The sequence below is a fragment of the Oreochromis niloticus genome, linkage group LG3, assembly GCF_001858045.2.
Source record: "Oreochromis niloticus isolate F11D_XX linkage group LG3, O_niloticus_UMD_NMBU, whole genome shotgun sequence".
Taxonomy (NCBI): Eukaryota; Metazoa; Chordata; class Actinopteri; order Cichliformes; family Cichlidae; genus Oreochromis; species Oreochromis niloticus.
Window position 1 is genome coordinate 44,081,528 of NC_031967.2, and position 71,242 is coordinate 44,152,769.

General features: G+C 39.6%; 3 protein-coding genes and 2 long non-coding RNA genes across 7 annotated transcripts; 3 read left to right on the forward strand and 2 right to left on the reverse strand.

Moving 5' to 3' along the window:
* Window positions 1-2,375: 2,375 nt before the first annotated feature.
* LOC102077480 (butyrophilin subfamily 2 member A2) lies at window positions 2,376-9,786 on the forward strand. 3 transcript variants are annotated; one of them, XM_019354211.2, is made up of 7 exons: window positions 2,376-2,459; window positions 2,611-2,673; window positions 2,807-2,948; window positions 4,527-4,865; window positions 6,719-6,994; window positions 7,934-8,044; window positions 9,157-9,786. In XM_019354211.2, exons 3-7 carry the CDS (start codon window positions 2,888-2,890, stop codon window positions 9,243-9,245), a joined length of 876 nt encoding a protein of 291 aa, XP_019209756.1. In that variant the 5' UTR covers window positions 2,376-2,459; window positions 2,611-2,673; window positions 2,807-2,887; the 3' UTR covers window positions 9,246-9,786. The 3 variants fall into 3 exon arrangements, with proteins under 3 accessions (XP_019209756.1, XP_025757431.1, XP_013122515.1); XM_025901646.1 differs by lacking the exon at window positions 4,527-4,865 and having other exon boundaries at window positions 2,387-2,459; XM_013267061.3 differs by lacking the exon at window positions 2,611-2,673 and having other exon boundaries at window positions 2,397-2,459.
* Window positions 9,787-19,354: 9,568 nt separating this feature from the next.
* LOC112843355 (uncharacterized) lies at window positions 19,355-23,813 on the reverse strand. Its single transcript, XR_003215662.1, has 3 exons — window positions 23,563-23,813; window positions 19,527-19,824; window positions 19,355-19,388 (listed from the first exon to the last, which is right to left on the reverse strand). It is a non-coding gene; the product is annotated as an uncharacterized LOC112843355 (long non-coding RNA).
* A 4,631-nt stretch (window positions 23,814-28,444) lies between these two features.
* On the forward strand, window positions 28,445-32,185 carry LOC112843329 (uncharacterized). The gene is made up of 5 exons (XR_003215623.1): window positions 28,445-28,551; window positions 29,648-29,737; window positions 30,192-30,260; window positions 30,485-30,584; window positions 31,250-32,185. It is a non-coding gene; the product is annotated as an uncharacterized LOC112843329 (long non-coding RNA).
* Window positions 32,186-34,183: 1,998 nt separating this feature from the next.
* LOC106097212 (uncharacterized) lies at window positions 34,184-50,649 on the forward strand. The gene is made up of 9 exons (XM_025901479.1): window positions 34,184-34,333; window positions 35,051-35,149; window positions 36,191-36,287; window positions 38,215-38,553; window positions 39,681-40,034; window positions 48,286-48,639; window positions 49,525-49,602; window positions 50,272-50,372; window positions 50,546-50,649. The coding sequence occupies exons 3-9, from the start codon at window positions 36,200-36,202 to the stop codon at window positions 50,609-50,611; spliced, it is 1,380 nt and encodes a 459-aa protein (XP_025757264.1). The 5' UTR covers window positions 34,184-34,333; window positions 35,051-35,149; window positions 36,191-36,199; the 3' UTR covers window positions 50,612-50,649.
* Window positions 50,650-59,636: 8,987 nt separating this feature from the next.
* On the reverse strand, window positions 59,637-66,588 carry LOC112843287 (uncharacterized). The gene is made up of 6 exons (XM_025901697.1): window positions 66,402-66,588; window positions 64,781-65,089; window positions 64,604-64,642; window positions 63,173-63,232; window positions 62,085-62,234; window positions 59,637-61,048 (listed from the first exon to the last, which is right to left on the reverse strand). Exons 1-6 carry the CDS (start codon window positions 66,469-66,471, stop codon window positions 60,918-60,920), a joined length of 759 nt encoding a protein of 252 aa, XP_025757482.1. The 5' UTR covers window positions 66,472-66,588; the 3' UTR covers window positions 59,637-60,917.
* Window positions 66,589-71,242: the final 4,654 nt, after the last annotated feature.

Genomic DNA, 71,242 nt, shown 5'->3' on the forward strand with positions numbered 1-71,242 from the left:
TTGGGGAAATCGACGGCGCATTTGGAGTATGCATTTGAAGTACACTTTGAATTGGGACAGCCGTCGTCGCGTGGCGGTGACGTAATCGCACTTGAAATGCGTACTTCAAGCGTGCATACCCTGAATTGGGACACAGCCTAAGTGGGCCGGGTCCTCCGAAAGCCGGGTAGACCGGAAATGAGCGACTGTGAAATTGGACGGTCTAGCCTTCAGAATTACGTCACGAGCTCTCTCGGTGGTGTGAAACTCTGCCGTCTGCTCCTTGCTATCTAAAATATAACCGGACGCTGACGTAAATTCTCAGCCATCTCACACTTCTGTTTAATCAGTTTTCTCTTTGACGTTTATTCAGCTGTGTGAAAACCCCGGATGAACCCTCCCGAGGGATCAATAAAGTTTTATTTAATCTAATCTAATCTAATCTAATCACTTTAACCTCAGCCAAACAGATTTACTCACAAAGTTTACACAGCTACATTCTCGCCTGAAAATATCTTAAAAGTTTACTTTGCAACCCAGAAAGATTAATAAGAGTAATATTAAAATTAAGTAGCTGCAGTAGTAGTAGCCATTGTTGAAAACTGGAATTGGCTGCGCCAATCTGGGATATGGTTTTTCAATTTTGTTGTGTGGGTGGAAAATCGGGAGAATGGAGATTTTCGGGAGGGGCACTGAAATTCGGGATTCTCCCGGAAAAATCTGGAGTGTTGGCATGTATGGCCTGTAACGTTATTATGACGGACACATTTTATGAGTGAACTTGACTTTAAGTGACTTACAGGTTTCTTTGAAAAATACTTTCTTATATCCAGGTTCTTCCTTTTTGCTGCCATCCTCCTCTCCTCCTTGCAGGTCCTCACAGCGCAGGATTGCCGCTGCTAAAACTAAACAGAGCTCCCTGAAAGGCACAGCCAATCACATTGGCCATATTTGTCACATGAGGTAGGACTCCAGTAGAGAATGTAATTTAACTCTTTCTGCACCGCTGGGTGAATGAGACGCTGACAGATCGCTTTTCTTTCTATCGGTTTTGTTTTTCTTTACTCGAAGAGATCAAATTATTGGTGGGGACAATTCAATAATCGCTGGATATTGGTGGGGACATGTCCCTTCCGTCCATGCCAAATCGACGCCCTTGGATTTAATAGTACTAGTGACTCAGTGGTTAGTAAGTGCATCAAAGCAAGAAGGTCCTGCAGAGAGATAGGGTGATGACATATAACTTTAAAATTGTTTAAGCAAATGAAACATTAAGTAGTGGCCTCGATCATGAGCCTGCTGGCAGCTATAATGTCCCTGTCTGTGATTGGTCAGTTGCTGCCAGCTACTCCTCTTTCATGTGAATTTGTTTGCAGCTACACTGACATCAGTGAACAGCTTAATGTCATTTCTCATCATCATTACTGATGTCAGGTTAAGTGAAGCCAGAAAACAGGAAGATGACTGAGGAAGTGTAACTCTGACTTGAGTCTCGGTGCAGTTTCTGTTCCCTGTGTTTTTTTAGTTTGGTTTTTTGCTTATATGGTTTAAATAAGTGAATTTTCCTAAAATTCAGATATGATGACAGCCTAACATTCACCATCACTGCATGCAGGAGGAGATTATTGGTAAAATTTTGTTTCCTGCAGAGTTGATTTCCTTCAATAATATATTAAACACGGTGATGCTGATATTCAGCATACAAACATCACAAATGCAGAACTCTGAAGACTTTAATGAGATAGTTAAAACTCAAATTAATTAAAAATCTTTAAAAAAAACAAAAAACCTTCCTTTAATTTGATGAAGTGGAAACAAATGTTTTTGGATAAAATGGATGAGCTGCTGAAGTCCTCAACTTTAGCTCTCAAAGCTAATTTTACTGGAAATATTTACTCAGTAACCAATAACAGCGCTCTCCGGCACATCCATGTAAATTGAACATTTTGAGGATGACGTTTGTCAGAAAATTTATTTCTGCTTCACTGACTCAGCAGACTGGTTCTTTTCTTTAAATGCTGTGAATCAAATATGTTCATATTTTCAGATACAATGATAATAAAAGAACATTGTAAAAGATGAATCATTCAAAGTCTAAGATCAATATGTTTTATATTCAGACATCCACACAACAAGAAATCATTAAACAAACAGACTTCCATATTTTTAACACCATCCACTGAACTCACTGTGCTTTCAGTTTGAGTTACTCAGTGTTTTTTTCAACACAAACATACTAAAAAGCAGAAGTGAAACAATATCCACTTCTTCTTTTTCACATTAATTTTCTCTAGATTGAGGACATGTAGACTTTGCCCAGTCCCACATTCAAACCAATCAGATCCCAGTTGCAGTAATGTGGGTGGAGCAGCTCAACAACAAACTGCAGGTTGGTACCAGAGTCACAGCTCCGTCCTACAGTCGTGATGTTCTTGTACTGATCTGTGTCGTGTCTTTAAACTCGCTCTTCTGCTTTCAAGGTAAACAGCTTTTATTTATTATCACTCTCAGTCACATTAGCAGCTGTGGAGATTATAGACTATCACAGCTGATCAACTACATTTGATTCACATGTTGGTAAATTAATTAAATTCACTATGAACATTTCTTCTTTGCTGTTTGATGTGTCAGTGATGACGGCTGTCAGTGAATCACTTTAACACTGAAAGGAGCTGAAAACGTGATGTTTCTCAGGCAAGTTCTGCACTTTTAGGAACAACTTAATTCTGTTTAACACTGACATTGAATTTTATTTTCAAATATATTTTAAGAATATGAGTTTTGCATCTGTGTGTTGAGATTTCATGGAGTGATTAACTGTCTGCAGGCTGATTGTGAAGAGGAGACGTATGCTGACTTCAGTCTTCAGACTGTGGGCTCGTTCTCGTCCATCATCTGAGCAGTCTTCATGGACTGGTTTCACTCTGTTTCTCTGTGGATTTTTATTCTCAGCTTGGATTTTGCTGAAGGTAAATAAGTATGTTTTTAACAGACTCTACTTTGAGTTCATTTTTAAGAACTGTAATGATATAATGAACAGCAACCATGCATGTAAAAGTACATGTTAAACACTGTGGAAACAAGCAGAAGTGGAAATCAAACACAAATCATTAGCATTAGTTACTGTTTCCCGTTTTCATGTTCACAGTGAAGAGTTTTGCTTTGTTTCTCCAGCAGGACAATCCTGAAACTGTTTCAGAGTCTCTGTGTTTCCAAACTGAGCTGATAAATGTTTAAATGAATAAAACAGTGCAAGTGGATTCATGAAAGTACGAGTTGTTTTAAGTTTAACACACAAAACGAAGTGTCTGCATGTACCAAGTGAATGGTACCACCCCCTCGATGGAGCAGCCAGCTGATTGGTTAAATCTTCCAAGAGCTTATTGGTCAGGCAGTAGCTTCAGCTTTTTTGCCCGATTTGATGGCGCTACCACAAAATGCTTTCAGTTTGTTTCTTGTAATTCTTAAAGTAACATCTGTGTTATTAGTTGATGTTAAGCTCCATCTGCAGGAGGGACACAGTTAAAATGTCATCTTAAGAAAAAATCTTGTTTAATCAGATTTTCTTGAACTTTAATTTGAATTAAAAAAATAAAATCAATAAATAAATGAAGTCAGTTGAAGCTCAGTGCTCAGTGGTTTAGTCTCTGAACTCTTTTTGCTCAGTCTCCTTCTTATGGTGGAGTTATGAACAGACTGAGGCAGATAACTGAGGGAAGTGAGGCCTGAAGCTCTTTGGCTGCTGTTCTGGGTCTTTGTGAGGTCTGTGACCTCTTGGATGAGTCATCGCTTAGCATAATTTGGGTTGGCTGGCCACTGCTGGGGAGGTTCACCACTGTTCCGTGTTTCGTTGTTTGTGGATGATGGCTCTCACTGTGGTTTGCTGCAGTCCTGCAGCTTTAGAAGTGGCTTTATAAGGTTTTCCACACCGAGAGATCTCAGTTACTTTGTTTCTCAATTGTTCCTGAATTTCCTTGGATGATTTCTGGGTTTGGAGGATCTTTTGGTCTAGATTTTTTGATTGAGAACAGGCGTGGCAGCAACCAGGTCTGGGTGTGGCCAGAGAATTTGAACTCAGCCTTCAAAATATGTCTTACACCACGGTTAATGTATCTTATAAGTGAAGTATACCTGAACTATTCCCCTTAATAATAAACACTATCATTTAGAACTGCATTTTGTGTTTACTTGTGTTACCTCTGTCTCATATTTTTATTTGTTTGATGATGTGAAAGATAAACATGTGATAAACATACAAAAAAATAAGAAATCAGGAAAGAGGCAATCTCTTTGACAACACTTTATAGAAACTTTTCACAGTAAAAGACACAGAAAATGACCAGATAACTACAATACCGGTACCAGTGTCATTTATTTGCACTGTTTTTGCACTTTGTGTTATTTATTATCTGTAAAATTTAAGTTAAGAAGACAGTCTTTTAGGCTTTGAGGCCTGTGCAGAGATCCATGCATGCTTCAATCAGCCTTCCATGTGAATCCCACAGCAACAATTAAAAATTAGATTTTTTTTTTTTTTTTTTTTGCAGGTTATTCTCAGCGTGGACGTCGGCAGCAAACAGTGGGTCTACTTGGCAGTGATGTTGTTTTACTCTGTTTCCTAAAAACTTCATTGGATGCTTCAAACTTGCAGCTGGAGTGGGCGAGAACTGACCTGAGACCAGGATTTATACATATGTGGGAAAAATTTAAAGAAAATGTGGAGTTCAGAGAGCCGTCATACATGGGAAGGACCTCACTGTCCTTTGATAAACTGAAGCATGGAGATGTCTCACTGACTCTTTCCAAAGTACAGCTGTCTGATCAAGGACCGTACAGATGTTTCATTCCACAGCTTCCACAGGAGTCATTTGTTGACCTCGTTGTAGGTAAGTGGATCTTTTTTTAGTACCTTGACATAATTCTGACCCTGATGTTGTTTTCATGTTCATCAAGGAAGTCATCAGATTTTAGATGTAAATATTTTCTTCTTCTTAGAGGAAGGGTTAAAATTATTGGTCTCATTCAGTTTGTAACATTTGATCCTTGGTACATTTCTCCAAAACCCTGGTGTTGAAATGAGGTTCATTAAAGTTTGGTCATTGTTTATTCATTGTATATTGTCTCAGTTCTTTAAAGGTGATGATAACAGCAGTTTGGATGAAACAGAGCTTTAGAAACCGAAGCTTAAATGTGGCATCTGCTCAGAGTTTTTCCATGAAAAACATTTTTGGTTTAAATATTTTCTCACCTCATACCAGATTTTATTCGCATGTTTAACAGATACATCCCAGGTTTGGTTTAACAGCTTTTTTACTGAGTATAAAGACAACTGGAGATGTGAGTTAAATTCAAATGTCCAGTGAAATAAAATAATGATCTCAGCTGTTCAGCCCAATATTAAAACTGTCACGGTTCTGGGTCTTTCTGACCCAGCTTTTTGAGTTCTTGTATTTTTGTATTATGGTTTATGTTTTGAGTCCTTTTGTTGTACTATGTTTGTTATTTTCCTAGGTTTCAGTTATGGTTATCATAGGTTTAGTTCTTAGGTTTTGTTATATGGCTTCCCTGTGTTCCACGTTGTGTCTACTGTGCCTTTGTGTACCATGTTTCAGGTTCCTATGTTCTGTCTCCTCAGTCTCTGTTAAGTTTACATGTCTAGAGTTCAGTCAGTGTGTTTCCTGTTTTACTTTGAAGCTCCGCGTCTCATGTCAGTGTTTCTAGATTTGCTTCCCTTGTCTCGTCCAGCATGATTACTCCCAGCTGTGCTCTCCTTCTGTGTCTCATTCCCTCGTTATCCCTCAGTGTATTTAAGCCCCGTGTTTCTCTTTGTCAGTGTTGTTGCCCTGTGTGTCTGTCAGTTTATCCATGTCCCAGTTTATTTTAGTTTTTCCATGCCATTCTGCAATAAAGTAGCTTTTTGAGTTTAAGTTTGTTGTCGTGAGTTTTGCGTTTGGGTCCTTCTTCTTCTGTTTACAGCCGAAACATGACAAAAACAAGTTTGGACATTTTAACTCTGTGTGATGAAATGACAGACAAAAAGATCATTACTGTTTTATTTTATTCCCCAAATCTTTTTTTTTCCATCACATGAATTATGTTTAGTATATATTTTGATATTTACTAATGTCTTCTGTTTGTTTCTGTCAGGAGATGTATTCTAAAACACTTCTTCAGTTGAGAATCAGAGAGGAGAAACACAGTTTTACTTGTATACAAGGGCAGCACAGAGCAGGGCTCTGTGACACGCGCTCTGAGACTGCCCTGGTCTTTATTTATACATCAGTGGGTGTTTGTTCCTTACATTGGAATGTGGATGTTTAGGGGTGTGTGTGTGTGTGTGTGTCCCCATAAACGACTTCCCTAAACCTGCTGGTCTGGAAGTCCAACAGTTCATCTAAACAAAATGCACTTAGCCTAAAACAGACATAGATATGTTTATCCTATCATAAACCAATAAGACAAGGTATGACCTCTCCCATGCTCCCAAAATGTGGGTGTGAAAGCCAGAACACTCTGGAATGCACATAAAAGTCCTTGCAGGCTTCTACAGATCACACATCCTATCACTACACAGTCGATTATACACCTCTAAGCATATATGGAAACTTAGATCATTAAAAGCTTAAACTGACTACTAAGTACAATTTTCCATTGACAGTTTCTGCTGTGTATAAAAATCATCATCATTATTATTATCCAAATTTTCACTGGTACTGGTGTCCCCTGTGCCTTTCATCAGCTTCAGCATCTACACCCGTCATAAAGGTGATGTCAAACGTCAGCAGCAGGGTGGTGTTACAGTGTGAGTCTGCAGGCTGGTATCCAGAGCCTGAGCTGCTGTGGTTGGACGGTGAGGGAAACCTCCTCTCTGCTGGACCTACAGAGACCCTCAGAGGTCCTGATGACCTCTATACTGTCAGCAGCAGAGTGACTGTGGAGAAGAGACACAGCAACAACATCACCTGCAGAGTCCAACAGAGGAACACCAACCAGAGCAGAGAGACACACGTGCATGGTACAAATCACTAACAACATATTTTATTTATCACTTTTTTTATCCCCTAGCTAACTCTCTCTCTCTGATTCTATACGATTTTTTTTTTTTTTCAATTGCGCCAGAATTCTAAAGCTAAGAATTATATACCACACAGGGACCTGGAAAAACGTATCCACGCTTTTGTGACCTCCAGGTTAGATTATTGCAATTCTCTCTACTGTGGTCTCCAAGCCTTCTCTCTTCGAAGGCTGCAACTCAGAATGCTGCGGCTCGCCTTCTTACTAGAGCTAGAAAATTTGATCCCATTACTCCAGCTCTTGTTGATCTACACTGGTTACCAATCAAATATTGCATTGAGTTTAAAATTTTGCTACTCACTTTTAAAATCCTGAATAACATTGCACCCAGCTACCTCACTGACCTCCTCAATCTGTTCATTCCTTGTCGTGCATTAAGATCATCAGGTCAATTAGTCCTGGCCCAACCTAAGTTTAGACTGAAGACCAGAGGCGATCGTGCCTTTGCTTCAGCTGCACCCAACCTTTGGAATAGCCTCCCTGCTTCTATTCGAGCCTTGGACTCTATCCAATCCTCTGAATCAAGATTGAAAGCATATCTATTTGACTTGGCTTTCCTGACCATTTAATACCCTTTTAAACTTTTATTAAATGTATTATTTTGTTATTAATTTTACTGCGATTTTTGTTTTCTTAGTGGATTTTTTTTATTCAAGATCCGACCTTCCCTCTTTATTGAGGTTTATGCCTATTTTATTTTATTTAACTCTGGTCTTTTAGTGCCTCTATTCTGTCTGTGCTAGTGCCTGATCTGTACCTTGTCATTGACTTATGTTGATTCTCCATATTACTGTGAAGCACTTTGGTATGCCTTCGGGTTTTTAAATGTGCTATATAAATGAAACTGTATTGTAATCCCATGTATGTTTTATCTGTTAAGGTGTCATCCTGGACTCATTCATTCCTCTTCTTCACATTGTCATCATTGTGGGGATTTATTGTTTCCTGGCCTTGTCGATAGTTTGCTTTCAATCAGTAGAAACTAAAACTGGTGAGTTTTAAATCTGTTTTCATCTCTTTACATGTAGAAAATCCACTAAGTAAGCGTTACAAGCCCCAGTGGTGCCACAATACAGATGAAGTTCAGGAGTAATAAAGACACAGTGTATCTCTTAATCAACTTTCAACAATATTGATGTGTGTATTTCTCTTGCTCAGTCCCAGAGTCCTTACAGTTCACATATGTCATTCTTTCAAAGTCATAAGCAGAACAATTAATGTGTTCACACAACAGTGTTCCACCATTTTACATGTACTTCACATGGTCTTCCAGTGGATCTTAGAGCAACACCCAACTGTACTTAAAGCAAACCACCTCTAACCTGGTTGGAATTACAGTGGATGCATGTAGCTGCTCTGAATACTGAAATTAATCAAATATAAACACACATAACTGGCAGTACTCTGAAAGTAAAACTTAACATGTGCAACATTCATGTTTTTCTACATCCACATGTTGATAACATTCACATAAAGAGCTTTGACAACTCAATTATACTTTAAGACTAAAACGTCTTTGTGTAATAAACTTTATATTAAACGTTTGAATACTGATGAAACCTTGTCTCTATTTGACAGTCAGTGATAGTTTTCTCTGTATCTAAGAGCAAGATAGACGACTGAGCAAAGCACATCTCACATCTTCCTGTATTTGAAAAAAGACGGCATTGTTGTAATGTAGTTTCCATTCTCTTAAAATATGAATTTTTCTTGTTAAACATCAAGTTAAATAAGTTTGGGTGTAAAATATCAAATTATATTTTCATTACACAATTAAAAAAGAAGCCCCCACCCCCCCAAAAGAAAAACAAATAAAATAAAAATTAAAAAATAAATAACTGGGGAGGGGGGGGGGTTGAAATAAAAGTAAATTAAAATAATAATTTAAGTCATGCATTATTTCTTCGACATTTAAATGTTATGGTGTAAAAACTAAAAGGTGAAGGCAATTTTATTTCACAATTTAAATTTTTCATGTGATCATTTCATGACCACAGTGGAAAAGCTATTTAAGATTGAATGCCCCTGTACAATAAACAATACTGAAATGTAACAAATATGAAATACATTTTAACACTTTATCATTTCTTCCTGTGTGTGTAGCCTGCAGAGACTATTGTTACCAACTCAGACAAAAAGGAAAACACATCCAGGAACAGAGAAACAACCAAGTCATCATCAGATCTGCCTGAAAGACAACTGAACGTACAGACTGATCTTCATTCCCTTCCTGGTCACAAGCTGTGGGTCTGACCACAAACCTAAATATGCTACCAGCAATCTGATTTCTATCATTGCTGTTGTACCACCGCTTTACTTTCTACCTCATTTATTTAGAAAAAAAGTCCACCCAGCATTTGCATTAGCTTTTTTACAATGGTTCAGTCAATACTCTGTTTTTGTTTGTTTGTTTGTTTTATTTTTAATTTGTACGCAAAGGGCTGTTTAAATAAGGCTCGATTTCTGTTGATTATTGTGTAAAAGACCAAAGATAGTAAGAGATGGACTAAGTTTTGTAAATCTTATTTATGTGTTGTCTTTGGATGTTCTGTTGGCACATACCTGTGAGAATGTTTAATTTGGCCACCATATCTCAGTGAAGGGGCTACTTCATAGTATATGTGAGGGAAAAATCCAAAGCTGCAGATGTCTTTGTTTTTGATGAAGTCCTGGATATATTTCTGTTGATTAGGACACGAGGACTCAATAAATCGACCCATGGTTTCCCAACCAGCTAGTAGCACATTCATTATTATTTTATTAGTTCTTTAGTGGTTTATAAGGAAGTGAATCATTGGCGGGATTTGTGCTGTGTTCTTTTGATTTTGTGTGAGAGATAGTGAACCAGTGTGCCGCACAATGACAGACATGGAGCCAGCGAGGAAGAGAGGACATCCTGCTGTTATGATTTAATGTTGTCAGTGTTTTGTTTTATGTTATGTTTAAGGATTTGTTCTCGTTTCCTGTTTTATTGTGAAGGTCTGCGTCTCATGTGAGTGTGTTCAGTTTTACCTCTGTCTCGTCTTGTTGATTATTCCCAGCTGTGTTCCCCACCTGTGTGCAATCTCCCTGTGTTTCCCTGTGTGTATTTAAGTCGCGTCCTCTGTCTTTGTAGTTTGGCTGGTCCGTCTGTGTATCCACCGTGTCTCATCCGTGTGTTTCCCTGCTGCCCAACCGTCATCTGTTTTCTGCTGGCTGTTATTCGTGTTCAGGTTTGTGTTTCTGTTCAGGGTCAGTAGTTTAGTTTTTCCCAGTATAGTTTAGTTCTCCGTTCACCATTTTGTCCATCTCTTTTGTTGTGTTTGCTTTAGTGGCACCAGCCATTTTTTAGCCAACCTGGTTGTCCAGTTTAAGATAAAGCCTCTTCTCATCCCACAATCTGGTATTCATCTTCTTTTATGTTGCGGCCTTGAGCCGGGTCGTAACAGAATTGGGGGCTCGTCCGGGATCCGTCTGTCTTCGCTGGAGGGTCCAAGGGACCGCTTCAGCATTCGTCTGTCTTCGCTGGAGGGTCCGAGGGACCGCTTCAGCATTCGTCCGTCTCCGCTGGAGGGTCCGAGGGGCCTTTCCAGCCTTCATTCGTCTCCGCTGGAGGGTCCGAGGGACCGCTTCAGCCTTCCGTCTTCACTGGAGGGTCCAAGGGGCCTGTCCAGCCTTCATTCGTCTCCGCTGGAGGGTCCGATGGACCGCTTCAGCCTTCCGTCTTCACTGGAGGGTCCAAGGGGCCTGTCCAGCCAACATTCGTCTTCGCTGGAGGGTCCGAGGGGCCTGTCCAGCCTTCGTCCGTCTCCGCTGGAGGGTCCGAGGGACCGCTTCAGCATTCGTCCGTCTTCGCTGGAGGGTCCGAGGGACCGCTTCAGCCTTCCGTTTCCGCTGGAGGGGTCCAAGGGGCCTGTCCAGCCAACATTCGTCTTCGCTGGAGGGTCCGAGGGGCCTGTCCAGCCAACATTCGTCTTCGCTGGAGGGTCCGAGGGACCTGTCCAGCCTTCGTCCGTCTTCGCTGGAGGGTCCGAGGGACCGCTTCAGCATTCGTCCGTCTTCGCTGGAGGGTCCGAGGGACCGCTTCAGCCTTCCGTTTCCGCTGGAGGGGTACAAGGGGCCTGTCCAGCCAACATTCGTCTTCGCTGGAGGGTCCGAGGGGCCTGTCCAGCCTTCGTCTGTCTTCGCTGGAGGGTCCGAGAGACCGCTTCAGCCTTCCGTTTCCGCTGGAGGGGTACAAGGGGCCTGTCCAGCCAACATTCGTCTCCGCTGGAGGGTCCGAGGGGCCTGTCCAGCCTTCGTCCGTCTCCGCTGGAGGGTCCGAGGGGCCTGTCCAGCCTTCGTCCGTCTTCGCTGGAGGGTCCGGAGGACCGCTTCAGCATTCCGTCTGCCTGCAGAATAGCGGCCAGTGCCTTGTGCGCTGGTCCTCCAGGACTACAGCATTCATGGCTCTCTAGGTCATGAATCAAACATTTTCATTTGGGGTTAAATGTTTGATTTTTGGGTGGGGGGAAATGTTATGATTTAATGTTGTCAGTGTTTTGTTTTATGTTATGTTTAAGGATTTGTTCTTGTTTCCTGTTTTATTGTGAAGGTCTGCGTCTCATGTGAGTGTGTTCAGTTTTACCTCTGTCTCGTCTTGTTGATTATTCCCAGCTGTGTTCCCCACCTGTGTGCAATCTCCCTGTGTTTCCCTGTGTGTATTTAAGTCGCGTCCTCTGTTTTTGTAGTTTGGCTGGTCCGTCTGTGTATCCACCATGTCTCATCCGTGTGTTTCCCTGCTGCCCAACCGTCATCTGTTTTCTACTCACTGTTATTCGTGTTCAGGTTTGTGTTTCTGTTCAGGGTCAGTAGTTTAGTTTTTCCCAGTATAGTTTAGTTCTCCGTTCACCATTTTGTCCATCTCTTTTGTTGTGTTTGCTTTAGTGGCACCAGCCATTTTTTAGCCAACCTGGTTGTCCAGTTTAAGATAAAGCCTCTTCTCATCCCACAATCTGGTATTCATCTTCTTTTATGTTGCGGCCTTGAGCCGGGTCGTGAATGAAAAACAGTTCATTAGCAATTCTACCCCCTTGTCTAAAATGTCCATAAGAAATACACCATAAATACAGTTGTAATTATATAACTTAAAATTTCTACATATGTAACTGACACTTGTTAATTACATAATCATGTGGAGGCAGGGACGTCAAAATACAAGCACGCTCCCAAACTATTATATGACTGTTTTGTACAACATGTTATATGATGTATTTTTCATCTATTGAAAAACAACATCAAGAAGCCACAAGCAAAGGAAGAACACATAATGGCACGTTTAAATGATGAATGTTTACAATGGCAGGCCAACATCAGACAGAAATGTCACATGACAATAAACAGAAGCTGTGAACTCAGCTCTGCAGAGTGGGCAATCCTAATAAAGCACCAGAGAGAACTGTTATGAAACGCTTCGAGTAATGAACCATTTTTCAATACAAGCTCCAATGTGTCACAAAGCTCCATCTGGCCATCTCTATCAGAAAGGCTAAATCGTGGGTGCCGGTTTAGTCCAGTGCGTTGACCAGGTGACCACATACGCTTCATAGGGCTGAGGTTTTTATCAAATAAAGCTTAAAAAAAAGGCTAAATCATACACCCTGCCTCCTTCCTCAAAGTCAGATGGCCGTAATAATGCTGTAGCTTTGGGTGTAGGTTGGATCGGTGTTACCAGCAGTAATGGGTTTGTTTTCTATTAGTTTACTTTTCAATGACTAGCCTGAATCCAATAAGCTTTAGGGTGTCTGCTGTCCTATTTAACCTGTTGCAGTTGCCGTTTGCCGTCCATGTAGAGTCTACTTTTTCTTCTTTCTCACGAAACAGGCTTTTTTTTCTGGAATAACAAAGTATGTTAATGTTATTTAAATCACCTTTTCCCACACCCATAAACATAAACTACTCTACACTCTTTTTATACTGCCACCACTTTATTCACTTTTAGTCACTTACAGTTATTTATTCACCTTTCAGTCACTTTAATTTTTAAAACTGTGTAATTTTAAAACTGTATATACTATATATTCTATGTATTTATTATTTGACTCCTATTGCCTGTTCTTATTGTCCTCATCTTCAACGTATGCTGCTTGGTTGTTTGTTAATTGCCCCTTGGGGTTAAAAAAAAGTTTTCTGATTCTGATTCTGACCTTTCTTGCCCATTAGTAGATCCTCTTGGCCATATCTGCATGCCTTATTGCATTGAGTTAGGACCATTTTATGATTGGATATTTGTGTTAACATGAATTTAAACAGATGTAACCAACAAAGTGACCGGTAGTGTGCAGTTCTGACTTTTTCTATGGTTTCTAATTATTAGTTACATACTTTACTTACTCTTTATGTATTTATTTATTTATTTACCTATTTTTTTAGCTGTTGTTAATGCCCAACTGATAGCTCACACAAAACTGTTTCATACACTGCTGGGTATTTTATATCTAAAACAGTATAGCACGCTTTTTCAATAGGCTTGTGTGTTATATTAATAATCTAAATCTTCACCAACTAAAGGTGTCTATTAATTAATTCAGTCAGCAGTATCACTGACAGACAGGACAGGATGGCTGCTGTTAATTTAAAGCAATGTTTACAATAAATCTGGCAAATTTACTATATATGTACTATATATACTATATATACTATATATATGTTACTATACTGTATATACCATGTGTATATATATATATATATATGTATACAATGTTCTTCCTTAACCCCCCCTTCCCCCCATTTTTGCACATGTTGAGGAGCGTGTCAGGATACATTTCACTGTGTGTTATACTTGTATAACTATGCATGTGACAAATAAAGAACCTTGAACCTTGAAATTTAAAGATGGTGACAAACTAAAGAAGTAGGTGTCTACATACAGATAATTTTAGTTTTAATATTTTTGAGTCTGCATCACTGGTCATCATTGGAGCTCTTTTTTAAAATGATTTTCTTTAGTTTGTTATTCCAATGTTTTTGTAAAAAGGATTCATGATTGCATTAACAGTAACAAGTGCTGCTGTCATCATTTGATTTTAAACTTTTGTTTTCAATTCAGTTTAGATTCTGGTAATTTGCAGGGTTTACTCATTTGTGCTATTGTTTTTCTTCAATATTGTTTTTACTTTTTGCTTTAGTTTAGTTAAATTCAACAGCCTTGATTCAACCATGAATCCTTTTAAAATTAAAAAGAGGGAAAAGAGGAAGAAGAGCTTGTTCATGAGATTCTTGGAGAGTTTGGCAGAGGAGCTGGAAGGAGTGTGAGAAGATTACTCTGTGGTTGTGTTAGGAAGGTGATGAAGCAGTTTTCCATCATGAGGCAGTGTTTTCATTTTGCACTGTGCTTCTCAGCAGAGGGTTGATCGTGTCCTGGTTGTTCCTTTCTTCATCCCTCGCTGCTTCAGTCCTTATATTCATTTGCACATCCTTGTTCCTCTGCTGCATTTGTGCTGTGTGTAAGATCAGAGGTAAAGTCAATATTCTGTAAAATCCCAAATTATATTTACCCATATTGACCTTTCCCAACACTATGTCTTCATATTGATAAAGATCAGGTTATGAGACTTTGTTATTAAATAATGAAATAAAAAGTCATATCAATAATCTATACCCACATAGCAAGCAGGTCTGGCCCGGATCTGGTATCAAGCCGGCACTGCTGGTTGACTTCTGGCATAATAAGATGTATGATATATGATATGGCCTAGGCCTGGCATAGATGGCACTGCCTATGTGATGGCATGCCATATCTGGCCCGATTATGGTTTGGTGTATGTGGCCCAAGCTCATAAAAAAACAGATCGGACCCGGATCCGGCATCAAGCTGGCACTTCTGACTGACCGGTGTCATGGCAGGATGTATGTCAACCAGATGTGGGTCAGGTCTGGCAATGATGGCACTATTAATGTTCCTATTTTCCTGTTTTAGATCAGAAGGTTAGTGGTTCGATCCCTGGCTTCTCCAGTCTGCATGTCAAGAGTGTGAATGTGTATGAATGTAGTTAGAAAGCACTCAGTTTAGAGAAAGTGTGTAAATGTGGCATATTTTATAGAGCACTTTAAGTAGAGAGAAGCGCTATAAAAGAGTACGTCCATTCACTGTCTGAACAGAGTTTTGTCATGTTACTTTTGCACTATTATGTTCTGGCACATGTTGTTATTATTATGGCTTGATTAAGGTACACATTAGGCTGACATCTGGGCCAGCACAGGGCCAGCAGTGTGTCTGCAATTGGCCCGTAGCTGCACACAACTTGCACATGGCCCACATACCGCAAAGCATGACGGCCCTTTGGTGGCCCAAATCAGGTTTGCCAGAGGTGGCCCACACATGGGCCAGCACAAGGCCAGTTGCAGACACTCTGTTGGTCCTGTGCTGGCCCATGTGTGAGCCACCTCTGGCAAACCTGATCTGGGCCATCAAAGGGCCATCATGCTTTGCGGTATGTGGGCCATGTGCAGTGTTGGGAAGGTTACTTTTAAAATGTATTCCACTACAGAATACTGAATACATGCCCCAAAATGTATTCTGTAACGTATTCCGTTACGTTACTCAATGAGAGTAACGTATTCTGAATACTTTGGATTACTTAATATATTATCGTGCTGTTTACAACTACGTGAATGTCCTATTGCTGTGATTTATTACTGTTACTGAAGGTCCGCGGCTCCGAAACGTAGTAAAGGGACCTCTGGCTAATACGTCGGGTTCATGTCGGGCTGGTAGCCGAAAACTAGCTTTACTTTGTTGTCTGGGTCAACTTTGCTTGCCAGAGACAGAGAGAGGCGTTGAAAGGCTTCTCCAACGGAACTTATTTTTTCCGGAGGAAAACACGAACACAGTGTACAGTTGAGTCTTAATAGCTTACTTACAAATGGGCTCGTCAGGCACTCTTCTTGGCTGCAGTGGTTATTATTATATTTACATGCTTCCAGCTCCCGTTTTTGCTCCGTGACAGCTCGGACTTCCTTTCTCTCCCTCCCTCGCTCACAGACACATAACGGGTATGGTAGTCCATTCTCCCTGCAGCACGGACTACACTGCCCATCAGGCTACATGCTTTAGAGCTATGCCTGTAGCATTCTGCCTTTTAGCTTAGCACAACAACAACAACAAAAAAGCGCTCTCTCACCCAGGAAACACGCAGAGAGAGCGCGCGTCACCCTGTAACCATGGCAACCGTAATGCTGCCGCCTGGAACAACATTACGTAGCTGTCAAACAAACCCAAACAGTCCTGACCCGCGACAATATGAAACAGGGAAGTACCGCCGTGTATTCCATTTATTTCAACAAAGTAACTGTATTCTGAATACCACCTTTTTAAACGGTAACTGTAACGGAATACAGTTACTCATATTTTGTATTCTGAATACGTAACGGCGGTACATGTATTCCGTTACTCCCCAACACTGGCCATGTGTAAGCACATTGTGTGAGCCTGATCCGGGCCATACCAACAATACTATGTGGGTATATGGATACTGTATGGGTGCAACACACAAACTAATATGTATCAAACATTTCTAAGTAACAGAATAATAAATATTAGAATTTCAGTTATCAAAACAAAAGCACAGCCATCCTGGACAACAGAACATGTTGTTTGTAAGATAATTCTATTAAATGTTTCAAAGGGCACCAAGAGTACAAACATAGTGGAGGTGAGGCCTAAATGACAGCAAAGAAAGATTGCAGACACCTTTCAATCAACGTAATCATGTTCATTGCTCTATTATCCAGAATTATTTTAAAAAATACAAAACTCACACAGTTATTTTGAAAGGGAAACCGTCCCTAAACACAAAATGTTCCAGGCTTTGAACATTTTAATTTCAGTTTTTACATAGGAGTCTATGAGGACTGTTTCACTTTTAGGTCAGGTGACCATTATGAGAATAGCAGTTTTTGATATTTCTGCACTTGCTGTATTTGCAGTACAGGGCCCACACATGGTTAATGTGCATGTGCATTCAGCAAACACAATGGAATAATAAAAATTTAATTTCAAGGTGTTTTGGATCAAATATACATAAAGTGACTTACTTGTTTCACGATTCTTCTTTATAAGAACAACAACAAGAACAAGAACAAGAACAACAAGAACAACAACAAGAGGAACAACAACAACAACAAGAACAAAAAGAATTTGACAAAGCCTTCCACTTATGGTTCCATTGATGCTACCTGAAAGAAAAAGAAGAGATGATTAAGGCTAAACAACAAGAGTTCTTCAGTATTGAACAGCATGAATCCTGACAGACAAATGACAGTACTGTAAACAAAGTAAACAGCGGTAGACAGGTGTGTAATAAGCAAGCAAATAATGCAGAAAACAGAGATTTGGAATGGGAAACTGTTCTTGTGTACACTGAGAGAGAGAAAGAGCTGTGCAGGAAGTGTGATTTTGTCATGGTGGAAGCAAAACAGCAAAGATGTTATTTATCAAATGTGACGCATAGTTTTGATCTTCTTTTACCATTGGTTCAGTGAATTTTGGTTGCAGCTTCAGAATCTGACCTGTGAGATGTCGGCTTTCAGCCCTGATGGCATGTCCGCGTATGTGCCGTCAGGTGAACAATCAGTGTTATACAAGCTAAAATCATTTTCAATCGGAAAATCTATATTTTTTTGAACCCACCTCTACAGCTAACTACCAAAATGATTAATAAAAATAATGCTGACTGATGCTTTTATTCATGACACTTGCAGGTAAAGTTAACGTACAGTAAAGCTGTCATTATCATGAGGTGCAGTTTAGGAAAGTGGATCCAAATAAAGACTAAAGCAGGCTGACGTACTCACAGAAGAATCATCACTCCTGATGTTAAACATTTGGACCCAAGACAATTTTATTTGTCTAATAATGAAAAAAGATTTCACAAACCCATTAAACTTAACAGTTGGTTCACCTCCAATGGGAATTTCCCTTCTTAATACAGATACAACACTGACAATGGCGTCTGAACCATTTTGTGCTTAAAACAAGAAATATGATGTCATATACAGCTCCTAATAATATTTTTTTCAGGAATTACTGAGAATTCACTTACTGTTGTTTGCAGGGTTAATTGAGACTGAAGATATATTCATGTCTTGGCCATTTTGACCTTCTGAGAAATTAGAAGAAAGTTTCTATTATTTCTATTTCTATTAGGGAAAATTTCAATTAATAAAAAGGGCCATTGAAACATAATATGAAGATCACAGCATGTTGTTGCCACCACCATGCTTCCACCATGAGAGTGCTCCACAAATGGTTGTCCTTCTCAAAGGTTCTCTTCTCTCCAGAGAGCAATGCTGGAGCTCTGTCAGAGCAACCATCGATTTCTTGGTCACCTCCCTGAATAAGACCCTTCTAACCTGATTGCTCTAGGAAGAGTCCTGGTGGTTACAAACTCTTTGGGACTGTCAGTGCTCCAGAAGTCTTCTTTGCCCCCTTCCCACATCTGTACCTCATTACAATCCTGTCTCAGAGGTCTGCAGATAACTAGTTGGTTTGATTTGTGCACTGTCAGCTATGGGATCTTGTAAAGACACCTGTCTCTGCAAGGATTGGATATGCCTTTTCAAATCACTTCCAATCAAATGAATTTAAAACAGGTGGACTCCAATCAAATTTTAGAAAAATCTGACAGATGATCAGTGGAAAGAGGATGTATCTGAGCTGAATTTTTCCTGATGCACTATACCATCTTATTCTACTAGCAGTGACAAAGATGCTGGCAAAAATCTAAACAGGAGAGGCCTTTTTGGAGTTGGTTTTGTTGTTTCCTCTCTGGTGCATTTTTTGTCACTTTAATTTACACCAAAGCAGGTGAAACAGATTCACGATGATTTATTGCTTTCTAACCAGAGACACGGATATCCCCGACATTTAGCTGACTTAGTGTTACAGCATGAGGATCCAGTGTTGCCTTAATTTTTTTGAGCAGTGTTGATTTTACTAGCACTTGGCTCAGAGTGTGGACTTTGAAGCTTTTTCTATAGCAGTTTCTAACCCCATTCCCTACTCAAGTGTGTTTACTTAGAGTGTTAAAATCATCAAGAATAACATCCAATTTCAGAGTAGTGTTAGAGCATAAAAATCATAGGGAAAGGCTTAATATTTCAAATAGGAATTTAAAGTCAGAGTCAGATTACACAAACATATATCATTACAACTTTTTAGCAGCTACTAACAAAGTCCTGTTGTTTTAACTGTTTATCTTGGAATTTGATGTTCTGTTAATTTAAAAAGATGTAACACAGGGACAGTATGTCAAGAAACCTGTCCTGAAGATATTTACCTGCTGCTTCGTCACAACTTTTTCCATCTGGTCTCATGACTAAAAAAACAAAACACAGAGAAAGATGTCAAGAGCCAAGTAGTTTTCTTTCATTATTCCTCATATGTATTTTCTTCTTGTCCAAAATCTGTCACTTTCTGTATATAAATACTGACTGCTTACAACAATAGTGCTTACCCAGTTGAACACATGTGCATTTGTCATTGTGGTCACATAACTTATACAGTCCTGTGTCTGACTGCTGCACTTTCACAACCTTAAATGAACCACTCATTTTAGTGAAATTTAGGTTGCTTCTCTCAGAGTCGTCAGGGAAGTCGTGGTATCCATATCGACAGAAGTAAATGTCTTTGTCATTTTTCTTCAGCATTCTTATTGCATGTAAGAGTTTGTTGGAACTGAAGCTCAGTGTCGCTGTCAGAAGATGCACATATTTCCCCAAGTTTAACAGAACACTGTGGTTTCTGTGAGCCATCTGCAAATTCCCAAAAGTCATGTTAGACACAGAACGATCAGTCTTACAAAAACTTACAGCATAATTTACTATTTTTGAACCTCACTGTGCCATATGTTGTCAGTCCCATACCTTCAGTGATGGGATGCTTTCCCTATCCCTCCCTGCACCCCTCTCTAATCTCTCAGGATGTTTGTTGATGATGTTAACTTATTCATCACCTCCATTCTCCTCCACCAGTTTTACATCAGCTTTTAAATGCAGCCCCAGAGTGAGAAAAAAGTTTGTGTAAAGAGCACTTGAGTGCAGGGGCGGATCTAGAAGAGTGGTATGGGGTGGCAAGTGCCACCCTAAAATCATCCCTTGCCACCCCAAGTGCCACCCCAGTTTTGCATATGACAGTGTTGTTTATTAAAATAAGATAGCATTAACAGTTTGAGCATAGTTACAGTCAACAGTGAATATAAATGCTAAAACTGAATATATTGGATAGTGTTTCCCCCCTCCACTATTAACAAATGGTTCAGCCCATAGCAGGACGGCTTTTTTCTTGTGTTCAGTAACAAGCGATGCTTATGATTGTGCCAGAGCACATTTTGAACAACACCATGGGAATTTCGCTTTTTACACAGGTAGTTGGATGTTACACTCTGGAAATGGAAGCAAGGTGAGTGTTATTAACTCTCTGTGGTCCACGGACACCCTGCACCTCCAAATCACATGACTGATGTAAGCTGACACAGCAACAAGCTGCAGCCACGCTGAGTCTCTGTTTCAGCTCACATTGAAAGTTCGGACTTCAAAGTTTTTAAATTTTAATTAAAGGCCAGTAAATCCAGAGTTATGATAATATATATAAGCCATGCTTTTTTCTAAATACTGTCGTCACGTTTTTGTGTGTGTGTGTTTTAAGCGTTTTCTAAGGACAGCGCGAAAACAGTAAAGAAAGGAAAAAAAGCCACCTCTTTCCTATCGGTGGAAAAATGTACCATGTCGACCAATTAAAAAAAAAAAGTCAACACGTGGGATTTGGTTGTTTAGGAAGAGGGGAGAGTTTTGGGACTGACAGTAACGGCAGCGAGACAGAGAGAGTGAGAGAGAGACAGAGAGGGAGAGAGAGAGTTTTTAGATGTGGGAGATTTGTGACCTTTAGTGTGGAGTGTATATTTAGTGTGTTGTGTTGTCTTGTGTAGTTTTTCTGTTGTGTAGTCGTTTTGTGTGTCAGTGAGGGCACTAATGAATGTCACTAAGGCACATTTGCAGTGTAAACACTGTCACTAAGTAGAAAACCAGCGGAGTGATACACCTCCTGCTGTCAGGCCTGCAGGTTTATCCCTGTGCTGCTCTCCTCTGTCTTTTGGTGGACAAACTTTTTTTTTACTGGCACACATCATTTGTGGGGCATCTTATTGCAACACCTGATTGTTCTCTCATTTTAGTTTTAGTAATATTTTTAAATGGTTGCACAAAATGAAAAAAAACAGCAGGTGTATTGGCTGCATTTTTAGATAAATAGTTGTATATGTTTACAAAATGTATAATTTATATTTGCATTTCAAGTTATAAAAATTTACTGTTTTTTTTTTTTACAGTAAAAAATACTACTAGGATTCTAAAAAATAAAATGAAACAATTTGAGGGTGAAATACAAACGTAAACTCAAAAGGAGTCAAAAATGGCCGGTTGTATTTCAGACCTCAGTGGGTTAATCCAAGAAATCATGAAAAATTAGGTTTAAATTTTTGTTCATGACAGTGCAGATTTCTGACATTTTGTGTAATTTAAGCTGTAACAATGTGATTGTTTTCTAACAAAAAACAGTGTGAAACTTAAGTTAGACTTGTGTTTGTAAATGAACCGCCCCATGTTGTGTAGCTTTCTGGATTTTATACTTATTGGGCTACATGTTTATTTATTATACAGGCTACAGTACATAAGATCAAAACTCACATGTTTTATGTAACTAAAGTGTGTAATTATGTGGGCTACAGACAATAATTAAGTTATCGACTATATTTATATGAAAAACGTGTATACTTACTGCATTTGAATCATTTTAATCATAAATAATCACCTGCATATGTGTTTGGGGGGGGAAAAGGCTTTGATTTTGCCACCCCATTTGATTTCTTTGCCACCCTCATGCCACCCTAACAGAATTTCTCTAGATCCGCCCCTGCTTGAGTGGTCACACAGTGGTGACACAGGCAGTTGGAATGGTGATATTCAATTCAATTTAAATAAATGAATGTATCATTATTGTCATTACAATTACAGATAAAGCTACCCAACAGTATATGATGTGATTAAAATCATCTGTATACCTTTAAACACTTTCACCAAAACTCATCTGTACGCAGCTTCATTGCTGCTCCTGAGCCTGAGGATGGTTTTCATTTTGTCCAGTATTACTGTTTCACTTGGTCCTCCTACTTCAAAATGTCTGCAATACCTCACCCCTGTAATGCACAATCTAACTGTCATGGTCCCTGTGCCTCAACAGCTGATCCTGTATTAGGCAACATGTGTTTTGTTGTTTTTTGCTCTCTCTCTCTCTCACCTGCCGGGGCGGTGCTCATTATGGGCTCCCGCCCCTGGCCCACTGCTGCCTATCTGGGTGATCGCAAGGCATACTTAAGACGGCAGCACTGTGTTACTCATCGCTGGATCGTTGAGCTATCAGCATCAGTCACGCAACCGTTAGTGAGTTAAACTCTGTAAAGATTGTTTCCGTCTGTTCGCTGTTAACACTACTTTCTGTGTACAGATCTACCCCGGACCTTTCCTTGCCTGCCTGTTACCGTATGGACGAGTGAGTGGATTTGTGGAGAAAGAAGAGAGAGCGTTTGGAGTGTGTCTGTTTCCCATCCTTCCCCTTACATGCCCCGGAGCCCTGGACCCCCCTCCCCTCCCTCCAGCACGTTGTAAATAGTTTCACCTGGTGTCGTTTGTATAAATAAACTGACTGTTACCCCTGCAAGGATCTCCGGTCTGCGCCTGAGTCCGTTAACTAAAACCTGACACTAACATTTTTTTAATCCATGTATTGTTTTTGTACAACATGTACTAACAGAATATGTTAGTAATGACTGGACTCAGTCATGTACCAGAGACTTTATTAAGTACACCTTACTTGTAAATTGAATGAATGAATGAATGAATGAATGAACCTTTGTGTGGGAAAATCCCAACCATGCCCCAGTTAAAGTCACTTCAAAGTTTTAATCACCTTTCTTCTCTATTCTGGATCAGACTGAACCACATCAGGCCAGCTTGGCCATGTCTACGTGCCTAATGCACTAAGTTGCTGCAATATGAATATTGACCAGATATGTGTTATAACGAGCACACATGTTCAGTGTGTGCTTAATAAAGTAGCCTGCGGTGAGTATATATGACAGGTGTTAGTCATTCAGACATCTTAATGTTTTTCTTGTAGCGTGTCGCTTATCAAAAATCTGTATATCTAGAAATGGGTCCACCGTGACCGATTATTGTGCCAGCTATAGGAATCCTGGAATGTTTTAGTTATTTAAAGTTTAACAAGGATTGAGAAAAATGCGCCACACAATTTAAAACAACACCATTCAAATCGCGATTCATTGAACGATCTATTTAAAATTAACTTTGTCCCTTCATATGTTGACTTTTCTAACAGCATATCGGTCAAATAACTATGGGCCTAGTTAGAGGTGACTCGCGCACGCACACACACACCGAGTTAAATTAATTAATATTATTATATTGAAGATGACTCACCGTCACAGACGTAGACTTCGAGTAGTAGTAGAAACAGAAGCTGAGCCCAAAGTTTCACTTTTGTTTCCATGCGTACTGAATGGGATCGCTCTTTTTAAAGTATTATAGTTGAAGACTAACGAGTTTTCTGCAGTGGGCATGTAGCCGTCCACAAGCTGTGAAACCAACTGGCTGCTGACTCTCTTCCGTCTCATTCGGTTTACAGGAAATCCCGATGTTTACTGTAATCCTCACAGCAAACATGAAGCTGGTGTGAGGAAGCAGATCGCCAGGACCCAATAGTTTTGTTTGCAAAGTTACACGTGTCACAACAACAGCCTGAAAGACTAAATATAACAACAGAAACAGGGACTGAAACACATCTACCCTATGTATAAATATATATAAAAATAAACTTATATTAACTCAAATTCAAAAACTCTGATTCTTGTTTTGTGCAATTTTTTAAATCCCCCGTTTTGCAAACACATTCTGATTTTGCAACCACGAAGTTGCCGTTGTAAACTCCAGATCCCAACGACACAGCACTAAATTACGGTGAGAAAACAGTCCAACTCATTTTCACACAAAGAAAGTGTCGTACAAGCAGTGTTGGTCAAGTTACTTGAAAAAAGTAATCAGTTACTAATTACTGATTACTTCCCCAAAAAAGTAATCCCGTTACTTTACTGATTACTTATTTTCAAAAGTAATTAGTTACTTAGTTACTTAGTTACTTTTTAAAAACACGGTTTACAACCTGAATAGGTGATAAAGTGATAGATCTTTCAGCCCAATTCTACTTTTTCTGCATAATCCATCATACAAAATGTAATCAAATGGAAAAGTCTCTTCTTAAAACTTGTTTTATTAGTTTTAATCTTTTAACTTTATGCATCAAGCAAAAATTAAATTATATGCAACATTCTCTGACTGGAAGAAATTTGTTTAACATTTAAACCTATTTTCTGCACATTCCAGCACATAAAATAAAATATGTTTTTGTGTTTACACTCACTCTTTCAAATAGATGCAAGTAAAACACAGCAGAAAATAAATAAAGCCAAAGACTAGTTGCTCTATTTTCACCTGTAAAGCAGGACTGGGGTAGGCGGATGTTTGCCCTGGTGCAGGTGTGCCGCGGCGGTCAGTTGAAAACTCCACGAGTTTCTCTGTGAATTTCCCATTACAGTCGTAGCGCACTCGGTGCTTTCTTGGAAGTCTAGGGGGGTTTTTTTGCTGTAAAAAGAAGTTTTCTTCCCACGCACAACGGACACTAATGTTTTTGTCACTTTTTATGGAATCAAACTCAAAATAAGGTCAGTACTTCCACGCTTTAAACGCTGCACGCTCATACTCTCTCCCGCACTCGATATATTATCCATTGTTGATCTGCAGACAGCTGTTGTCACGAACGTCGCACTCGCTTACGTCACTGTCATGAGACATTCTCGCAAAAAACTCACGGTTTTAGTAACGCAGTAACGCAGCGTTCCTACGGGAAAGTAACGGTAATCTAATTACCGTTTTTGCAATGGTAATCCCTTACATTACTCGTTACTTGAAAAAAGTAATCGGATTACAGTAACGCGTTACAAGTAACGCGTTACTGCCCATCTGTGCATACAAGTAAACCCAGAGTGGAAGATCAGAGGATGTAAACAGGAAATATTTCTTACAGAAGTCTTCAGTCAGAGTGGCTGCTGTCAGACTCTGGAGGATCTGCTTGGAAATGTCAAGCAGTGAAACTGATGGATTTCCTCCTTCAATACAAAACTGTGAAGTTCAGAAGAAACACTCCTCTGCCTCACTGTCAGCATGTTTAATGCATATTTATTTAATTTCAGTGTTTGACTTGCATTAATATTCACTCCCAACTGGTTAAGGTTCACTTAAATCTTTCAGTGACCTCAAAGCTTCTCTGATGGACAAATTAAAGGGTTATTCCTTTATCCTCCCTGATCATTGCTGACTGAACTGAAATGGATCGTTCCCAAACCTCAGCAGGGTGGAAGGTTTTTCCAGCAACTGCCACAGATCAGAGCGTTTAATAAATTTAAGTTAGACATTTATGACACATGTGATGCAGTCAGACTCTTTTTGTTGTTCTTTAATCAAGTTTTAATCAAGGGATGCCACACACAGAAACAATTCAAAAAGAAAAGAAAACTCACCAATACACAAGTGCAACACACTGTAACACGGTCACATTAATGAACTAAAAACACAGGTGTGTAATACTCAAAGTATCTCACCATCAAGGCACCCCCGTCTCCTGCACGTCAGGCCCTTTGCATCTGAATAAAAGAAACAAAGAAAATTATAATATATTCCAAAAAAAACCCTAATATGCATACGCTGGGGTTAGCCCAACTGCAGGAACACACTGGTGATCCGCAGATAGAAAAAGGGCCTCCTACCAGTGGTGTAACAAAAACCAAATTAAAACTCAAAACAACAGAGAGCCAGACATACAAACTAAATAAAACCTTAAATCTGGAGCAGACGGAGTCACCGTATTACTCCAAATTGCTGTTAGCCCGACTACTCTAATTTAATAATTAAGTCAGTGCATGCACGCCTGACTCCCATAACCAGTTCCAGATTAACTGGCGTCGCAGATTAACATGTGTTGTTTGAACAGATGTGTGGTCGACTTGCTTTTCAGGAGCCGCAACCGACAAAACAGCAAATAAATACCAAATATTTCATCTGTGACATTTGTGAGGTTACGTCAAACACACTCCATCAGTCTTGTTGATGTTGAACAACAAAATGTTTAAAATGTCGCAAGTTTACCTGGTGATATTCTCATGCAGGAGGCGATCGTGAAAACAGCAAAACAATTAACACCTCGCCGATGCTGTTCACAGGACAGCAAGAGTAAAGGATCGGGAGAATCATGTCTTCGTTATCGTTCCCCCCGTACGTGTTATTACTTATGTTTCTTCCATTGTTATCTGCTGTTCTGCTTAAAAAAAGTTTTTCTCCCACTTTTTCATTTTGTAAACCTGCAATGTGACAATAACGCTGAATCTGAATCAGTGAATTCCATCTAAAAAAGTTGGATGCAGTGAATCTCAGATAAGCTGTGCTCTCCCGATGATTGCCCTCTTCCTGTTAACTTTAGCACTTTTATGGAAGTCAAGACTGTGTAGTCAAAGTCAACCAATCTGTGTTTGAAGACTTCATCCAACCACAAAATGTGGGTTTCATTGATTTCTTTGATTTTTTCCAGACAGAGGTTCAAATTTAACAAATTTCTATTACATGCACCTATTTTAGTTCATTTTATCTGTTGCTAAAATCTGGAGTTTAATCCATTTTCTCCTGCTGAACTCTGACTGTTTTTAACTTTTAATGATTTTAAAACCTCTGAGGTGATGGCAGCTTTTCTCATGACCCTGAGTAAAGATGGTTCACTTCACTTCCAGAACCTGTAACAGGAAAGCAAACAGTCAAGTTCACTGACTGTTCAAAATTACACGTAACAGCTCCTCTGTGATTTTTCATACAACTGACAACAGATCAGTGTGGAAGCTCATTAAAAACAAATTTCATCTTAAATACTTACAGATTAAAAACCTGCAGGTCTGCAGTCTGACATCTCTGAACATACGGATCATGTGAGGCGTTTGTCCAATCAGCTGTGGCGCAGTGTAAAATACCATAGCTGGTGGCAGTTCCGTCGGTCAAACTTGGCTTGTTAGGTGTGTTTCCTTCACAATACTGCCATCTGTGGCGCTGTGGCACTTGATGCCAGCAAGTTATTGTTTTTCCACTGGTTTATGTACGTGCATTTGGATTCAGCAGTCGGATACATACACACATACTTCGCTTCCTGTCTCTCTTCCTTGTGAAATGATTTATGAGCACTAAGGGATGTGTTGTTATTGGCTGAGGTGCAATCGAGGCTGTGCTCCACAGACATGAATACAGACAAGCACTGAAATCTTTACCTTGAAATCTTGTCCTTATTTAGCCAAGACCATTTGTTCTCTTGACCAATTGAAAAAGGAGCTTTTCTTGATTTTGCATTTTTGGGCTTTTACTCTGTCTTCATCTTTCCTCGTTGGCTTCAACTTGGTTTAATTTCTACATCACTAACCAGCTAACAACAGTAGGGGTGTGGACTTATATCATAGGCTGTGAATTCACTTTTATTTAAGTTGGGGAAATTAACTGAATTCATTGTTATCACTTCTTCTTTGCTGTTAGATGTGATGGCAGCTGTGAGTTAATTGCTGAAGCTGAAAGACACTTTAAATGTTATGTTATCAGCCAAGTTCTGTTTAATGCCTTTACTGACTTTTATTTACAGTGATCCATAAAGAAGTACAACACTTTTTTCACTTATGTATCTCTAAATTCTCTCCAGTTTATCTCCTGCTTTGGTTTGGCATCGAAGAGGTAAAGTGCAAGTATTTGCACTTTAATAACTGCGGCTATATTTGTGTCAATGTACTTTGGGTGTTTTTTTGTTTTTTAATTAGAGTACCAAAGTGATTTAATCTGAATGTCTCCTGATCAAAGCTGGTTGCTGCTGATCCTGCGTGGAGGGGGTTCACTCTGGATTTTCATCCTCTGCTTCAGTTTCATTAACAGTAAACAAATCTGTTACTATCACACTCTCCTTTGAGTTCATTTTGTGGTTAACAGATAACTAAATGCTTAGTATGTGTAAATTAAATCTAAATAAAACATTTTAACAAAACTCATTATTTCCTCCTGCTGTCTGTGAAACGTGTCGTTTTTCAGCAAATCAGTTTTTCTGAAATGTTTTCGTGTGCCAACAACAACACACAGCAGCAGGTTACAGCAGGTTGTACTTCCTGAATCTTTGATTCCGATAAGCTACAGTTAAACGGGAACAGCAGGGAGACTTGTTTCATTAGGCAACAGACTGCAGACTTATTCACATCTATTTTTAGTTGCACATCCTGGGTTTCATGGAGTCATTTCTCACTTTCACAATGTGGATTTTCATTCTTTGCTCTGCTTCAGTTACAGGTAAATAAATGTGTTTTACTTTTATTTTAACCCGAGCAACACATAAAAACCTGTTTCGTCCTTTCCAATGCAACTTAAGTATCAGTCGTCTCATTCTCCAGTATACTATACTTATACTGCATCAACCTCCTAGCACCCAAACTCTTTTACTGCATGCATTTAAATTTCTCCTTTATCTTTGGACATATTGGTGCCCGGTGAATGTAAAAACAAAGAATTAACAGATTTGGGGGGGGGGGGGGGGGGGGTTGCCTTATTTGTATTCCTAAGAAAAATGAGAGCCACATATAAGGATATTTCTTTAAATTTTTTGATAAAACAGTATAATGTCCTCATAAGTGGGTATCAGGCCTTTGAGTATTTTTGGTCTAGATAACCCAAATCGTGATGTCCATATGTGTATGCCCGGTCCTAGGAGGATAATGTGTTTCTCATGTTGATGTTAAAGGATCAGTTCTGTTAAATATTCTGACTCTGCAGCAGCAAATCAAAGTTTAAAGCTCAAAACAACAAAATGGACAAAATCATTTTCAGTGTTTATGTGAGAAAAATAGTTTTTTTCAGAGAAAAAAGATTGTAGTTACTGTTTTTATGGCTCACATATAGGTTGTAAACCAGCTAATTCTTTTATATTGATTTTAAAACCTTTAATAAGATGGTGTGTCCAACTTCACTGTCCTTTCACACTGAGTGTCGAACACTGCATGTAAATATTAGAACACTCTCTGCAGAAACCACAAAAAGAGGAAGAAAAGGAAAAGAGGAACGACGTTGCTCTAAAAGGCAATCTGATCACGTGTCTTCATCTGATTATATAACCAAATAATATAATTCTTCTGATGACATCAACACTGTTTCCCACATATATGAATACAGATGTGCTTTGGACATAAAATGTTTGAACAATGGGAAAAAAAACCAAACATCTGCAGTTGGAACAATGATGACCAGAGTGATCGCATACTCAAAGAACATGAAAACTTCTCTGGCTTCTCAATGGTGCCATGCCAGAAAACTTTGAATGCATAACTTTGTTTTACTGTCTGATGTTGTATAAAGTTGTGAGTGTGTCTGCTCCTCTCTGTCTCCTCAACAGGATCATTTGTAGTGGATGTGACACAGAGCTCCTATCAGGCAGAGGAGAACCACAACATCACACTGGAGTGGACGTTCACCACCAAACCAGGTACGTCCATCTCAGCACTGATGATCCTCTGTAGCCTGATAACTGATCAAGGACCCTCAACTCTGTATTTTCTTAATCATGGTTTTGAGCTCTTGGAGTCTCAGGATGAAAAGTTTTCAGGACGAGTCCAGAGTGACAAAGACGCCCTCAGAGAAGGACGAATCAGACTCAGGTTATGGCCGCAGCTACAACAGCTGCAGAGTCACCGTCATGTTTATTTCAGCTCTACAGTGAAACATTTTAACAGCAGTCTGTGAGCACTGAGTCACTTTTGGAGCCTCGTGTGGATTTATATTCTGAGAAACATGTAGAAATATGAACAGGTCTGAATTTTCAGTGAGGATCAAACGAACATCGGAGAAACTTAAAAGTTCATAATATTCAAATGTCTACAAACTCAGTTTTATATGAATAAATTCCAATAAAGTTTATTTTTACTGTTTTTAATTTTCAGAAGCAGAAACGACTCAGCAACCCCGAAATTTCCAAACACCAGATTGAAATGAAGAGACCAAAGTTCAAGGTGACAAGTTTTTATAAGTCTTTACAAAACACAGGAGACATGAGGTCACACAAGAGGAATCCACTGATAACTGATCATAAATTCATGTTTGTGGGATCAGAAATGTGTAAATTAAATCTAGATCCTGCTTCTGTCTGTGAATAATCATGAAGGTACTTCTTAACAATAATAATAAATCATTTTTTTATTCTTGTTGCAGTAACATTTTTCCTTCTTTTTTTCAGAATATAAGGTGGAGGAGCAGTGATCGCTGCTGTGGTGTTTATCTTGCTGATCCTGGGTGGATTTTGTGGATGTTTGCTTGTGAAGAAGCACAAAGAACGAGTAAGTCTAACAGAGAGTAGAAAGTTTATTTTCTGCTAACTTTTATAAAAGCTGTAAATATAGTGTCAGGAGCAGAGAGGCCCTTGAAGCTGCAGCTCAGACTGTAAAGATGAATTGTTGAGGAGGAAGAAGCAGATGTGAAGTTTTCAGTGTGACAGCATGTTGTCAGTCAGAGCTGCTCTCAGTATAAATGTGGGAGTAGAAGGAAGGACGAGAGCAGCCTGATGTGAACAGAAGGAGCTCTGATGTTTGTCACAAACTGTGCAGCCGACCTGGAGCTACAGGCTGGTTTACCTGAAACCTTCAGACTGAACACACAGAGCTCCAGCTGAAGGAGACAAGCTTTGATGTCACTGATGAATGAAACACTTCCTGTGGGTGGTGCAGCAGAAAGTGGACAGCACAAAAAAAAAAGTCTCATCAAACAGCATTACTGTAGATCAGCCAGTAGATGGCAGCGATCTCCTAAACCAAGATCTGCTTCCACGGCAGCACTTTGTTTATTAATGATTTACAAACATTTTATATTTTGTGCTGTAGATTGTTTTATGGTAACAGTGTGTTCACAATATATTGAAGAGATGTTCATGCTGTCTGTTCATTGCTTATTTCAATATTTTATTTTTGTTATTACTGAAGTTATTTTTCTTCACTTTTCACATCAGTTGCTGACTGACAGAAGTCCAGCTGCTCTGTCACATCTGTTTACTGAATGAACTTCAGCTGCTGATGTTGATGAGGACTGACTCAACAACAGATAACTTCAGTCTGATTCAGCTGAAGTTCTTTTTTCAGCTGAATCAGACGGCTGATTTATTCATAAACTGTTTCTGTAAATAAATAGTTGTTTTCTGAGTTTGAGCCTCTTCTAGTCTCTCGTTGCTCTTCAGTGTGTGAGCCCGGCTGTGACAGTGTGTCAGTACATACATCATACTGGACATCATGTGTATTATAATCAGTGTCAGCATTAATGCTGACAGCCCTACTTTTTAAATATCACAACTCTGACTTCCTGTAACTTCCTGTTCAGTCTGAAATAAATTATGACCAACAAGAGACTGAAGTGAAACTTAAGGCTGATGGCGTGTTGTCATTACACCAGTGGGCAGGCAGTATGAACATGATAACTCGACAGTGACGTAGGATTTTCAGATTCGTGCCACAGGTCCGTCTGCTATAAATCTCCGATAGGTTTGATTTGTGTAATATTGGTTTTACCAGTAGAGGGAGCCACAGATCAAAAATGTTATCATCTAGCAGCAAAGAGCCAGAGGAAATGAAAGACCCTGAAGTGAACACGATGTGTTTCAGTCTTTGGAACAAATTTAAAGATGAACTAGAAATGTGTCACACACTTCTGAAATGTAAAAGTTTGTATGTGATGAAGCTGTTAACATACAGCTGTGTTTTAGCCACGTGTTAAACCAGCAGATGTGCCCGATGTGTGTGTGTCAGTAAATTAAAGGTGTGTATTCTGTTTTGTGTGTGTGTGTGTATATTTATGTACAGTATGTAAATACATAACATATGTAACAGTAGGTACAGTCAGCTGTATAACAATTAAAAATCTGTTTTCTTTTGTTATTATTTTCTCTTGTTTCTATAAAGACTGAAAGTCATTCAGCTGCTTTATTTCTCTGTTTCAGTATTTTGTCCTGCAGCTGGTGCAATAAAAGGATTTTCAAATGCTGAAGCTTCTCTTGTCTTTTTGCTCGAGCACATGTATACATGTACACTGGCCCACACTAAAATGTTTCAAGAGTAGAGATATGAATCCAAGAAATTAGAAACAAAGAAACACACATATCTCCAAACCTGTCACTGGCTCTTTGAACCACTCACAAAACTTTCTGATCCAATGAGCCTGCAGGCAGCAACGAACCATTCATGATTTATTTAATGTTTTTGGTTTTCATCAGCTGTGAAAAGCACTGAGTGTGTTTCAGGTAAATATGCAAATTTTTATTTAAATTCAGGTTAAGTTATTATCATACATGTATAAAAAATGTAAAGTAACACTTTTTAATCAGAGTGTAGCATCAAGTCATTGACATGTCTGAGATGTTGATGTGGTTCCTGAAGTAGCAGAGCAGGTTTGTTGATGAAATGAGCAACAGGAGCCCCAGAGGGCCAACCATGGTTTTACAGTTAGAGGCCAATCTCAGTTTTCTCTCCTCATCTTTTCTGACTGTTTTTGACCAGTTTTGGCTAGGGTCAGTGTCACTGCTGGTAACATTAGGATCTCACAGGTAGTCCAACTCATCAGGATATCACATCCATGGGTTCCATTACAAGAAGGTTTGCTGTGTCTCTCAGCACAGTCTAAAGAGCATGGAGGACATTCAAGGACGGGCAGGTTCTCTTGGAGAGCTGGACAGGGCCATAGAAGGTCCTTAAACCATCAGCAGGACAGATGCCTGATGTTTTGTGCACAGAGGAATAGGATGAGCCCTTCCAGAGCTAAAAAATGATCTAAAGTAGGTCACTGGTGTGAATGTCTCTGAGCAACAACCAGAAACAGACTTCATGAAGGTGCCCTGAGAAACCAGCACCCTCTAGTGGGCCCTGTGCTCACTGTCCAGTACTGTGGAGCCTGACTGACATTCGCCACAGAATACCAGAATTGTCAGGTCCACCAGTGGGGCCCTGTGCTTCTTACAGATGAGAGCGGGTTCACCCTGTACACATGTGACGGATGTGAAAGGATCTGGAGAAGACATGGAGAACATTTTGCTGCCTGTAATATCTTTCAGCCAGGGATGAAGTCCTTGGACCCACCGTCAGACCCTATGATGACAATGCCCGGCCTTGTGTGGTATCCAGACAGTTCCTGGAAGATGAACGATCACAGTAATATTGCACTTGTCTGCAGTGGACGGGACTGTGTAGTTTTTTTTTTAGAAGCAAATGTCTAATTATGTTCTGCAGGGTACAGTGTTGCTTTCTCTTGTATTTCAAATCTGTGGCTGGATTCATTTGGGTTTTATATGCCTCCATGTTTGATTACAACACTGTCAGTGGGTGTACTGAGTTGCTGTGTGTGCTCATTGTGGAAAAGCAGGAACTCTAAGCAGTCGTACTCATGTTCATCAAATAAATAGTAAGTTTGTTCAGGAAGTTGTTTAAATGTTTTATTCATGCAGACTTTTGGTGACAGCAGGAGAGTCTCTCAGATTGACAGTAAATATTTTTATGAAATGTGTCTTTTAATCACAGTAACAGAAGAGAAACAAAACACACTGTATCAGGCTTTGGATATGAAGGATTTAAGGTCGACTGTCCACAAGTACAATAAAGAATAAAGTATATGACATCATGTCAAATAAAATGTAGAACAAAAATAATGCATTGTTGTGTTAATGCAGTTGTTCCAGCATTAAGTGACCACCATGTCATGTTATTCCTGACAACAGGAAGTCAATCTGTACAAAAGTCTGAATAATGTGTGAACAGAAATTATTCAAACATTTTTACAGATTTTTGCATAAAACTTTTAAATGTAATATAAATTAAACATTTACACAAAAGCTTAGCATAAATCTTTGTGGTTATACTCGTGTAATGATTGATGATTTTACATGCAGCAGACTGAAGAGTTCAAAGTTTGCTTGGTTTTATGCTGGTGCATATCTGAGTATCAGATGGTGCCACAGGTCAGACTCCAGCAGCTCTATCAGGAAACAGCAGACAGAGGAAACCTGCAACACAGACGCTGATACTGCAATGCTTTGAAAAAACAGATGTTTGAGGTAAGATTTCATTTTCTGTCACAATCCTGGCTCAAAGGGAAGAACAAAATAAGAAGGCTAACATGACTGATATGAAACATGAATGTAATTAATAAATAAAACAAACTGGTCTTTAGTCTTTGAGGTCTCACAGCAGGTTTTCTTAGTCAGTCTGTTTCAGTGTGATGAAGAATGTGTTCATAGCATTTCTCTCAATATCTCATTCGGGAGTTTTCACTGAGGTGTGTAGCTGCTGTCCAATGAGTTTCAGTGAGTTAAACACCTGCCACAAGTATCTGTATGAAGACTGTGGTGGAAGTCAGTGAATGTTCTCCTGAGGTAGTTTAGAGGGAGAGACTCCAGTTTTGCCTCTTGTTGAATTAAGAAAGGTTTTGCAGAATTTACCACAATTGAATTTGTCTGTGAGTTTATTGATTCGCTCTCTGAGGATTTACTAGAAAACTGTACTAAAGGACAGTTGTTGAAGATTTCTCAGTTTTACTCTGTTGAAGTTGATCCAGAACTGGACACATCAGCATTTAAGCAAAGAAAGCAGGTGACAAACATTACTGTGAATAAGCCATTCCTCATATCCAAGTAGCCACCAGCTAGATACAGAGGTCTACTCTCTGATAGTTTAAAGGGTCACAAAAGCTACAGTACAAAAACATTGTTGTCTTGTTTATGTGACAGAGAAAATGGTAACAGGAAGCTTGTTTTGCTTTTTCATTTTCACAGTAATGAGTAATGCTCTTCAGGGGATCAGTCTGATCGTCATACACACACCCTCAACCTCTTCTGCTGCCGTGCTGCTTCTAACTCTTCTCCTCTGCAGAGGTGAGCATACAGATTTGTGATATAGTGTCAGGTTGGAAAATCTGTTTTAGTACAGTAATGGGCTGCTGGGCACACAAAATGTATAAAGTCTGTTCCGTTGTAGGAGCACAACAGTGTAGCAGTGTCATTTCTTTTATATTGTACTTCATCTTTGTGCTGATTTTTTTCTTTTTGTGATTTTTGAAATTTAGGCTTCTGCTGACTGTGTTTTAACAGATTAATCACTTGGCCTCCAAATTCCCCTGATCTCCAACTGAGCATCTGTGGGAGGAACGCCAGTGAAACTTTCAGGAATCAGAGCCTTTAAAATCTTTATTAGTAGTTAAAGTCTCTCTAATAACTACTTAACCAAGTATGGCTCTACTATTGTCCATCAAAATGAAACAAAAACAGTCAGTAATACTGAAACTGCTATTAAATATCTCTGCATGTGATAACATTTATTCCTTCTTTTATGGTTTTATTCTGATCTGGGGTTGAGCTTCAAATGGTTTTCTGCTCATAAAATCAAGACAATAAAACACACACAGATCACCTCATCCATGGTGTGTTAAAGAGCACCCTGCACAGTGTGACTCCTTGTTTCTTCAAGCAGTTTTCCCAAAACAAAGAATAATAAATCTGTGGTGTGGGAGAGGTGGTGCAGTGAGCTCAAGGGGCTCACAAACATTTCCTGCAGTTTTGTTGCTGTGATCAGATGGATTTCTCTGTTTTGGACAGGCTGGATTATCAGTTGCTATTTATAAAGTTTTTTGTAGTTTTCAAAACTTTCACTTTCAAAGTAGCATCCTGACAGTGAAGGTGTGTAAAAAATGGGAAACAGATCCTGATATGAGAAGTGCACCAGAGAGGAAATCTCTAAAACAAAGACTTTGAATAAAAAATTAAAATCCCTCCAGTGACCCTGAAAATGTTCGTTTGAGGTAAATTGTTTCTCAGACTGTGATGTTCAATGTTTCAAAGCTTTGTACTGTTGATTCCTGTAAGACAGAGAAAAAAAACATAAAAACATTTTGTTTTGTGTTTTTTTTTAATTTTCAGAGGTGAAGCATGTCTGTTTATACGAGTGGAGTTTTTACCCTTCGATTCTCAGCCTTCATTAATGTTGTCCTGCCTCTAACTCATCTCATCTGCAGAGGTAAATAAATAGTATATATATGCGCATAAAAAAGAAAGACTAGGTGGAAAAAATATTTATGTTCAGAAGATGCCTAGTCAAATACAGGGAGTGCAGAATTATTAGGCAAGTTGTATTTTTGAGGAATAATTTTATTATTGAACAACAACCATGTTCTCAATGAACCCAAAAAACTCATTAATATCAAAGCTGAATGTTTTTGGAAGTAGTTTTTAGTTTGTTTTTAGTTTTAGCTATTTTAGGGGGATATCTGTGTGTGCAGGTGACTATTACTGTGCATAATTATTAGGCAACTTAACAAAAAACAAATATATACCCATTTCAATTATTTATTTTTACCAGTGAAACCAATATAACATCTCCACATTCACAAATATACATTTCTGACATTCAAAAACAAAACAAAAACAAATCAGCGACCAATATAGCCACCTTTCTTTGCAAGGACACTCAAAAGCCTGCCATCCATGGATTCTGTCAGTGTTTTGATCTGTTCACCATCAACATTGCGTGCAGCAGCAACCACAGCCTCCCAGACACTGTTCAGAGAGGTGTACTGTTTTCCCTCCTTGTAAATCTCACATTTGATGATGGACCACAGGTTCTCAATGGGGTTCAGATCAGGTGAACAAGGAGGCCATGTCATTAGTTTTTCTTCTTTTATACCCTTTCTTGCCAGCCACGCTGTGGAGTACTTGGACGCGTGTGATGCAGCATTGTCCTGCATGAAAATCATGTTTTTCTTGAAGGATGCAGACTTCTTCCTGTACCACTGCTTGAAGAAGGGGTCTTCCAGAAACTGGCAGTAGGACTGGGAGTTGAGCTTGACTCCATCCTCAACCCGAAAAGGCCCCACAAGCTCATCTTTGATGATACCAGCCCAAACCAGTACTCCACCTCCACCTTGCTGGCGTCTGAGTGGGACTGGAGCTCTCTGCCCTTTACCAATCCAGCCACGGGCCCATCCATCTGGCCCATCAAGACTCACTCTCATTTCATCAGTCCATAAAACCTTAGAAAAATCAGTCTTGAGATATTTCTTGGCCCAGTCTTGACGTTTCAGCTTGTGTGTCTTGTTCAGTGGTGGTCGTCTTTCAGCCTTTCTTACCTTGGCCATGTCTCTGAGTATTGCACACCTTGTGCTTTTGGGCACTCCAGTGATGTTGCAGCTCTGAAATATGGCCAAACTGGTGGCAAGTGGCATCTTGGCAGCTGCACGCTTGACTTTTCTCAGTTCATGGGCAGTTATTTTGCGCCTTGGTTTTTCCACACGCTTCTTGCGACCCTGTTGACTATTTTGAATGAAACGCTTGATTGTTCGATGAGCACGCTTCAGAAGCTTTGCAATTTTAAGACTGCTGCATCCCTCTGCAAGATATCTCACTATTTTTGACTTTTCTGAGCCTGTCAAGTCCTTCTTTTGACCCATTTTGCCAAAGGAAAGGAAGTTGCCTAATAATTATGCACACCTGATATAGGGTGTTGATGTCATTAGACCACACCCCTTCTCATTACAGAGATGCACATCACCTAATATGCTTAATTGGTAGTAGGCTTTCGAGCCTATACAGCTTGGAGTAAGACAACATGCATGAAGAGGATGATGTGGACAAAATACTCATTTGCCTAATAATTCTGCACTCCCTGTACACAGAGAGCCTCTTTACACAGTAAAAGACCAAATACCAGTGTTGTTTATCTGCATTATTGTTGATCTTTGTGTTATTTACTCTCTGAGTCCTTAAAAATCCATCCTTAAGTGTTCAAAGGCCACAAAATGGTCCCAGGAACACTTAGGGGTAAATAAAGAACAGAATATTTAGACTGAGCTCTGTGCAGAGATCCATCCATGTCTGAGGTGTTGATTCAATCAACCTTTTATCTGAATCCTACAACAATAAATCAAATCTGATGTGTTTCTTTGCAGGTTATTCTCAGGAAGCTCCAACAAAGCAAATAGTGGCTCTGCTGGGTGATGATGTTGTTTTACCCTGTTCTCTGGAACGTCCTGTGGATGTATCACAGCTGCAGCTGGAGTGGGCGAGAACAGACCTGACACCAGGATTTATCTATGTGTGGGACAAAAATAAAGAAAATGTGGACGACAAGCAGCCGTCGTACGTGGGAAGAACCTCACTGTCCTTTGATAAACTGAACCATGGAGACGTCTCACTGACTCTCTCCAAAGTACAGCTGTCTGATAAAGGACTGTACAGATGTTTCATTCCTGAACCTCCACAGGAGTCATTTGTTGACCTTGTTGTAGGTAAGTGGGTCTTTTTCTAGTAAGTGGACGTAATTCTGAACGTCATGTTTTGGTAATGTTCATCAAGGTAGGCATCACATTTAGATGTGTCTATTTTGTTCTTCCTTGAAGAAGAGTTGAAGTCATTAGCCCAGTACTACTCATATGGGATTCATTAAAGTTTGTTCTTTTCTTTTATGATTATGTTCATCTGGATGCAACCTAAGAAAAAGTTCAGAGAAATTATTTCTGTTTATGTCTCAGTTCCTTAAAGGTGATGTGACACCGATTTGGATAAATCTGAGCTTTAGAAACCAAAGTTTAAATGTGGTATCTGCTCAGATTTTTCTCATTGAAGCATTTTTGGTAAAATAAGACTGTCAGGGACACTGGGCAGAGAGGACTCACTGAGCTGGCTGGACTAGAAACCTGCCATTAGTTTCTCCCATGAACACAAACAAACACACAAGCACAGCGAAAGGAGAGGGAGAGTGAAAACCTGCAGCATGAAGCTCAGGAGGACTGAGGGACCACAACAAAAACAAAATGATCTCAGCTGTTCAGCCCAATAATACAACAAATTTGGACTTTTTAACTTTATGAAATCAAACAACACAGACAAACAGACCCTGACTTATTTATTATAAAAAGTCATTGTCACCCTGGGAATTTCACCCAGAGATTACTGGATTGAAATTATGTTAATCACCAAGAAGGTAATTAGGTCCGTTATACTCAGCACAGATGTGCTGAGATGTGGTTCAATGAATTAAAGAAAAAAAAGCGACAATTCATTGACTACTTAAACATCATTTATTAACTATTTAAAACATCATTCTAAAATATTCATGGCTGTGGTTTACCAGTGGGTGAGTGGGATGCCAAATGAAGACAGGTTAAAAAAAAAAACATGACAGCTACTATTTACAGGAGTGCCCACTAATTTGCTTGACTAATAGCAGGATCAATAAGCCAGTAAAGATAAATTGTGGAGTTATAAATGAATAAATGAATATGACAGATTGTGGTGTGGGGGCCTTGAAGTTCTTTGGATTTATACAGAAATGATGCTTTGTTTATTCCTGTGTTTTACTGTTCTGATGTTGTATAAAGTTGTGAGTGTGTCTGCTCCTCTGTCTCCTCAACAGGATCATTTGTAGTGGATGTGACACAGAGCTCCTATCAGGCAGAGGAGAACCACAACATCACACTGGAGTGGACGTTCACCACCAAACCAGACACGCCCATCTCAGCACTGAGGATCCTCTGTAGCCTGAATACTGATCGAAACCCCTCAACTCTGTATCATCTTCATGATGGTGTCAAGTTCTCAGAGGATGAAGAGTTTTCAGGACGAGTCCAGAGTGACAAAGACGCCCTCAGAGAAGGACGAATCAGACTCCAGCTGTCCAGACTCAGGACTGAGGACTCGGGTCTGTACCTGTGTGAGGTGGACACAGGTTATGGCCGCGGCTACAACAGCTGCAGAGTCACCGTCTCTGGTAAGATGATTCATTTATACACATGTGATCAGCTGTTCATAGCACTTCCTATGTTGACGTCAGCGCGAACCATCGCATGTCCGCCATTACTTGCCCCAAACCGGAAGTGATGTCATTTTCACGGGAAATGTATTTTTTTTACTATAGGGTATGTACAAAGACATGCTGATGTTTTTAAAATTAATTTTTGACTTTATGCTTTTCTGTATAGTTTCTGGGATGCTTAGAACTCAAGTTGCACTGCTGAAATAGTTTATTTTGATGCACATGCTGTTTTTTTTGCAAATTTGCATTATAATATTTATTTTCGTTTTTCTTGCATTATATAAAAATTGGTGTATCTCAAAAATAAAACTATGAAGACACTCAAAATAAATTCCCTGTGGTTGGAAACTATTATGTGCAACTTTTTTGCTTTTACAGGTTTGAGGGATAAACCTCTTAAATTTCTAGAAACGTGTAAAAAAAAAATTTTTCACAATTTTTTTTTTTGTAGTTTATCGCACCTTTTTGCAATTTATGTAGTTACTATGGACTTAATGTATACATATTATCAAAATTTGGCATATAATGGTTGTATTGATGGCACTACAGCATGTAAAAATATAAAGATAAGCTCTGGCGGACTTGGTTCTATGGTAGGTCTTAAAGGGTTAAAGACATCAGATCTGTGTGAAAACTAAAGTGAAAGATTTGTTTTTTTTTGTTTTTCTTCATTTTTGGCCAAATTTCAAAGATTTTGATTCATTTCTTTTTTTTCTTGATACAGACTTTGCTACAATCTTGACAACAGAGATATCGCTGCAAACTCCAGATCATCAGGACATGACTCCAACAGACGGTGTGAAAAGGCTCAATTTTTTTATTTTGCATCATTTCTGTTTGGCTGGTTTTTGGTCCATTTGTGTTGACCTTGTTTATTTCTTTTTTCTGCATCAGCAGATCGATCCAGGGTCTCTGTGGTCGCTGTGGTCACCTTATTATTAGTTGCACTGTCGCTGGTTTTGTTGCATATGTCTTTTGTCGCATTTTCACAAACCAAAAGTAAGAAACAAACAAACGAACATGTTGTTGCTTGTTGCTGTCAGACTGACTCATTAGTTTCTACGTCTTTCAACCCAAACCTTCCTAGCTCCTCAAAGTCAATTTGAGGATTCAAACTATCAACCACAGGGAGACACTCGGGCCAGCAGCACTGAGATCATCATAAGGTCACTTACACAAAAGGATGTGAGCCTGATTTGAACTTTGACCCCAGCTGAAGACTCGAGCCTCTTCCAGTTTATTTATCGAGCTCATTTTCACACAAAGAAAGTGTCGTACAAGAAAACACAGAGTTGAAGATCAGAGGATCTAAACAGGAAATATTTCTTAAAGAAGTCTTCAGTCAGAGTGGCTGCTGAGAAGAGAACTAAATCTTTCAGTGAGACCTCAAAGTGTGTCTGATGGACAATTTAAAGGATTAAAATCCTCCCTGATCATCGCCGTGTTGGACTGACATGGATCGTTCCATGTTTTCCAGCAGCCACTACAGATGAGGGTGGAAAGATGGAAATAAAACATCACCTGAAAACTGTGTTGGAGACACAGAAGACTGGAAAAGCACCAGCAGGTTTTAAAGTAACAGAAACTGAATTTATGGAGCTCATATGGAGAACTCCTTTGTTTGTTGACCTCACTGTATGAAAGCAGACTTTGTTACCACAGCTGATGAGCTCTGATTGTTTTTTGTTTACTTTCTTTCATCTTTAATGTCTCAGAGGAGCTGAGCTATAAGCTGATTACTTTAAACACCTCAGAGTCCTCCTTTACTTGATTAATAATCTGCTGTACTTATCTCCAAAAGGAGATGATTTATACTTTAGATTTGGGGATTTTCAAAACCTACAACTAATTCATTAAGTTCAATGTTAAACTTCCTTCTGATCAGGACTCGATGATCAGTCTGTAAATTTTGTCTGGTTTCTGATTGTGTCCTCAATTTAAGAGTGTTGAGAATTAGGAGTGTAAAACTTAATTCTTCCAACTGTTTTATTTGTTAATTTTTATTAAATATTTGGTTCGGTTTTAAGTCTTGAAGTCTCACATTTACACATACGTACAAGAGATTCTTCAGTGTGTTGCCGACCAGACATAATGAGGAACCTTAATGCTCCATGTTCAACATGTGCCACTATAATTAGGTATAGATGCGCCTTTCACTACCAAATCTAAGATTACATAAATTATAAAATGAAATGAGAGATGATTAAAGCTTCACTTGTTTTATTAGAGATGGAATTTTAAGTTTCACTTTAATTTGACTCATCATTTCAGACCAGAGCTGGACACTAGAGGCCACTGTCAGATTTCTGTTTTAGACCAGTAAACATTGTTGTCACTGACTTGTTCCACACATGATTATGAGTCTCTGCTTCCCACAAACACGTCTCTGCAGCCTCTGTGACTGCTGCAGGCAGTGGGAGCTCTTATTGTGAATGTCCTGCAGGCCTGTAGGGGGCGACAAACAGGCTTTAAAACTGTTTTGAAACTTTCAGCTGAGTGTTTTGGCCATCACCATCAACAGATATGGCAGCCCCCTGTCAATCACTAGTTAAGCCCGTCGTCTCTGTCTGTGCCTAGAAGTCAAGATGAAAACTAAATCTTGATTCAAAATATGTTTATAAAATGAAACTTAAGATTTATAAATGGTGGAAAAATACACAACCATTAATCCGAGTCCTAAATATGATTTTAGATCCTCAAATATCAAAACAACTACAAGTTCAATGACATGAGTTCATTCGTCTCAGCAGCTTCAGGATGAAACATCTGTTTCTGCTGCTGTTGTCCTGCGACATGTTCAGGAACTTTTCTGTCAGTAGAATAATAAATCATCATCTCTGAGGAAGAAATAGACTCAAATAAAAGAATCATAAATGAAAGTCATTTAAACATTTAGTGAAATCAAATCATAAAAAACATCAGCAGTGGAACTCACTGATATGATTGAAAGTGAAAGTAAGAGCATATACAGTGAGAAGGATTGTTTTACAGCCTTTTGTTTTGGATTAGCCACATCTCTATTTGAGCTAACAAAAACTGAAAACCTCAGCACACCTGACAACACTTCCTCTTGACTAAAAAAGTGTCACACTGAACATTTTAGGATCTCTGATAATATCTGAAACTGAACCAGAGGTGAATAAAAACCATCCTGCTGTAACAAAAGTGTGGCGGGGGCGTGTTCTTTGGCCTGCTGCAGAGGAGGGATGATGCAGTGAGCTCACAGGGCGGTGCGGAGGCAAGAAGGAACAGGTGCACAGGACTGTTTAATGAGGGAGACCTGTCTTATGTCTTTGGCAGTGAGAAGGAGCGGGCACACTGGGAGTGACGGAGTGGCTGCGTCAGAAACCGTCAGGCTGGTGCCAGAAACCGCAGGGGAAGAGACATTGTTTTGAAAAAACACAATTATAAGCACAACCCAGAAGTGTCTGTTTGTGGCTTCTGTTTCACAAAAACGAAGCGAGAAAATACTTTAAAACTCACAGAATGATTCACAGACATTAACAGAGGTCTGTTGTGTGATGAAACCTCTGAGTAACAGTAATGCTTTAATCTTTCATTTTACCACATGGACACAAAATAATTATTTTTATCATCAGCAGTTATGTTATAACCAAATGGTTGAGGTTCAAATATAAAAACAAAAGTTAAATCAGCAGTTCATGTTTCCTGTGGCTTTCTATTTCTATTTCCATTTTAGTGTGTTGATATTTTAGGCTGCAGGGTTACACAGGCGGTCATCCGGAAACACCTCTGGCAGCTTTTTAGTTATTATCTAAATTATGTTTGATTGTGATGATCACATGTCAATAGAGTATACAGGACAGGACAAAACAACCTGATAAATAATTTTCTGGAGTTTTCCCCAAAATAAGGTTTTAACAGTATTTTTACCTTGAAAGTCTTGCCTCCAGAAACACTGTCTCTCTGACAGCGTCTCTGTTTAACTACACTGCACAGTTTAGGATGTTTACTTTGGGTGAAGTCATGATGTTTTTTGTGTTTGTATGAAATCAGATGTCTTCAGTCATATTTAAGACTCAGATGTTAGAAACTCAAACAGCTCTGCTATGAACATGACCTAACTGATCAATCACAGCGATCTCTGTAAAAGAAAATCTGCACATGAATATGTTGAATCTGCAGGTGAGAAACAAGATTTATGTCACTGGAAACTTTTCGATTTTTGTCATGTTTGAGTCGGAAGCTCATACAGACACAAAGAGCGATTGCATTCAGATTTTTAATAGCTTTGAAAATTATTTCTGCTTTAGTTATAACAGGAAGTCGTGGCCTGGATATCAGCAAAATACTTCCCTTAGTGTAAAACACATGCTGCTGTAACTTTTTCAGCCCTGACCAACACCAAACACACTGTTCTTACACACAGTCACCATGCAGCCAGTTAATATTCATAACTGAACTGAAAGTGCAGAAAATAAACTCACAGCAGGTTTTTATTGAAAGTTAGAAACTTTGAATCTCTGCTTCAACATTTCTCTTTAAATGACCTTTTGGTTATTTTGTTTTATTGTGTTATGGTTGTGTTATCACTCGCACATGAACCAAAGTCTTTGTTATTGTGATAAGTGCTCCTCTTTAATCTTAATCTTTAATCTGTTGCAATAAACAAAAAATATGTGAATAAAAAACCTGTAAGTCGCTGGACAGCAAGTGTTTCTTTAATAAAGCAACTGCAGCATGAACAGCTCTAAATTTAGTAACAAATCTAAAGCCACATAATGAACTCACCAAGGACCTATCCCAAACTATGACTTCGTGTTTTCTCTTCCGCCAGTGCCATATTTTTGTGCTTGTATGGTTGAAATAAGTGAACTGAAACTGTAGCTGATCTCTCACCCAATGAGAGCCTAACATTCACTATCACTGCATACGAGGAGATTATTGGTGCCATTAAAGTCATTTAACTACAGTTTGTTTCATTTAGGATAAAAACATTTTTTAGGATTAAACTTTTATTTCCTTAAAAAACCAAACTCACGGTGATGCTAATGTTCAGCATACATACATGCAGAACTCTGAAGACTTTAGTGAGACAGTAAAAACTCAAAATTAAGTTTATTAAAAAAAATGTTTCTGTAGTTCCATGTGGTTGAAACAAAAGTTCAGAAAGTCTGTTTCTGCTTCAGTGACCCAGCAGAATGACAGTTAATCCAAAACTGAAGCCTTTCTTTAAAGTGCTGAAAATCAAATATGTTCAGGATTTCACACACTATTAAAACATAAACAAACAATGAATCATACAGTTTTAGAGGAGGAAATAAAGACTCCACCCAGTTTCACATTCAAACCAATCAAATCCCAGTTGCAGTAATGTGGGTGGAGCAGCTCAACAACAAACTGCAGGTTGGTACCAGAGTCACAGCTCCGTCCTACAGTCATTATGTTCTTGTACTGATCTGTGTCGTGTCTTTAAACTCGCTCTTCTGCTTTCAAGGTAAACAGCTTTTATTTATTATCACTTGTTAAGGTTCAAAAATTGGAGAAAAGGAGTACGGAGGGCTCACAAGCAAATGACAACTCTGGTCCAGAAGGTATGATCAAAGCGAAGATTTATTGATTACACGCGTGGAGTCCGACACTGGGCAAAGTCAGTAATCGAACTGAACTTACAATATTTAGACAAAGGTTTTATAGGGGTAAGACAACAAAGCCCCCTCTTTTGCAAAGCAGACAAAATACAGCTTACGTCAACCTAAACCACAAAATGTTCCGTTAACTTTTAACATAATTTTAAGAACATTACGTCTCATCTCCATCCCGGTGTCGCACCATGAACGCATTCTTATCTCCCAGAACATCTGGTGCACTTCCTGTAAGCATCTGACAATATGCCGGCACAATTTGCAATTGCAGCGAAAACACATCTTAACTTCTTACCTACTACAGTGAATCTACTATGGTGTGTACGTGTGTGTGTGAGTGTGTGGGTGTCTGCTGTGTAGGCTATGTATGTGTCATGACCTCTCCTGCACCCCGGCTCACCTCACACCTCTCGTCCTAGCCAGACATAAGGCCTGCGCTCGTGCACAGCTGAACTATGTGTGACTTCTAGACTAAATGTCACACTCAAATGATGATACTCAAACCATGAAGGAAACTTACTTAAATGAAACTTAAAACTTACTCAACAAGCTATAAGGTATAAATGATAAAAACTTAAATCTTAGCTCTAAAGGATATAAGTAATAGAAGATAAAAATAACTCTAGGCGTATGTCATGTAAGCAAGTGTGTTGCGATTCCTTTCAGAGCTCCTGTCCTCCTCACCGTGTATTGGCAGATCATAACGCCTGCCAAGAGTTTCTGACCCTCACTTGACCAGGAGCCACAGCTCTTTAATATGCTCAAATGCAATCATGTATAAAAGATTAAAATCATTTTCATACCAAAGGTTTTTTCTTCTCAGATCTGCCAATATGTTTGCTCGTCTCTACTACAGTTTAATCATTGAAAATCACAGTGATCAGCATACTATGTGGAAATTACAGATTACATAATGGCAAAAGCATTTTGTCAGACCCCTCACACTCTCAGTCACATTAGCAGCTGTGGAGATTATAGACTATCACAGATGATCAACTAGGTTTAATCACATGTTGGTAAATTAGTTAATTCACTGTGAACATTTCTTCTTTGCTGTGTGATGTTGTAGCTTAAATGTGATGTTTCTTTATTATTTTTTATTTTCAGTAGAAATCAAGTATAATCAAAGTAAAAGTTCAGTCTAATCTAAAAATGAGTTTCATGTCTGTGTGTTGAGATTTAATGGAGTTATTATGTCCGCAGGCTGAATATGAAGAGGAGATGTAAAAAGACTCGTCACTCTTCAGAATGATGATTTGTTCTCATCGATCATGTGTGAGCATCGTAATTTCATGGAGTCGTCTCGCTCTGGTTCTCTGTGGATTTTTATCCCCTGCTTCATTTTTGTTAAAGGTAAATACATTTGTTTCTATAAGACTCTACTTTTAGTTCACTTTAAATAACTCTGTTTAACTGATAACTAAAATTTTTGTTGATCCACTTTCACATGTAAAATGTTTCCAATGTGATTTTTTTAAATGCGTATTTGTAATTTATAAACCATCTGCTTCTTTAGTAAAAGCACTGAGAAGACAGAGTGACAGATTACAGCAAGTTTCCCATGACCAAGAGTACAGACAGGTTGACTTCGTCTTAATTTTGTCTTTGGACATATTCAAAGAACCTGAACTCCCTCAGCATGCACACAGAAGCAGAAGTGAAAATGTTATACAAACCATTAACAGTACTTCCTGTTTCATCATTTTTCATGTTCACAGTGAAGAGTTTTGCTTTGTTTCTCCAGCAGGACAATCCTGAAACTGTTTCAGAGTCTCTGTGTTTCCAAACTGAGCTGATAAATGTTTAAAGTAACATCTGTGTTATTAGTTGATGTTAAGCTCCATCTGCAGGAGGGACACAGTTAAACTGTCATCAGTGTTTAGTTTCTCTCACATTTATCATGTAGCAGATCTCAGTGGGAGTGGATGTTTGCTGTGGATGTTTACAGGCTGAAATCCTTCTAATGTGACATGTTTTCAGAGCTCACATGTAAATTACAACCATCCAGTTTCTTCTTCATGATTTCAAAACCTCTCAGTGAATCAAGTTTTCTGTGAGCTGTTTAAATTGACTTTAGATTTTGGTGGATGGTCAAACTGTGGCTGCTTAACTGTGCTGACTGCAGAGATACTGAATAAGTCTGATCAACAGATTCATGATGAAAGTCATGGAAACAAAATCATCATCACAGTTATCTTGGTCAGTACTGAGATCATCTTCATTTCAGAGGAAACTGATCTGAGAACAATGAAACACAATAATTGTTTTATTTAGTTGATCTTGTTTTAATAAGTAACTAATAATGAACTCTATTAATGGCACGGCCTTAATAAAGGCGTCCTGCAGCACAGCTCTCTGATGGTTTCATTATTTCCTTCATGCTGAGGAAAAATCATTGTTTCCATGTTTGTCACAGCAGAACTTCATCAGATTATTGTTGTTGTTGATTTTGTAGTTTGTAGATGTGTGTTTGATCTTTTTGAACCAATCAACCAACAAAGCAGTGATTTTTGAAAGTGTTGTCTCTGCCTCACTGTGAAAGGAGTTCTGATGTTGTCTAAAGCTGTGAGTGTGTCTGCTCCTCTCTGTCTCCTCAACAGGATCATTTGTAGTGGATGTGACACAGAGGTCCTATCAGGCAGAGGAGAACCACAACATCACACTGGAGTGGACGTTCACCACCAAACCAGACACGCCCATCTCAGCACTGAAGATCCTCTGTAGCCTGAATAATGGCCATAAAGACTCAGTCCTTTATTTTCTTCATGATGGTGTCGAGTTCTCAGAGGATGAAGAGTTTTCAGGACGAGTCCAGAGTGACAAAGACGCCCTCAGAGAAGGACGAATCAGACTCCAGCTGTCCAGACTCAGGACTGAGGACTCGGGTCTGTACCTGTGTGAGGTGGACACAGGTTATGGCCGCGGCTACAACAGCTGCAGAGTCACCGTCTCTGGTAAGATGATTCATTTATACACATGTGATCACTGTGAGTTGTTAAACTGGATCAAGGTTGGATCCTGAGAATTATGAAAAATAAAAGCTCTCTTTAGATAGTTTTCACTTTCATATCATCAGTGTCCTTATATCCTGTTTGATTGATGGAGTTCCTTATAACAGCAGCTGTAGCTGATCGTCTGCCCCACCTTCACTTACTCAAGTTCATGATCTTCTTCACTGTTTTAGTGCTGATGTTTCCTTTTGGAGTGTTTTTAATAGAATTACAAGAAAAACAGTGTAGTTAGAAAATGACATCCATAAACTGCATCACACAGACACACACCTGCTAATTAGTGCTGAGGGCAGTAACAGACGTGCAGGAAACAAACCACGGAGATGATATGAAGGTAAAAGTATCCATGGAGACCAACACTGGTTCATGTAGAAAACTGTAAACATGATCATTTCTGCTTTAAGTTGGACTTTTTAACACAAGAGTCTTTGTGGCTTACACACACGTGAGGCTAATTCTTCATGGAGCTGCTGGTCCAGGTAACATCCCTGAAGGAGGCCTCAGAGTCTGAGTCGACCACACCACACAAATCCACAGTGTCCAACCTCAGTGACACTGTTACTGAGCAGCTTCATCAGGACATGTGAGGAAAACAACACTGAAGAGTTACAAACTGTTTCTGTCATCACGACACTTTGTTTGTTTTTGGGTTCTTCATTGTTGGTTTCATGTTTCAGTTTTTAAGTTTCCACTTGGTAGAAATAAAACTGTGTACAGAGCTGAGAGCAGCTTAATTCACTGTCATAATATTACATCAGTTTTTAAGTTCAATCAAAATATTTAGAAATATGTTTTATATTATTTTTATTTCATTTTATTTTATTTCAGAATCAAAGCCTGAGAAGACAGAAACAACTCAGCAACCTGGAAGTCTCCAACCACCAGCTCTGAATGAAGAGACCAAAGGTAAAAAATAAAAAGTCTTTACAGTTTACAAAAACCTAAATGTCATTCATTATATTGTTTATATACAGTACAGTCGGGAGATATGGACCAAATCTGAGAACTGTGTTAATTTCCCAGAACAGAAAACACTCCCATCCAGTTTTCTAGAAATGAATTTAGTTCAGTCTCAGACTAAAAGGAGTCCAAGACTAGGCTCGTTCTATAGAAGTGAAACTGAGTCTGTGCAGTGTTGGGTTAATGAAAGGTAATGGTTGGTAGGTAATGAAACATCAGGCTAACAATACAAACAGTTTTCATCTTAGATCATCTTTGAAAATCTGGAAAACAACAAAGTAAAATCCTCCCATAAACCTGCAGCTCTTTCAGGTAAACATACTGAGGTTCTGATTCAAAATGTCAAATATCAGTTTTATCCAGTTCTGGGTTTTGGGGGCTCGAGTCTTTCCTGGCTATCATTAGGCAAAAGGCCCGATGTAACCTGGAGGTCACCAGACTGTAAGTGGAGATAAATTAAATTCTCTGTGCATCAGAAACATGTAAATAAAGTCTGGTGTTCACCTCTCAGAAAAAAAAATGGTTATTTAATGGTTAATTCCACTTCCTGTCTTTTAAATGTGCAAATTTACATCATTAACACAGAACTGTGTTTTTACTGTTTTTGTACCTTAGGAATTTCTTTGTCAGGCCGGCTAATTATCTTTCGGGCTGTATTCATCTGTGCCTCTCTGAGCGCATGGGGATATATGTGTTATCACAATTCTAAAGGACACGTAAGTCTGTCAGAAAAAAAAAGAATTTTGGTTTTAAGTGTTGTAAATATAAAATTATCAAAACAAATTTTTACAATTTGTGTCACCATATCGTGTGCTCTGTCACGGTTTAAAAGTTTCTTAAACTTGTGTTCAGTATAACTCAGTGGATCTTTGTCTTCAATTTTAAACAGAGGACGACTTCATCCCGCAGAGCCAGGGAGTTATTGATGAAGACTTTTTCAGAAGTTGGACCTTAGAACCAACAGAGGGAGAAAAACAACAACACACACGAGAGAAAAGATTTGAATTCAGGGCTTCAGTCCAATATTGATATCCTTCAACTCATCTGAGCTATAAATGTCAAAAGACATTAAAATAAAAACAGGATAAATTGAATTTGAGGTAAAACACTTTTTTTTTATCACTTTTGTTGACAGTAAAATGGTTTCTGTACTTTTTATTTGTTCATGTGTGCTAAAAAAGCAAAGTAAGAAAAGTAGTTGGACTGATATTTACACTTCAGTGCCTATCCATCAGTGAACTGTTCCTCTCACAAAGACTCCAAGATCTTGGTCAGATTTATGTTCCCAATCCAAAGTTTTTCCCAGGATAGAGCTGCCCTCACCTGCAGCTAATCAATTTCCTGTCACGGCTGGCGAGGCCCTGTGGAGGTGAGGTAAGGACCCAAACGCAGGCACTGATGTAGATGCGGAGAGTGCGTTTTTTTTTTTGTGAGGTAAATAGGGTACAGGAGGAACGGAGAAGGGCAGTGAAACGAAGAGAAACCTAAAGTGAGAAAACGTACAAAACTGACCCGAAACCTACATATGGCAGAAACACAGGCAGACTCAAGGATATAACACAGACGGACCAGCAACAAGCAGGAGAAAACACAGGGCTTATATACTCACAGGGACAATCAGGGAATGGGAGACAGGAGGGCAACACAGCTGGGAGAAATAAGAGCTGACGTGACAGGGGAAACGTAAAATGAACGCACTGACATCAGACATGGACTTTCAAAGTAAAACAGCAAGTACGACATACATGCACAAGCACAGACCAAACACTATGACAACAGAGGGAACCCAGAAACGTGGGACCAGGGCAGGCACAAAGAGAGCTTTAACTATAATTCTGAAACCAAAACAAAAGAACAAGAAAACAAGAATGAACCCAAAACATAAGATAATCACAATCAAAACAAAAACCACTGAGTCTACAGACTCAGGGCCCTGACATTTCCTGTGTCTAACTTGCGATCAGTGTCCAGTGGAGAAATGCTCCTGTTGTTGTATAAAAATCTGCTTTGTTGTGTTTTTTTTTTTTCTTTTTAAAATGTTTACTTCTGCTCTGTTGCCTGAATTTGTCATCACTTGGATTTGTTCATGTGTTTATTTCTGAGTAGCTCTATAATTGTCTTATTGATCAGTTCTACCTCTTGTGCCCTGTATCTCTGCACTGCTCACAGCTGTGACGACAAGTCAGTATAAAAGATCTGGAAATATCATGGAAATATATTTGTTAATACCAAACTGTATATAATATTTTTAAAATATTTAAACTACATTAATATAAAAGAATTAAAATTAAATTCAATTGAATTCTGTGTCAAGAAGTTTTCACATCATGTGAACATTTAAATATCACAACTCTGACTTTCTGTGACTCGTCCTCCAGTCTGGAATAAATATCGACCAACATGAGACTTAAATCAGATTTACACCATGAAGGCTGATGGGGTGATGTCATGACTCCAGTGGGTCAGCCGAATGGACACCCAACATTGTGAACATGATAAGTGGAGAACGAGGAGTTGTAGCATTTTCAGACAGATGCCACAGGTGTCACGGTCTGTGTGGCAGACCGTAGGGATGAGAGGAATGAGGACCCAAGATGCAGGACTTAATGATGAAGGCAGTGCGTTTATTTACAGTGGTGTAAATAGTTCACAGAATAGATCCCCGTGTTCTCCCCTTGACTTTCGTGTCGTGTCTTCACCCACAAATCCGTGCTCCATGCTCTTCTGCTCCTGTGTCCCCGCACCCCGTGCTTGCTGCTCTTGTCTTCCTTGCTCCTTCCTGGAGAAAACAACAGAGAGGCAACTTGTCAGGACACTCGACTACCGCAGGCATGCACTCACTGGACTTGACATTAATCGACACTAACGTGGAGTCTCACACAACGATCCCACAATCGGAAAAAGATTGTCTAACACCCAGGGAAAACAAGTCAGTGTTTCCTGCAACCGCTTCTCCACAGCGCAACGTAAACCCTCCGCGTGCACTTCCAGCCACAGGTCACACAGACGATTTACCTTGTCTGTCACCTCCCTCCTGAACCTCTCCGAAAAGTCCGCTGGGTCCATCTGGTGGGATCGTTCATCCGAGGCCAACACAGGCTCCTCCGGCTTGGTGAACTCCACTGCCGGCGGAGCGTGCTCCTCCTGCTCGCCGAGCTCCTCTACCGACGGTGCACGCTCCTCCCGCTCGCCGAGCTCCTCTGCCGACGGTGCACGCTCCTCCCGCTCGCCGAGCTCCTCTGCCGACGGTGCGCGCTCCTCCCGCTCGCGGAACTCCTCCGGCCGCGGCACGGGCTCCTGCTCCGGCTCGCTGAGCTCCTCATCTGCCGGTGATGACGGTGACAAGGCAGCAGCAGGCGGTGGATGTGGTGGCAGAGTAGTGGATTTGGATGGTGGAACAGATGACAGCTGAACTACAAGCTGGGCAGCAGACTGAGTGACTTGCTGGGCAGCAGACTGAGTTGAGGGTGATATGGTTATCATGAAGGGTCGAGAGGATGATAATGTTACAGCTGGCTCAACAAATTCCAGGGGTCCAGAGGCAACTGAGGCCTCCAGTTCGGCCTCTGGGGAAGCCCTGGGGAGAACCTCTGTCTCCATGTGGCCAGACTGGGCCAAAAAGTCATCTGGGTCTGCATGCTCTGAGCTCCCTAGCTCCAAGCTCACAGTCTCAGAGTATACATTTTCTGAGTTTTTGGAGGTAGAGCAAACAGTTTCTGACCTCTCTGACTCCAAGCTAACTACTTCTGGGCTGACAAAGCAGAACTCTGCCCCAGAATTAGCAGTCAGACCACATTCGTCTGTGGTCCAAAAATCTCCACTGGGGGTTCAGTTACACCCTTCACAGTTTCACCATTGTTTACTGCTGTAGCACCTATAGTCTCTATTTCCATGTTTTCAGGGAGGGAATTTACAACCTTGGCAGAGTCCATTTTACTCAACTGTGGCGTCCTGAGCCGCTGGTCCTGAGTCCTCAACAACCACGGGAGTGAATGTAGATGTGGCTGAACGCTGCTTGCGAGGATGCCTTCTCCTCCGTGAAGGCAGGGCCGTGTGTATGGAAACTGTCCTCTTCTGTTCATCTGTGTTTTGATTCTCAATGACAGGATTTATTGAAACAATATAGAGTCTGGTTTACTCACTGCGGTAATGAATGCTGTCGGTCCATGGCCAGCTGACTGGGCTGAAACCGCAGGAGTGGGTGGAGGTATCATCATCATCATCATCATCGTTTATTTGTATAGCACTTTAAGAACACACCAGGCAGTCCAAAGTGCTGAACAACACAGATTAAAACAACTACCAAATTAAAAATACAATAAAATCATTACATACAATAAAATAAATAAGAAGGTGTCAGTTTCCTACAGAGTTAAAAGCCAGGGAATAAAAATAGGTTTTCAGTCTGGACTTAAAGACCTGCACTGATGACGCTTGTCTAATTTGGAGGGGAAGGTTATTCCAGAGCATCGGAGCCACAATTGAAAAAGCTCGGTCTCCTCTGCATTTCAGCCGCGACTTAGGAACCGACAGCAACAGCTGCTCAGCTGAACAGAGCGAGCGAGGAGGAACATGTGGCTTCAGCAAATCAGATAAATAGATAGGAGCCAGACCATTTAAAGATTTAAAAACCAATAGAAGGACTTTAAAACGAACCCTATATTCAATGGGAAGCCAATGCAAGGAAGCCAGAACCGGAGTGATGTGATCGAATTTCCTACTACCGGTTAAAAATCGTGCCGCCGCATTTTGGACTAACTGCAGGCGTGACAAGGTGCCCGACCCGACCCCTATTAAAAGGGAATTACAATAGTCCAGACGTGAGGTGATAAAAGCATGAATAAGAGTTTCCAAATTGGGTTTGGAAAGGAAAGGCTTAACCTTCAACAGGCATCTGAGGTGATAAAAAGCAGATTTTACCACCCCATTTACATGACCTTCAAAAGTAAGCGCGGAATCAAGTTTAACACCAAGATTAGTGATTGAACTTTTCAGATGAGAGGTCAAATCACCAAAATCAACATCTGGGGTATCAGTAGAGCGATGCGGGCCATATAAAATTGCTTCCGTTTTGCGACCATTAAAATTCAAAAAATTATTTGCCATCCATAATTTAATATCGCTAAGACAGTCAAGCAGTGATTGACAAGGGGAAGTATCCAAATGACTAAAAGGTAAATAAAGCTGACAGTCATCGGCATACAAATGAAATGACACTCCGTGTTTACGAAAAATCGCACCAAGGGGGAGTAAGTACAGCGAGAAAAATAATGGCCCAAGGATAGATCCCTGGGGCACACCCCAAAGCAGAGGGGCCACAGAGGAAGCGGCCAGTCCCAGCTTGACACAAAAACTCCTTTCGGAAAGATATGATTTTACCCATGACAATGCCAAATCAGAAATTCCCACACAGTGATGTAAGCGGGAGATCAGCAGGTCGTGGTCCACTGTGTCAAATGCAGCTGTCATGTCCAATAACACAAGCACAACATATTTACCACGATCAGTCGCAACAAGAATGTCATTCATAACTTTAACAAGAGCTGTCTCCGTACTGTGAAAGGGCTTAAAACCAGATTGGAAGATTTCAGACAGTTGCGAGTCGTTCAAATAATCCAACAGCTGGGTATGTACAATCCTCTCCAAGATCTTACTTAAAAAGGGAAGCTTGGAGATAGGTCTAAAATTTGACATAGTAGAACTATCAAGGCCAGGTTTCTTAAGGTATGATGAGGTGGTGATGGCGACGTCTCTTCTGTAATGGAGGGTCCAACAATTGTGCCGAAAGCATCGACGGGAAAGCCCACCGCCGATGCGTAAAAGAACCAGGCGGCCAGAGCCTCTAGGAGAGCAGCCGAACTTTCCTTGCTTGGGTCGCCCAAGCCAAACAATTCAAAGCTAGAACTATTCCTCAAATTAGTGACTATTAGCGTTAGTTCGTTAATGTCCAAAAAGTCCGCAGTGAAGGTATGTGAATGAGAGGTAATTGTCAAAAAAACACTACCTGTATGTGTCTCTTGTATGGATCTATAGCCTGGATTACGCTCTGGCAGTAATCCCATACAGGGAGTGCAGAATTATTAGGCAAATGAGTATTTTGTCCACATCATCCTCTTCATGCATGTTGTCTTACTGCAAGCTGTATAGGCTCGAAAGCCTACTACCAATTAAGCATATTAGGTGATGTGCATCTTTGTAATGAGAAGGGGTGTGGTCTAATGACATCAACACCCTATATCAGGTGTGCATAATTATTAGGCAACTTCCTTTCCTTTGGCAAAATGGGTAAAAAGAAGGACTTGACAGGCTCAGAAAAGTCAAAAATAGTGAGATATCTTGCAGAGGGATGCAGCAGTCTTAAAATTGCAAAGCTTCTGAAGCGTGATCATTGAACAATCAAGCGTTTCATTCAAAATAGTCAACAGGGTCGCAAGAAGCGTGTGGAAAAACCAAGGCGCAAAATAACTGCCCATGGACTGAGAAAAGTCAAGCGTGCAGCTGCCAAGATGCCACTTGCCACCAGTTTGGCCATATATCAGAGCTGCAACATCACTGGAGTGCCCAAAAGCACAAGGTGTGCAATACTCAGAGACATGGCCAAGGTAAGAAAGGCTGAAAGACGACCACCACTGAACAAGACACACAAGCTGAAACGTCAAGACTGGGCCAAGAAATATCTCAAGACTGATTTTTCTAAGGTTTTATGGACTGATGAAATGAGAGTGAGTCTTGATGGGCCAGATGGATGGGCCCGTGGCTGGATTGGTAAAGGGCAGAGAGCTCCAGTCCGACTCAGACGCCAGCAAGGTGGAGGTGGAGTACTGGTTTGGGCTGGTATCATCAAAGATGAGCTTGTGGGGCCTTTTCGGGTTGAGGATGGAGTCAAGCTCAACTCCCAGTCCTACTGCCAGTTTCTGGAAGACCCCTTCTTCAAGCAGTGGTACAGGAAGAAGTCTGCATCCTTCAAGAAAAACATGATTTTCATGCAGGACAATGCTCCATCACACGCGTCCAAGTACTCCACAGCGTGGCTGGCAAGAAAGGGTATAAAAGAAGAAAAACTAATGACATGGCCTCCTTGTTCACCTGATCTGAACCCCATTGAGAACCTGTGGTCCATCATCAAATGTGAGATTTACAAGGAGGGAAAACAGTACACCTCTCTGAACAGTGTCTGGGAGGCTGTGGTTGCTGCTGCACGCAATGTTGATGGTGAACAGATCAAAACACTGACAGAATCCATGGATGGCAGGCTTTTGAGTGTCCTTGCAAAGAAAGGTGGCTATATTGGTCGCTGATTTGTTTTTGTTTTGTTTTTGAATGTCAGAAATGTATATTTGTGGAGATGTTATATTGGTTTCACTGGTAAAAATAAATAATTGAAATGGGTATATATTTGTTTTTTGTTAAGTTGCCTAATAATTATGCACAGTAATAGTCACCTGCACACACAGATATCCCCCTAAAATAGCTCAAACTAAAAACAAACTAAAAACTACTTCCAAAAACATTCAGCTTTGATATTAATGAGTTTTTTGGGTTCATTGAGAACATGGTTGTTGTTCAATAATAAAATTATTCCTCAAAAATACAACTTGCCTAATAATTCTGCACTCCCTGTAGCTGCGCGAGCAATCCCTCCTCCGAGGCAACTCCTGAGTCTGCTGGGTCCATGGTGGTTTGGGGGTGGGATTATTCTGTCACGGTCTGCATGACAGTCTGCGGGGATGAGGAAAATAGGACCCAAAATGCAGGAATCTGCGATGCACACAGTGCACTTTATTTACAGTGAAATAGACAGGTAAGTCCAATTCACTCCACAGTGCAATTTTCCAATCGTGCTCGTCCCTTGCTCCCAGTGTGTTCTGTGCCATAACTCCGTTAGTGTGTGTGCTCCCCAACCCCTAACTATATATCTATATATATATATATATCTATCTATATATATATATATATATATACATATGTGTATATATATATATATATATATATATAAAAAAAAAAAACACCCAGCACGCCCCTGCGGGCGGTTTATCCTTCAAGCTCGGGTCCTCTACCAGAGGCCTGGGAGCTTGAGGGTCCTGCGCAGTATCTTAGCTGTTCCCAGGACTGCGCTCTTCTGGACAGAGATCTCCGATGTTGTTCCCGGGATCTGCTGGAGCCACTCGCCTAGCTTGGGAGTCACCGCACCTAGTGCTCCGATTACCACGGGGACCACCGTTACCTTCACCCTCCACATCCTCTCGAGCTCTTCTCTGAGCCCTTGGTATTTCTCCAGCTTCTCGTGTTCCTTCTTCCTGATATTGCTGTCATTCGGAACCGCTACATCGATCACTACAGCCGTCTTCTTCTGTTTGTCTGTTATCCATATCCTATCCATCCACCTATGGATATATGTGTGTGTGTGTGTGTGTGTGTGTGTATATATATATATATTCAGAGATGGTCTTTCCCTCTTCACGTAAATGGCCTCCTTGACTCCGCGCTCAAACCAGCGTTCCTCCCTGTCCAACATTTGTACATCCTCATCATTGAAAGAGTGTCCACTGGCCTGTAGGTGTAAATAGACTGCAGAGTCCTGGCCTGACGGGGTAGCTCTTCTGTGTGGTGCCATCCGCTTTGCCAGAGGTTATCTGGTTTCCCCAATGTATAAATCCTGGCAATCCTCCTGGCACTTAACAGCGTACACTATGTCACTCTGTTTGTGTCGGGGGACCCGATCCTTGGGGTGGACCGATTATTGGCGCAGCGTGTTTTGGAGTAAGTAAGATTACATCAATATGGATGGAGCAGGTTTTCAGCTTTTGCAACATGAATGTCTAGAAAAATATACGAAAACTGAGTCACTATTACAGTTTCAGTTTTATTTGCATCTCTCTTCAGAGCACCAGATGGTACTTTTTGTCTGACAGATAAAACTAAATTCCTTTTAGTTTCTTTAATGGTACTCTGATACTGGTTAATTACGTAATCATGTGGAGGCAGGGACGTCACAGCGCAAGCACGCTCCCAGCTTATTATATGACTTTTTTGTACAACATTTTATATGATGTATTTTTCATCTATTGAAAAAAACATCAAGAAGCCACAAGCAAAGGGAGAACACATGATGTCGCATTGTTTAAATAAGGAATGTTTACAATGGTAGGCCAACATCAGACAGAAATGTCACATGGTATTAAACAGAAGTCATCAACTCAGCTCCGCAGAGTGGGCAATCATAATGAAGCAGTTCGTATTAAGCTGTAAACATAAGCTGCTTTTCATATTTTTGGTCACCAAAGAGGACTGTGTTTAAACAATTCGAGTAATGAACCATTTTTCAATACAAGCTTTAATGCGTCAGAAAGCTCAATCTGGCCATCAGTTTCTAAAAAGGCTAAATCATACACCAGGTCAGAGTCAGATGGCCGTAATACTGCCGTCGTTTTGAGTATGGGTTGGGTAAGTGTTACCAGCAGTAATGTTTCTGGTTTCTATTAGTTTAGTTTTCCACGACTAGCCTGAGTCTAACGGCCTTTTGGCTTTTTCTCCGGAATAACAAGGTATATTAATGTCATTTAAATCCCTTTCTTCTCCATTACTAGATCCTCTTGAACATATCTGCTTACATTAATGCATTGAGTTGGTACCATTTTATGACTGGATATTTCCGTTAACATGGATTTAAACAGAAGTAACCAACAAAGTGACCAGTAATGTACAGTTCAGACTTTTTCTCTGGTTTCTCATATTTAGTTACTTATCTCTATTTATCTATTTATTTAGCTCTTTTTTTTAGCTGCTGTTAACGCCCAACTGATGTCTCACACAAAAGAAATTCATATACTGCTGGGTATTTTATATCTATAACTGTATAGTATCATTTTTCATTAGACTTATATGCTATATTAAAAATCTAAATCTTCACTAATTAAATGTCACGGCTGGGGCAGCAGTCGTGTGGTGGAGAAAATGAGGACCCAAGTTGCAGACAGCGGTGGAGATGAGAGTGCGGTTTATTTACAGTGTTGCAAAGTGACAAATGGGAAATGAAGAACAAGCCAGGCAAAACCTAAACTGGGAAAACTAAAAACCAAACCGGAAATCATAACACAAAGGGAGGACACGAGGCGACGAGCAGAGAGACATGGAGAAACACCAAAATAACACAGAGTAATGCAGACGGCGCGACAAGGAACACAGGTAGACACACACTATAAATACACACAAGGTAATGAGGAAATGACACACAGGAAGGGAGCACAGCTGAACCTAATTAACAAGATGAAACACAGACCCACAAAGTAAAAAAAGGAAACTCACAGACTGTTTTACACACAAAACTCGGGGACACGAACAGAGCACAGAGGATAATAAGACATAATAAGACAAACCTAAAGAATTAACACAATTGAATATTTTTAAGTCTGCATCACTGGTCTTCATTTGAGCACTTTAAAAATGATTTTCTTCAGTTTGTTATTCCAGTGTTGTATAAAGGACTTATCACATAATAAGAATATTTTATGTATAGGCAGCTTTAAGACCCTCAAGGTCACCTTACAATAGTACAATAACAGTAGCAACAATACAATATAATAAAACATAGCAAAATAAAATTTAAACATAAGGTGAATGAGAAGAAAAAAAGCCATGAAAGTATAAAAGCTAAGCAAGGTAAAACTAGACTAAGATGGAATCATTTTGAAAGGTAGGCAATTCTAAATAGATGGGTTTTGAGACTTGATTTAAAAGTGGTGAGACGGTTTGCAGTCCGGAGATCTGGTGGAAGTGGATTCCAAAGTCTCGGGGCAGAACAACTAAAGGCTCTGAGTTCCATAGTAGTCAGGCGAGCAGGTGGAACAGACAGAAGGGAAGCTGAAGAAGAGCGAAGTGTACGAGGGGGTGAGTATGTATGGAGAAGATTAGATAAATATGGAGAATATAGTAACAAGTGCTGCTGCCATAATTTGATTTAAAATTTTTGTTTTCCAATCATTTTAGATTCTGGTAATTTACAGGGTGGGTTTATTCATTTATGCTTGTTTGAAAATGTTGTGAATTGCGAATATTTTTCTTTGATAGTATTTTTACTTTTTTACTTAGTTAACTTTAACATCCTTGATTCAACTATGAATCCTTTTCAAATTAAAAAGAAAGAAAGAAAAAAGGAGAGCTTGTTTATGAGATTTTTGGACATTCGTTTGGCAGAGGAGCTGGAAGGATTGTAAGAAGATTACTCTGTGGTTGTGTTAGGAAGGTGATGAAGCAGTTTTCCATCATGAGGCAGTGTTTTCACTTTGCACTCTGCTTCCCAGCAGAGGGTTGATCATATCCTGGTTGTTCCTTTCTTCATCCCTCGCTGCTTCACTCCTTGCACCCATTTCCAAATCCGTGTGCTGTGCTTGTGCTGTGTGTAAGATCAGAGTTAAAGTTGATATTCTGTAAAATCCTAAATTATAATTACCCATAGTGACCTTTCCCAACAATATGTCTTCATATTGATAAAGATCCGGTTATGAGACTTTGTTATTAAATAATAAAATAAAAAGTCATATCAATAACCTATACCCACATAGCAAGCAGGTCTGGCCCGGATCTGGTATCAAGCCGGCACTGCTGGTTGACTTCTGGCATGATAAGACGTATATCATCCAGATATGGGCCAGGCCTGGCATAGATGGCACTGCCTATGTGATGGCATGCCATATCTGGCTTGATTATGGTTTAGTTTATATGGCCCAGGCTAATAGAAGACAGGTCTGACTCGGATCTGGCATCAAGCTGGCACTTCTGACTGGTGTCATGGCAGGGTGTATGTCAACCAGATGTGGGTCAGGTCTGGCAATGATGGAACTGTTTATGTTCCTAATTTCCTGTTTTAGATCAGAAGGTTAGTGGTTCGATCCCTGGGTTCTCCAGTCTGCATGTCAAGAGTGTGAATGTGTATGAATGTAGTTAGGAAGCACTCAGTTTAGAGAAAGTGCGTGAATGTGGCATATTGTATAGAGCACTTTAAGTAGAGAGAAGCGCTATAAAAGAGTATGTCCATTCACCGCCTGAACAGAGTTTCGTCATGTTACTTTTGCACTATTATGTTCTGGCACAAGTTCTTATTATATGGCTTGATTTAGGTACACATTAGGCTGACATCTGGGCCAGCAGTGTGTCTGCAACTGACCGTGGCTGCACACAACTTACACATGGCCAACATACTGCAAAGAATGATGGTCCTTTGGAGGCCCAAATCAGGTTTGCCACAGGTGGCCCACACACGGGCCAGCACAAGGCCAGTTGCAGACACTCTGGTGGTCCTGTGCTGGCCCATGTATTTGCAGTACAGGGTCTACACCTGGTTAATGTGCATGTGCATTCAGCAAACACAATGGAATCATAAAAATTTAATTTCTAGGGGTTTTGATTCAAATATACATAAAGTGACTTACTTGATTCACGATTCTTCTTTATAAGAACAACAACAAGAACAACAAGAACAACAACAAGAACAACAAGAACAACAACAAGAACAACAAGAACAACAACAAGAACAAACAGAATTTGACAAAGCCTTCCACTTATGGTTCCATTGATGCTACCTGAAAGAAAAAGAAGAGATGATTAAGGCTAAACAACAAGAGTTCTTCAGTATTGAACAGCATGAATCCCGACAGACAAATGACAGCACTGTAAACAGTGTAAACAGCGGTAGACAGGTGCGTAATAAGCAAGCAAATAATGCAGAAAACAGAGATTTGGAATGGGAAACTGTTGTTGTGTACACTGAGAGAGAGAAAGAGCTGTGCAGGAAGTGTGATTTTGTCATGGTGGAAGCAAAACAGCAAAGGTGTTATTTATCAAATGTGATGCATAATTTTGATCTTCTTTTGCCATTGGTTCAGTGAATTTTGATGGCAGCTTCAGAATCTGACATGTGAGATGTCGGCTTTCAGCCCTGGTGGCATGTCCATGCACATGCCATCAGGTGAACAATCAGCATTATACAGTACCTGCAATTTACAATTTATACAGGAAAATAATGACTATTAACAAGGTTGCCCAAACTTTTGCATCCCACTGTACAAGCTAAAATCATTTTAAATTTGAAAAATCTATTTTTTTGAACCCACCTCTACAGTTAACTACCAAAATGATTTATAAAAATAATGCTGACTGATACGTTTATTCATGACATTTGCAGGTAAAGTTAATATACAGTAAAGCTGTCATTAGGTGCAGTTTAGGAAAGTGGATCCAAATAAAGACTAAAGCAGGCTGACATACTCACAGAAGAATCATCACTCCTGATGTTAAACATTTGGACCCAAGACTAATGTTTTATTTGCCTAATTCGAACAAAGTTTTCACAAAACCATTAAACTTAACAACTGGTTCACCTCCAATGGGAATTTCCCTTCTTAATACAAATACAACACTGACAATGGAGTCTGAACCATTCTGTGCTCAAAACAAGAAATATGATGTCATATACAGCCCTAATAATATTTTTTTCAGGAATTACTGAGGATTTACTTACTATTGTTTGCAGGGTTAATTGAGTCTAAAGATGTATTCATCTCTTGGCCATTGTGACCTTCTGAGAAATTAGAAGAAAGTTTATATTAGGGAAAATTGCAATTAATAAAAAGGGCCATTAAAACATAATATGAAGATCACAGCATGATGTTGCCACCTCCATGCTTCACTGTAGGGATGATACTGGCCGGGTGATGTGTGGTTGCTTTCAGACATGATGCTTGGCATTCAAGCCAAAGAGTTTGATCTTTGTTTCATCAGACCAGGGAATTTTGTTTCTCACAGTCTGAGAAACCCTTGGGCACCTTTTTGCATGCTTCAGTTGAGCTGTTGTGTGACTTTTATTAAGGAGTGACTTCTGTTTGGCCACTTTACCATACAGGTCTGATTGATAGAGTGCTCCAGAAATGGTATAATTGCTGATAATTACTTGGATTTAATGGCTTGGTTTGTGCTCTGACATGCACTGTCCACTATGGGATCTTGTAAAGACACCTGTCTCTGCAAGGGTTGGATGTGCCTTTTCAAATCACATCCAATCAAATAAATTTAAAACAGGTGGACTCCAATCAAATTGTAGAAAAATCTGACAGATGATCAGTGGAAAGAGGATGTATCTGAGATTAATTTTTCCTGATGCACTATACCATCTTATTCTACTAGCAGTGACAAAAATCCTAGCAAAAAACTAAACAGGAGAGGCCTTTTTGGAGTTGGTTTTGTTGTTTCCTCTCTGGTGCATTTTTCGTCACTTTAATTTACACCAAAGCAGGTGAAACGGATTCACAATGATTTATTGCTTTCTAACCAGAGAGACTGATATCCCCGACATTTAACTGACTTAGTGTTACACCCTGAGGATCCAGAGTTGCCTTAATTTTTTGAGCAGTGTTGATTTGTGTGCGTTTGTGTGTAACTTCCTGCTGATCACAGAAGTGTCATCTCTCCTCCTCCAGTATATGGCTCAACTTTAATGGTTCACCATATATAACCATAGGCGAGCCCCCCAAATGACCAGGAGTAACCATTCCCAAGAAGATAAAGAAACCAGGATCTCACATGGAATGTGCCTGCAGTTAAACAGCTAATTACTTCCCCCAGCATCATAAATGTGTAGGGGAGGAACAGAAGAATATCTAACCATGCAGTTTAAGGCACGGTTCACAAATTTAAGTAACACAATGACAACATTTAACAATTTTACTCCAACAGTGTTAGAGCATACAAATCATAAGGAAAGGCCTAATACTTCAATTAGGAATTTAAAATCTGAGTCAGATTACACAAACATCTATCATTAAAACTTTTTAGCAGCTACTAACAAACTAAGTCCTGTTGTTGTAACTGTTTATCTTGAAATTTCATGTTCTGTTAATTTAAAAAGATGTAACACAGGGACAGTATGTCAAGAAACGTGTCCTTAAAAATTTACCTGGTGCTTCGTCACAACTTTTTCCATCTGGTCTCATGACTAAAAGAACAAAACACAGAGAAAGATGTGAAGAGCCAAGTATTTTTCTTTCATTATTCCTCGTATCTACTTTCTTCTTGTCCAAAATCTGTCACTTTCTGTATATAAAAACTGACTGTTTACAACAATAGTGCTTACCCAGTTGAACACATGTGCATTTGTCATTGTGGTCACATAACTTATACAGTCCTGTGTCTGACTGCTGCACTTTCACAACCTTAAATGAACCACTCATTTTAGTGAAATTTAGGTTGCTTCTCTCAGAGTCGTCAGGGAAGTCGTGGTGTCCATATCGACAGAAGTAAATGTCTTTGTCATTTTTCTTCAATCTCCAGTGATCATTCTTATTGCATGTAAGAGTTTGTTGGAACTGAAGCTCGGTGTCGCTGTCAGAAGATGCACATATTTCCCCAAGTTTAACAGAACACTGTGGTCTCTGTGAGCCATCTGCAAATTCCCAAAAGTCTTGTTAGACACAAAATGATCAGTCTTACAAAAACTTACAACATAATTTACTATTTTTGAACCTCATTGGCCATATGTTGTCAGTCCCATACCTTCAGTGATGGGATGCTTTCCCTATCCTTCCCTCCACCCCTCTCTAATCTCTTAGGATGTTTGTTTATGATGTTAACTTATTCATCACCTCCATTCTCCTCCACCAGTTTTACATCAGTTTTTAAATGCAGCCCCAGAGTGAGAAAAAAGTTTCTGTAAAGAGCACTTGAGTGGTCACACAGTGGTGACACAGGCAGTTGGAATGGTGATATTCAATTCAACTTAAATAAATGAATGTATCATTATTGTCATTACAATTACAGATAAAGCTACCCAACAGTATATGATGTGATTAAAATCATCTGTAGACCTTTAAACACTTTCACCAAAACTCATCTGTACGCAGCTTCATTGCTGCTCCTGAGCCTGAGGATGGTTTTCATTTTGTCCAGTATTACTATTTCACTTGGTCCTCCTACTTCAAAATGTCTGCAATACCTCACCCCTGTAATTCATAATCTAACAATTTTTTAATCTATGTATTGTTTTTGTACAACAGAATATGTATGCATCAGTCATGTACCAGAGACTTTATTGAGTACACCTTACTTGTAGATTGAATACTGCTCACTGGATATTTTCTCTTTTTCAGATCATCATCTGTGAACCTTTGTGTGGGAAAATCCCAACCATGCCGCTGTCAGAGTTGGATCAAAGCGGAAATCACATTTCTTTGCGATTCTGGTTATCAGACTGAACCACATCAGGCCATATTGACCATGTCTACTGCCTAAAAGCACTAAGTTGCTGCAATATGAATGGATGATCAGATATTTGTTATAACGAGCACACATGTTCAATATGTGCTTAATAAAGTTGCCCGAGGTGAGTATGTAGGAGTTAGTCCTTCAAATACCGTCTTAAAGTTTTTCTTGTAGCGTGTCGTTTATAAAAAATCAATACATCTAGAAATGGCTCCATTGTGACCAAATATTGTGCCAGCTATAGAAACCCTGGAATGCTTTTAGTTAATTAAAGTTTAACAAGTATTGAAAAATGCGCCACACAATTTAAAACAAAATCATTCAAATCTCGATTCATTGAATGAGCAATTCAAGATTAACTTTGCCCCTTCATATGTTTCTTTCATAGGTTTTCGAACAACATATCGGTCAAATAACTATGGGCCTAGTTAGAGGTGACTCGCGCACGCACACACAGAGTTAAATTAATTAATATTATTATATTGAAGATGACTCACCGCCACAGACGTAGACTTCGAGTAGTAGTAGAAACAGACGCTGAGCCCAAAATTTCACTTTTGTTTCCATGCGTAGTGAATGGGATCGCTCTTTTTAAAGTATTATAGTTGAAGATTAACGAGTTTTCTGCAGCGCGGAGTGGGCATGTAGCCGTCCACAAGCTGTGAAACCAACCGGCTACTGACTCTCTTCCGTCTCATTCGGTTTACAGGAAATCCAGACGTTTACGGTAAACCTCACAGCAAACATGAAGCTGTTTGAGGAAGCAGATCGCCAGGATCCAATAGTTTTGTTTGCAAAGTTACACGTGTCACAACAACAGCCTGAAAGACTAAATATAACAACAGAAACAGGGACTGAAACACATCTACCATATGTTTAATATTAAACGTATATTAACTCAAATTCAAAAACTGATTCTTTTTTTGTGCATTATTTTAAATCCCCCGTTTTGCAAACACATTCTGACTCTGCAACCACGAAGTTGCCGTTGTATCTTGACGACACAGCACTAAATTACGATGAGAAAACAGTCCAGCTCATTTTCACACAAAGTGTCATAAAAGAAAACCCAGAGTGGAAGATCAGAGGATCTAAACAGGAAATATTTCTTACAGAAGTCTTCAGTCAGAGTGGCTGCTGTCAGACTCTGGAGGATCTGCTTGGAAACATCAAGCAGTGAAACTGATGGATTTCCTCCTTCAATACAAAACTGTGAAGTTCAGCCTGGAGAAGAAAAAACTCCTCTGCCTCACTGTCAGCGTGTTTAATGAATATTTATTTAATCTCAGTGTTTGACTTTTATTAATATTCACTCCGAACTGGTTAAGGTTCACTTAAATCTTTCAGTGACCTCAAAGCTTCTCTGATGGACAAATTAAAGGGTTAAAATCCTCCCTGATCACTGCTGACTGAACTGAAATGGATCGTTCCCAAACCTCAGCAGGGTGGAAGGTTTTTCCAGCAACTGCCACAGATCAGAGCGTTTAATAAATTTAAGTTAGACATTTGTGACACATGTGATGCAGTCAGAATCTTTTTGTTGTTCTTTAATCAAGTTTTTGCTTAGTTGCACCAATTCAAAGCCAAACCTCTGGAAATAGAGGACTGTGGATATAAATGTCAGCAATTCCTCTGCAGTATCCTGTCAGTTTTTGATGCAGTGCTCCCTGAGAGCCAGATCATCCCTGCATTCAGTGCTAGTCTCCAGCTTTGTGTGCAGATTTTTCTGCTTCCACTTTAAATCATGTAAAAACTTCCCTGTGTGGCAGCAGGAGGTGTGGATGCAATAAATAAATACTCTTCACAATTTAATAGACAAGGCCACCCTGGGAATTTCAGCCAGAGAGTCCTGGATAGAAGTAATACTAATTACCAGGAAGACATTCAGATACGTTATACACAATACAGAGATGCGGTTCAAAGACAAAACAGATTGACAATTTATTAAAAAATTATTTAAAACAGCATAAAGCACAAGCAATATACAAATATTCTAAAACGTATTCAGAGCCGAGGCTTACAGTGGGTGAACAGGGATGCCACACACAGAAACAATTAAAAAAGAAAAGAAAACTCACCAAAACACAAGTGCAGCACACTGTCACATGCTGACATTAATGAACTAAAAACACAGGTGTGTAATACTCAAAGTATCTCACCATCAAGGCACCCCTGTCTCCTCCACATCAGGCCCCCCGCATCTGAATAAAAGAAACAAAGAAAATTATAATATATTAAAAAAAAAACTAATATGCACACGCTGGGGTTAGCCCAACTGCAGGAACACACTGGTGATCCGTAGCTAGAAAAAGGGCCTCCTACCAGGTGTAACAAAAACCAAATTAAAACTCAAAACAACAGAGAGCCAGACATACAAACTAAATAAAACCTTAAATCTGGAGCAGACGGAGTCGCCGTATTACTCCAAATTGCTGTTAGCCCGACTACTCTAATTTAATAATTAAGTCAGTGCATGCACGCCTGACTCCCATAAGTGGTTCCAGATTAAATGGCGTCGCAGATTAACATGTGTTGTTTGAACAGTTGTTTGAACAGATGTGTGGTCAAACAACACATGTTAATCTGCGACGCCATTTAACTTGCTTTTCAGGAGCCGCTACCGACAAAACAGCCAAGTTCTGTTTAATGCCTTTACTGACTTTTATTTACAGTGATCCATAAAGAAGTACAACACTTTTTTCACTTATGTATCTCTAAATTCTCTCCAGTTTATCTCCTGCTTTGGTTTGGCATCGAAGAGGTAAAGTGCAAGTATTTGCACTTTAATAACTGCGGCTATATTTGTGTCAATGTACTTTGGGTGTTTGTTTGTTTTTTAATTAGAGTACCAAAGTGATTTAATCTGAATGTCTCCTGATCAAAGCTGGTTGTTTCTGTTCCTGCGTGGAGGGGGTTCACTCTGGATTTTCATCCTCTGCTTCAGTTTCATTAACAGTAAACAAATCTGTTACTATCACACTCTCCTTTGAGTTCATTTTGTGGTTAACAGATAACTAAATGCTTAGTATGTGTAAATTAAATCTAAATAAAACATTTTAACAAAACTCATTATTTCCTCCTGCTGTCTGTGAAACGTGTCGTTTTTCAGCAAATCAGTTTTTCTGAAATGTTTTCGTGTGCCAACAACAACACACAGCAGCAGGTTACAGCAGGTTGTACTTCCTGAATCTTTGATTCCGATAAGCTACAGTTAAACGGGAACAGCAGGGAGACTTGTTTCATTAGGCAACAGACTGCAGACTTATTCACATCTATTTTTCATTTCACATCCTGGGTTTCATGGAGTCATTTCTCACTTTCACACTGTGGATTTTCATTCTTTGCTCTGCTTCAGTTACATGTAAATAAATGTGTTTAACCTTTATTTTAACCTGAGCAACACATAAAAACCTGTTTCGTCCTTTCCAATGCAACTTAAATATCAGACGTCTCATTCTCCAGTATACTATACTTATACTGCATCAACCTCCTATCACCCAAACTCTTTTGCATGCATTTTTAATTTCTCTTTGATCTTTGGACATATTGGTGCCCGATGAATGTAAAAACAAAGAATTAACAGATTTTTTTTTTTTAACCTTATTTGTATTCCTAAGAAAAATGAGAGCCACATATAAGGGTATTTCTTTAAATTTTTGATAAAACAGTATAATGTCCTCGTAAGTGGGTATCAGGCCCTTGAGAATTTTGGTCTAGATAACCCAAATCGTGATGTCCATATGTGGACGCCAGGTCCTAGGAGAATAATGTGTTTCTCATATTGATGTTAAAGGATCAGTTCTGTTAAATGTTCTGTCTCTGCAGCAGCAAATCAAATCAGAGTTTAAAGCTCAAAACAAGAAAATGGACAAAATCATTTTCAGTGTTTATGTGTGAAAAATAGGTTTTTTTTTTCCAGAGAAAAAAGATTGTAGTTATTCATTTTTGCATGCTGAAAATGTTCTAACATGACTGTTTTTATGGCTCACATATAAGTTATAAACCAGCTAATTCTTTTATATTGTTTTTAAAACCTTTAATAAGATGGTGTGTCCAACTTCACTGTCCTTTCACACTGAGTGTCGAACACTGCATGTAAATATTAGAACTCTCTCTGCAGAAACCACAAAAAGAGGAAGAAAAGTAAAAGAAGAACAACGTTGCTCTAAAAGGCAATCTGATCACGTGTCTTCATCTGATTATTTAATCAAATAATATTTGGTAATTCTTCTGATGACATCAACACTGTTTCCCACATATATGAATACAGATGTGCTCTGGACATAAAATGTTTGAGCAATGGGGACCCCCCCCCCCAAAAAAAAAAACAAAACATCTGCATCTGGAACAAAGACAACCAGAGTGATCAATGGTGGCATGCCAGAAAACTTTGAATGCATGACTTTGTTTTACTGTTCTGATGTTGTATAAAGCTGTGAGTGTGTCTGCTCCTCTCTGTCTCCTCAACAGGATCATTTGTAGTGGATGTGACACAGAGCTCCTATCAGGCAGAGGAGAACCACGACATCACACTGGAGTGGACGTTCACCACCAAACCAGACACGCCCATCTCAGCACTGAGGATCCTCTGTAGCCTGAATAATGACTTAACTCTGTATTATCTCCTTGATGGTGTCGAGTTCTCAGAAGTTCAGGATGAAGAGTTTTCAGGACGAGTCCAGAGTGACAAAGACGCCCTCAGAGAAGGACGAATCAGACTCCAGCTGTCCAGACTCAGGACTGAGGACTCGGGTCTGTACCTGTGTGAGGTGGACACAGGTTATGGCCGCGGCTCCAACAGCTGCAGAGTCACCGTCTCTGGTAAGACAATTCATTTATACACATGTGATCACTGTGAGCTGTTAAAGTAGATCAAGGTTGGATCCTGAGATTGGTGTGAAAATCTAACATTACATTTTTGAAAGAGTTAAAAAAAAGTTACATAAAAGTTACTATTTTATTTTATACCAGGATCAAAGTCTGGGGAAATAGAAACAACTCTGCAACCTGGAAACATCATACCACCAGATCTGAACAAAGAGACCACAACCACAGGTGAAAATAAAACACACAACAAATAAACAAATTAAGTGTTTAATAATTACACCAATGATAAGCTCATTCACTTTGTACAGTACAGATAAGGCAGGTGATCTGTGCCAAAATTCAGAGCTGCATTATCTTTAAAAATACATCAAACAGAATAAAATCCATCCATAAACACATCCTGAGCTTCTGATCATCACAAATGTGTAAATAAGTCTGGGGTTCCCTTTCAGAATAAAACCAATTATTCCCTTATTCCACTTCCTGTCTTTAAAATCTGCCATTTTCATCG

What these genes read in the sequence shown, in the direction of transcription:
- LOC102077480 (XM_019354211.2), top strand. Translation starts at nt 2,888, where the DNA reads ATGGACTGGTTTCACTCTGTTTCTCTGTGGATTTTTATTCTCAGCTTG. An exon ending in CAGAGAGACACACGTGCATG is followed by an intron (nt 6,995 to 7,933) that starts GTACAAATCACT and finishes TTATCTGTTAAG; the next exon opens with GTGTCATCCTGGACTCATTC. An exon ending in ATCAGTAGAAACTAAAACTG is followed by an intron (nt 8,045 to 9,156) that starts GTGAGTTTTAAA and finishes CTGTGTGTGTAG; the next exon opens with CCTGCAGAGACTATTGTTAC.
- LOC106097212 (XM_025901479.1), top strand. Translation starts at nt 36,200, where the DNA reads ATGTCTGTTTATACGAGTGGAGTTTTTACCCTTCGATTCTCAGCCTTC. An exon ending in TCTGAATGAAGAGACCAAAG is followed by an intron (nt 49,603 to 50,271) that starts GTAAAAAATAAA and finishes TTTGTACCTTAG; the next exon opens with GAATTTCTTTGTCAGGCCGG. An exon ending in ATCACAATTCTAAAGGACAC is followed by an intron (nt 50,373 to 50,545) that starts GTAAGTCTGTCA and finishes AATTTTAAACAG; the next exon opens with AGGACGACTTCATCCCGCAG.
- LOC112843287 (XM_025901697.1), bottom strand. Translation starts at nt 66,471, where the DNA reads ATGGAAACAAAAGTGAAATTTTGGGCTCAGCGTCTGTTTCTACTACTA. An exon ending in ATGCACATGTGTTCAACTGG is followed by an intron (nt 64,643 to 64,780) that starts GTAAGCACTATT and finishes TTGTTCTTTTAG; the next exon opens with TCATGAGACCAGATGGAAAA. An exon ending in AAGTTGTGACGAAGCACCAG is followed by an intron (nt 63,233 to 64,603) that starts GTAAATTTTTAA and finishes CTAATTTCTCAG; the next exon opens with AAGGTCACAATGGCCAAGAG.